Source organism: Ursus americanus, chromosome 21 (genome assembly GCF_024610735.1).
Source record: "Ursus americanus isolate L20-20 chromosome 21, mUrsAme1.1.p, whole genome shotgun sequence".
Classification (NCBI taxonomy): domain Eukaryota; kingdom Metazoa; phylum Chordata; class Mammalia; order Carnivora; family Ursidae; genus Ursus; species Ursus americanus.
This window is the reverse complement of record NC_142147.1, coordinates 46,032,075-46,088,825: the sequence shown is the minus strand read 5'-3', so window position 1 is coordinate 46,088,825 and position 56,751 is coordinate 46,032,075. Positions and strand designations below refer to the sequence as shown.

Genomic DNA, 56,751 nt, shown 5'->3' with positions numbered 1-56,751 from the left:
TCTGAGCCCACCCTGTCGGCCCCAGGCTGTGCCCTGTCTTCGCTGGCCCAGGGCTGGGGGCTGGGGCTGGAGGCTGGCACATTCTCTTTTGCCTTCTCTGGCCCCCACTGGGGGAGGCAAGGTTGGGGGTTGGCCCCCCAGCCAGGGGCTCAGCGAGAGGTCTGCCCTGCCGAGGCTTCTCTGCCCCTGGCTGGGGTTCTTATTTGGTGTCATAGCGGTGAGGGTGAGCACACTGAGGTCTGGCTCGCAACTGGTTTTTGGTTTGGTTTTGTGGGGGATTTTTTTGTTTTTGGTTTTTGTTTGTTTTTCACCTCTGGTTCCTTTGGGGCAGCTGGTTTCTGTTGTGATTATTTTTGGTTTCTTTTTGTTGGTTGGTTTCTTTCGTTTTCTTTCTTTCTTTCTTTCTTTCTTTCTTTCTTTCTTTCTTTCTTCTTTCTTTCTTTTTGTTTTTTGTTTTGTTTTGTTTTTTTGGTTAGTTGGGGGTTTGTTTTTTTTTTTTGGTCTTTCCTCCCTTGTCACTCCGGCTCCGAGGACCCTCTGCGCCACCACCGCTGACCTCCTCGCCCTCTTCCCAGGCGGGGGGGACTGAGGTGGGGATCAGAGGAGTAGGAGGGGAGGCAAGGTGGGCCCTCACTCGGGCTTGGACCCTGCCTCGGGCCCCCCAGGGCCTCCAGGGGTCTGTGCTGCCGCCTCACTGCAAGTGGAGGACGAGGACGAGGACGAGGAGGAGGACGAGGAGAGGCCCGGAGACTTGCTGGAGATGGAGGCCGCCACGGCCGCAGCAGCTGCCGAGACCAAGCCCACGCCAGGCGGGGCGCTGAGCAGGGGCAGCCCAGCGTGGTTCAAGAAGAGCGGTGAGGTCACCAGGCCAGGGCTCCCCGGGGCCGCACCAGCCGCCCCCAGCACCAGGTTCCCGCTGCCGTCAAGGCTGGTAAGGGGCAGGGTTCCACCAGAGGCCAGGGCTGGTGGGGAGAGAGAGAGGCTGGGCTGGGGGCGCCTTCCAGCATCCTGCCCGCAGGTGCCCCCTGTCTTCCCATCTGCCCCACTGACCCCCATCAGCACCCCTCACACCTTCCCCAAAGGTGAGATGGGTATGAAGAGGCGAGCGATGCAGTGAGCAGGGGCAGGATGGCATGGCTGGAGCAGCAATGGGGGGAGGCTCGAGGCCCCAGGGGGCCAGGCTGGTGGCGATGGGAGTGACATGAGGCAGCACGCACCTTGGATAGTGGCCAAAGGGTTGTTGCTCATGAGGGCTGGACTCAGCCCGGAGCTCAACCCCACCATTGTGCTTCTGCAAGAGGCAAAGCAGAGGCGTTAGCAGGGGCAGGGACCCACCGGCGGCAGAACGAGGGCGCGGCTCCCACCCGGGAAGCAGCAGCGACCCTGCTTCTCTCCCCACAGCCTCCCTAACTGCAGCTGTCCACTTACCCCGTGCTGGGGTTCAGGCCCGACAAGCCGATAGCCGAGTGGCTGCCTTGAGGGCTGGGATTTGTGCTGTTGGTGGTGGCCGGGGGTGGGGGAGTGACAGAGGGGATGGAATTGAGGGGGGGCGCGGCCCCGCCCCCGCCCCCACCCCCTCCGGCTGTCCGGCTGGGGTGGAGCGTCCCCACAGCTGAGGATAAGGTAGTAACTGCCAGAGAGAGACAGAGAAACGGAGACTTCAGCTTCCACTCGTCCTCCACCGAGGAACCCGGGGTCCACGTCTGCTCGCCTTCCCGCCCAGCACGAGCCCTGCGACATCTCCTCCGGAGGAACAGACTTAGGCCTCCCGTCCGCTCATCCCACAGCCGCAGTGACAGCGATCACAATAATCGCAGTGGGAGCAGCTGCCACCCACGGAGCCAAGCCCTGTGCCCGGGTGCGCTCACACGGCGTGAACCCCGCCCTGAGCCTCCCCGCCAGGCGCCCAGAAGACTACACCCTGTGGCTCCCTCTAGGGGCCAGGCAGGGGGTTGCAGCTGTGCGCGCCGAGGGGGACAGGGCTCAGAACCCACACTCGGGCCAGACCGCCAGACAGCCAAGGGCAGCAATTTCCTGGCTGTTCCGTTCCATCTGTGCCCTTGGGCGAGTGCCTTCACCTCTCTGGTCTTCAGTTCCCTAATCTGGAAAATGGGGATAATAATAGAACCTACTTCATAAAATGAGTGTGAGGATGAAATAAGTCAATATTCTTTATAAAGAGTTTAGACAGTGCCAGGCACAGCCTTATAACTTTATAAACTTCCACTTATTATCTCTTAATCTGAGAAAAATCAGTATGATGTTTGTTTTCTATTCTATTCTTTTCTTTTTTAGTTTAAGTAATCTCTACACCCAACATAGGGCTCAAACTCACAACCCCAAGATCAGGAGCTGAATATACTCCACCGACTGAGCCAGCCAGGCTCCAGTTTTCTATTATTCTTATATATGGTGTTACACAGGCCTTGTCCCAGGAAGGGAGCAAGGGTACAAAGAGTGTGTGTGTGTGGTGGGGAGGTACACAGACATACATACTCTTGTATGTATATATTCATGTATATAGCTTTTGTATGTATTATACATTGACAATAATTTTATAAAACCTGAGGCTCAGAGAGGTAAAGTCACTCCTGGAACTCACACAGTTTATAAAAGCCAGGACCAGAACCTGGGTACACATCAAGTTTTAGCAAAGCCCATGCTTTTCTCATAGGAAATCGTAGAGCAGATGAGAGCCGAGCTGCTCTAGCAGGGAGGGGTGAGGCTGCCCTCTCCCCTCCGTGCCCACTGCCTCCCTTATCCCCAGGCTCAGCCTTGAGGCCCACAGATGCCTTCAGCCGCTAGAGAACTTTGGGCCTGTCCTGGGTCCTCCCAACGCCCCCTCACGGGCTCCTGCCCGCCCTGACCTGTTGTGCTCAGACTGCTGGAAGCTTGGGACAATGGCAAGGTCCCGGCGCCCCCTTGGGGTGTGACCTGGGGAGAGAAGAAAGAAGGCATGGTGAGGCCACTGTTTCCCAGCAGCCCCCATGACACTCCCTGTGAGTAAGACCCCCATTCATCTGCCCTCAGACTGAGGGGAGAAGGGACTTTGGGCACAATGCTATGCTTGTATTACGCTAGGTTCTTTCCATCCTATCTACCTTAACATTTACCCGAAGTGATCCTGAGCCACAGGTGGGAAGAAATGATTCCCATTTGAGAGTGTTCCCTCACCTCTCCTCTGACACCGTCCAGTTGCAGGTCTAAAGAGTGTGTATGTTGGGGGGGGTGGTTATGATGATAGGGATGTCTCTGCATCAGACTGTCAGGATGTCCTGTTGTTTATTTTCTGGGACCACCCACCAGCCTCCTTCTTGGCCTCCCTGCCTCCAGTCTTGTCCTTCCATCAGCTCCAGAAGCCTCACTCTTAATGTGACCCTGTCCCTCCCCAGCTCAGAACTCCTCCTTAGCTCCTCAGTGCCCATGGTTCACGTTCAGTCTCCTCACCTGTTACTTGAGAGTCTGGTCCCTGCCTAGCCCCTACCCTCACACTCATTCATATACATTCCTGCTCCAACCACATTAAATTGCACTGGAGTTCCTCCAGTTGGGCTCAGCACACTATGGCTTCTAGGCCTTTGTGCACGGCAGTCCCTTTGCCTACGCTTTAAGTGACCGGCAACCTCTCTCTCGTCCTTTAGAACTCAGCTCACGTGGTCTCTTCTTCCTCCATACCAGGGGGTGGGGGGCTCCTCTCTGTTGCATCACAGCCTCTTTCTACATGAGATGCAATAAAGGGGTGTCCCAGTGTGTCTGATCCTGAGTGGGTCTGCTGCAGCTGTGAGCCTGAATATATACCCAGGGATGTAATGCTCTCCCTGCCTGTGTCTGTGTGTCCCTGCGTCTATATGTGTGGTTGTGAACTGTGTGTGTGTGGCGGGGGGGGGGGGGGTACCTCCATCCCCTACCTGGGATCCATCCCCATGTGGCCATGCCCTGTGAGAACTCTTTTTGTCTCTGTTGGTGTGTGTCTGTGGGTGCTTGTATCCCCCACATAAGACCACAGTTCCCTGGAAACTGCATCCCTGTGTGACTATGCTCCACCCATGTGACAGCCTGTCCCCAAGGGTGAGTATCCCAGCCCCTGTGCTAGGCACTGTGGACAACCAAGTAGACTGTGTTCACGGAGGTGCCTGCCTAGGGTTGGGGTGTTGCCAGAACTTTATGCCCCCCACCCCCAGAGCATCTCTTGGTACCAGATGGGGGCTGTAGCTGGCCGGCTTCCCCGGGCTGGGTAACATGGGGGCTGCACTGCAGGGGTTGATGCGTTTTTCCTTCTGGCGCCGGTTGCAGAACCAGACGCGGATCACTTCCTTCTCCATGTGCAGCTGCTCTGCGATCAGCAGGATCTCCTCTGAGGTAGGCTTCTGGTTCTGCGGGCAGAGGGCAGGTGAACCCCAGGTCCACCCTGACCCCCCAGCCCAGCCCTCAGGGCCGCCCAGGAGGCCAGGCCTCACCGCTAGAAAACTCTTCTCTAAGGCGAAGCGGACGTTTGTTTCGATGCTGGTCCTCTTCTTGCGTCTCCGGCCAGGGAGCCCGTCGAAGCCCAGGCTGGGGCTGCTCAGCTGGTTGGGGCTGGGCAGGCTTGAGTCCACAGACATAGTCTCTGTGCCCGAGAGGAGACGGTGGGAGGGGGGACATGAGAGGGCGCCTCCCGGGCCCACCACCTTCTGCCCGCCCTGGGAGCCTCAGCCCAGTCCCACCTGCGTCGTTGAGCCACTTCTCCAGGAGGGGCTTGAGTTTGCACATGTTCTTGAAGCTCAGGTTGAGGGCCTCGAAACGCGAGATGGTCGTCTGGCTAAAGTCGTTGCCGTAGAGCTTGCCCATGGCCAGGCCCACGTCACCCTGGCCCAGTGGGGTGGGAATGGAGCGGCGTCAGGGCCCCGCCTTCCGCCGCGGGGCTCACCCCGGTCCACCCGCTGGCCACACCCCTGCCCCTGCCCACCAGCCAGCTGTGGCCTCTGCCCCGCCCACCACCTGACCACGCCCACAGCCCTGGTGTCTGGGAGAGGGAGCCCGCTGCCGCCCACCACCTGGCCGCTGCCGCCCACCACCTGGCCGGGTGGCTTCACCTCACGCCCACAGCCCGTGCTGCCGGGTGGCCCCAGACCTGTGTGAAGCCCAGCTTGATGCGGCGTTGCTTGAAGGTGCGGGCGAACTGCTCCAGCTCCTCCAGGTCACTGGGCTCCTCGGGGTGGGATGGTGGCTCCAAGCATTTGGGGGGCTGCGGGTGCGAGAGGTGCGGGTCGGGCAGCGTGGGGCGGGTCACGGCCTGGTAGGGTGGGCAGGGGTGGGTGGGGTGCAGGACCGAGGACCAGGATGGGGCTCAGCAATGGCTGCGCAGTTCCCCCTCCCCCCTTCCCTCCCTGCCTTCCAGCCTTTTCCTGCAGGCTCTCCTCTACCTGTCCCCAGGTGGCTGATGCACACTCATTGTCAATCCCTATCAAGGGGACACTATGCTGCACCATAGGGTCCTCTCACTGCTCCAACTCTCTCTCTGCACTTTCCCTCTCAGCCTGCAAACTCCCAGAAGGAGTAGCCAGCTCCTTTTAACCAAGGGCTTTTTCCCTGAAGCTGGGGACCATGGTTTTATCCTTCTCTCAGGCAGGGAATCAATGACTGGCTCTGCTACTGCATTGTTGGGTAACTCAGGCAAGTTTCTTAATCACCCTGGGCCTCAGTTTTCCCCTCTGCAGAATGGAAATGACCATGGCTGCTCTGCTGACCCCGTGGGGTTGATGGGAGTATCTGATTAAAGGTTGCAAATAAAGTGAAAGCATTTTAAAAAGTAGATGGAGAGGGTGACTGGGAGATTTACAAAGAAGCAACAGCTCTCTCTGGAATGTTCTATTTCCCTAAAAATATTTGAAACAGGTGGTGAGTGCGGCCACGTTGGCTATACAAGTCCTGGATCCATTATCCAAAGGTTGGGGCCAGACGTGTTTTGGAATTCAGAAATTTTGCAGATTTTAGAAAGCCTACACGGGGGCACATATAAATAATGTGTCTCCCCCTATCAGGGTCAAGGCATCACCCCATAATTGAACACATTAACAGCTCTCAGCAAAGCACAAATATCACACAGGAGGGAGAAAGGAAAGTCATACTCTTTGCCTTAGGTCAAGACAGGTTTTGCAGCCAAATGACTTCTGGTCTCACATTACAAAAACAACTTGGTTTTCCAAGTATTTTGGATTTCAGAATTCAGCTCAGCCCTGTATTAGTCTAAACTTTTTGGGTTTTCTGAAATAGTTCACATTTTTTTTGAAAGGGCTCTTAAAAGAAAGTGGGTAGGAGGGAACATTGAAATCCATAAAGAATCATGAAAGACTATTATTAAAGTCTAGAACCCAGTCAGCAAACTGGAAGAAAGGCCAGGCCACAACCTATAGGTTTTTTGTGTGCTTATGCACGTGTGCATTTTAGGGGAGCGGGGGTCAGATCAAAATCATCAGTTTCTCAAAAGAGTCCATGTGTCTGAAAGTGTTAAAAGCCCCTGGGCTGGCTGATTCCCCTCACTCTATAGAGGCAGAAGCTGACCCAGACAGGGAGAGCTGATTGCCTAAGGTTCCACAGCAAATCAGCGGCAGAGCAGGGCTGGTCCCCAGGGGGAAATGGGGAGGGTCAAAGGGAAAGGAGACCCTCAAGCTCCCACCCCCCTTCACCCAGCCTGGTAGACTCGGTGGACATTCTCACCTGTGTGGGCAGCCCGGCCCGGGGCTGGGAGGTCAGAAGAGCTCCCTGGGTTTGCTGAGGTAGCTGGAAGAGATTTGGCGTCGGTAGCAGGCCTGGAGAGACAAGGGGATTGAACAGGGTGAGGGGGGAGGGAGAGTTCTGTGGAAGCGTTGCCGGGAAGGGGATGCCGTCGTCGGGGTGGGGCCTTACCTGGCTGACTCTGCTGGGCCTGTGGCAGCAGGAACTGAGCAGGTGGCTGGAGGTGGTGGCCTGGCACAAGCACCAGCTGCTGAAGCTGGAGGAGCTGCTGTATGTCCTGGCGGGGGGGAGGGGGTCGGACAGAAAGACAGCCTGAGTCCTGGCCCAGCTCCCTTTGCACCGCTTGAGCCCTGAGGGGTTCCACAGGGTAGGCCTCGAGGATGGAGCACGATCTCTGAATGGCGTCCATGAGCTAAGAGCCCCCAGGAGGCTTCTTCCAAATCCGGGCTACCAGAATGTCCTATCTGGGCTGTCCCAGGAGGGCTCACTCTTGCTTTACCTTCTCTTTCTTGAAGAAATATTTGCCTTGTCTTACATTCCCACAGAACAAACAGTATCGTTTAAAAATGTAAATCAGACCAAGTCTTCCCTTCTCTTAAAACACTTGAGGCAAACGATAACCATGTCTGGAATTAGCTTTAAAATACTCCAGCACAGTAAATTGGTTCAACCACTTTGGAAAACTCTTTGGCACTGTTATGGTTTAAATTGTGTCTGCCCCTCAAAAGATATGTTGGAATCCCCACCCCCCCCAGAACCCCGGAGGGTGGCCTTATTTGGATATAGGGTCCTAATCCAATATGACGGGGGTCCATTTAGTGAGGGGGAATTTGGACACAGAGACAAATGTTCAGAGGGAAGGCACTGTGAAGAGACCCAGAGAGAAGAGGCCCAACCCTGACAACACACTGGCTTTGGACTTAAAGCCTTGCAGAACTGTGAAAGAATACATGTCTGTTGTTTAAGACGGCCAGTTCACGGTTGGTTGTTACGGCAGCCCTAGAAAACAAATACGGGCACTATTTACTAAAGCCCAACATATGCCTGCCTCAGGACGCAGCAGTTCCTCGCCTGGGTGTTAGCCCCTGTAAGTGTGTACGTGTGTTCACCAAAAGACGTGTACCAGAATGTTCACGGCAGAACCATTTGTAATAGCCCAAACCCAAAGAAATCCCAGGTACCCATCAAGAATCGAAATGGGTGAGTAAACTGATTCACTGGAATGCTACAGCAACGAGAAGGGGCAGTCTAAAATCTGTAATGACGCACAATGAAGTAAACTTCCCAGACATGACACATGGAAGAAGCAAGACACGATAGAGAGCATCCTATATGGTTCCATTGGCATTTGGGGAAGGAGAGGCGAGAAGGATCCCAGAGGTGCCTGGGGAGCTGGCCATATTCAGTTTCTGATCTAGTTGCCAGTTATATGAGTATGCTTGGTTTCTGAGTGTCATTGATCTGTATATTTATGAACTGTGCACTTTTCAGTATTTGTTCTACTTCAATGAAAATATTTTTTTTTAAGGGAAATGAGGCAGGGACAGAGGGAGAGGGAAAAAAAATCCAGCCTTTCCACCAAAACAAAGTGAGGGGTAGAGATGAAACAGGATTGGCAAAAGGTTGATAGCTACTGAGGTGGGTGAAGGCACATATGGTTCCTTATGTCATACTCTCCACTTTTAGGTTTGAACATTTCTAAAAGGAAAAGCAAAACCCCCTTACACACACACACACACACACACACACACACACACACACAGACACTCCAATGGCTTCTCGTAGCCACAATAATACAATCAAAACTCCTCACCTGATCTCTAAGGTCCTTTATACCGAAGCCCATGCTAGTCTTCCTGACATGTACTCCTACCTCAGGGCCTTTGCACATGCTGTTCCCTCTGCCAAGCAGTTCTAGTTCTTATACTCCTGCCAAGGCCCTTCTTATCACTCAGGTCTTCACGTAAAATCACCTTTTCAGGGGCGCCTGGGTGGCTCAGTCAGTTAAGTGTCCAACTCTTGATTTCCGCTCAGGTCATGATCTCAGGGTGGTGATCTCAGGGTCATGAGATCGAGCCCTGTGTCAGGCTCTGCGCTGGTCATGGAGCCTGCTTAAGATTCTCTCCCTCTCCCTCTGCCCCTTCCACTCATGCTCTCTCCCTCTAAAATAAATAAATAGGAACACCTGGGTGGCTCAGTTGGTTAAGCGTCTGCTTTCAGCTCAGGTCATGATCTCAGGGTCCTGGGATCAAGCCTGGCATTGGGCTCTCTGCTCAGTGAGGAGTCTGCTTTTCCCTCTCCCTCTGTGTTCTCTCTCTCTCAAATAAACAAACAAAATCTTTAAAAATAAATAGAAAAATAAGTAAATAAATAAATAAACAAATCCTTTAAAAAAGATTCTCTCTCTCCCTCTGTCTCCACTCCTCAGACACTCACGCTCTCTCTCTTGAAAAAAAAAAAATCACCTCTTCAGAGACGCCGTCCTTGACCATCTAATCTAAAGCAGCCACCACCACCCCTTCCTTTGTTATCTCCATTTCACCTCCTCTGTAAGACTTCTCACTATCTCAAGGTGTCTCTCTTTCCATGTACCCTTTCACAGTGCATCTCCCTCACTGGTATGTCAGCTCCACGAGAGTGTGATCTTGATGGTTTTGGTCATTACTATAATGTCAGCATCTAGAACAGGATCTGGCACCCGGTAAGTGCTCCACATATATTTGTTGAATGAACCCACACTGATGCTTCATAATTTACTCAGCAACTTTTATGTACATTGGAAAGTTATGTTACTTAGAGTGACATTCTTTTTCTTTCTGGGAAATTGAGGGGGATGACACATGCCCCTCAATTCCTCCCAATGCTATCATTATTCCAAAGACCAATTTAATGTCATAGGAAGTGAACAAGCTGAGGAAAAACATAAGCAACTTGACACAAAGGGTTCATTTCTTTAACATATAAAGAGTGATTACAGATCAATAAGAGAAAAACTAACAATCCAATAGTAATCTGGCCACCATAGGTCTGGTGACTGCCCGGCAAAGGAAATACAAACAGCTCTGAATGAAAAAACATTCAGACTCATTCACAATAAGATAAACACAGTTACAACTGCACTGAGATACTATTTCTACCTATCTGATGGCCAAAGATAACAGCAGTGCGTAACACGCTGTGTTGGAACATACGGGGAAACACACAGTCTTGCACATCACTGGTGAGAAGATAATTTGGCAATATCTATCAGAATTACAAAGGCAGGGCAGAAAACATGAACAGACATTTCTCCAAAGAAGACATACAAATAGCTAACGGACACATGAAAAAATGCTCAACATCACTCGGCATCAGGGAAATACAAAAGAAAACCACAAGGAGATACCACCTCACACTAGTCAGAATGGCTAAAATTAACAAGTCAGGAAATGACAGATGTTGGCAAGGACGCAGAGAAAGGGGAACCCTCTTACACTATTGGTGGGAATGCAAACTGGTATGGCCACTCTGGGAAATAGTATGGAGGTTCCTCAAAAAGTTGAAACTAGAGCTACCCTATGACCCAGCAATTGCACTGCTGCATATTTACTCCAAAGATACAAACATAGTTGATCCGAAGGGGCACCACAATGTTTATAGCACCGATGTCCACAATAGCCAAACTATGGAAGGAGCCCACATGTCCATCAAGAGATGAATGGATAAAGAAGATGTGGTGTGTGTGTGTGTGTGTGTGTGTGTGTAATTGTGTGTGTGTGTGTGAATATTACATAGCCATCAAAAAAATGAAATCTTGCCATTTGCAATGACGTGGATGGAACTAGAGGGTATTATGCTAAGCGATATAAGTCAATCAGAGAAAGACAATTATCATATGATCTCACTCATATGTGGAATTTAAGAAACAAAACAGAGGAGCATAGGGGAAGAGAGGAAACAATAAAAGATGAAATCTGAGAGGGATACAAACCATAAAAGACTCTTAATCATATGAAACAAACTGAGGGTTGCTGGAGGGGAGAGGTGTGGGGGGGATGGGGTAACTGGGTGATGGACATTAAGGAGGGCATGTGATGTAATGAGCACTGGATATTATATAAGACTGATGAGTCACTGACCTGTACCTCTGAAACCAATAATACATTATATGTTAATTGAATTTAAATAAAATAAAATAAAACAAAATAAAGAAAAAAGAATTACAAAGGCATATACCTGTTGCCATTTCACTTCTAGGAATTTATCTTAGAGATACATTCACACTTGTGCAAAATGATCTCTCTAGAAGGATATTCCCAGCAGCATGCAGTGTTTAGCAAGAGTGGAAACAAGCTGAACGCATAGCAGTGGGGAACAGGTAAATGAATTAGGGTGGATCTTTATGACGGAACCCTATACATTCATCAGAAAGAATGAGGACACTCTTCATGTCCTGATATGGAACAGTCTCCAAGATATCCTGTTAAGTGGAGAGCTCCAGAGACAGAGCATTGGGCATGACGTGCTACTGTTCGTGTGTGTGTGTGGATTTTTTAAAGTATATCTACGCAGTTCCTGGGTATGCATAGACTATACCTGGAAAACTATACCAGAAACTGACAACACTGTAAATGCTTCCCTACCTCTTGAGCTTTGAACATTTACCTAGCCTACTCCCACCTACCCAACTGAACGGTCACTTCTGCCCAACATCCCTGTTTTCCCAACCATTCGTGTTTCGACTGTTCAAGGCTATTTCCTGTCCACTGCAAAGGCCTCTGCTTTCTCTCTGTGCCTCAGAAAGTAGACGGAGTACCCAGATGCTCCTGACCTCTCGCTTCTTCACTCGAGCTGCTCATCATCTAAGAATACAGCTTAAGGGGTTTGAAGTCCCGACACTCTGTGCTTTGAAACTGTGTCCATTCTGCCTTGTCTTCGGAGCCTCTCCACCTGGTCACTCACATGGTGGCGTCCCTTCCAAGTGAGGCCTGGCCACGATATGAGTGAAGCCTGGAATCCAGGCCCTCCCCGCTTTACAACGGACCCTTCCAAGTCCCCATACCTAATTTTGGTCTTATAATTTTGTCTTCCTTTTCTCCAAAAGGACCTGCACGTTGTATAAACATCAGGCCCCACAAAACTGAACCCACCCTGAGTGCTCTACAATGCATTTCTCACAATGCAATGCATTCATTCGCTTATGTACAGTTTTTGCTCTGCAACACCATAACTCTAGAATGCAGAGGCCGGGTCTTACTCTTGTGTCCCTAACCCTCAACACAGTCTCGTCAGCCCCCATTAAATGCCCACTGACCTGAATCAAAGAATAAAGCCAGAAATAAAGACTTATCACCAATGTTTTTCTGACTAGCTTGCTGATTAAAATATTTGTTAACTACTGTCTCTCCCTAGTGTGACTCTCAGTGAAAACCCCTCTTTCTCCCCAGAAGCCTAAAAGAGAGGTGTCTGCAGATTTCTTTCTGAATCAGCAGGGAGAAGAAAGAGTGGGGGGAAATGCATCCCAATTATCAGGGGTTTTCGTGGTAAGAAGTCCAAATGAAAAACCCAACCGTTACACCCCCACTCACTGTCACTCAGACCAGAAACTTAGTGGTCAGTCCCAATTCTCTCCATCCTTTCCTCTCCCCCACCCAACACATCTGCAAGCCCAGAAAAAACATTTCTAAATTTCTTCTGTGCTCTGCATTACCTGGTGTCTGACAAAACCGACTGCCCCCTTCTCAGAGTTAAAAAATGTGTAAATTAAAATGCATACGATTTCATATGAAATCAACTATATATGAAAAAAATTCATCTAACATCTTGAATTGTGATAATAATCTATGGGTTTCTTTGTTAGCCCATTAAATAATAAGATCAAGCAATATGTCTGGTGAGTACTGCAATTTCAAAGCAATGATGAGTAAAAACAATATTTTGAGGTCTCTGTGTATAGAAATATCTGTGATTCCACTGGTGACAGAGTCCCGCTAATGGTATGGTAGTCTGTTGCCTTTATTCATAATAGAAGGAAACGGAACATTTTCAGTTAGAGGATAGTAAAAGTTGAGACATAATTTTTTCCCATCCAAGTTCATGGACTTCCCTGAATTCTATCCACAGACCCCTCCAGGGGATTCCTGTTCAGAAATGTTAATCTAACCATAAAGTCTCCACTGGTTTTCATCACATTTGTAAGACAATTCAACTCTTTGCCATGGCCCTGGGTGACCTGGTCTTCCTCATCAACCAGGACTCTCACTCTGTAACTTGGAGCCAATCACACCGGTCTCCTTCCTGTTACTGAAGGCAGAAAAAAAGGACCCCACCTCAGGCCCTTTGCACATGCTGTTGCCCTCCCTCTTCTTGATCTGCACATGACTGGCCCCACTTCATCATGCAAGTTTCTATAAAATGCTCCCTCCTGAGAGAGGCCTCCCCTGGCTTCCTGCTCTGGTGAGGAGTCTTCCTCTCCTCAATCTCTATTACATTATACTCTTTTCCTTTCTTCATAGCAATTTTCAGCTATGGGTAGGTGCCAGCTCTGGGAGGGCACAGACTTGTCTTCCTTATTCCTCACTGTATCCCCCCTGCAAAAAGGTGTGGGGGCATGGTGGATGTTCACAAAATGTTTGCCGACTAAAGAAACTGCAGAATGACAGATTTTGGGTGCTGTGCTGGCTCAGGACTGCGGCTAACCAGTAGGAGGCCCCATTTCTCCATAATCTACAGGCAGCGCGCAATCTGAAGCCACTTGGGGGCGCATTAGGACCAAGTCAAGATGGTGGAGGAGTTAGAGGAAGTGGAGACACTGGGGAGAAGCCCCTGGCCAGGATATTTAGCGGATCATCTGCTCTGTCCCTAACCTGTGAGAAAAATGAGCAGAGGGTTTAGCACACCCCACTAAAGCTGAGAAGGGAAGAGACCGGTTCTCGTGCATCACTGTATTCTGATCACCCTGGCCCCAGTGCGGGCACCCAGCAGGCCACCCAGCAGGCGATCGATGAATTTCCAATGAATGAATGAGTCAAAGCTAGGTCTGATTGGTGGTGTTTCAGGCTGTACTTTGCAGCAACTGGGATCTTGGCCACAGTTGGGTAGAAAGACTGATGCTCGATTTATGTGACACACGGGTGAACGGAGTATAATTGTCCACTTTCCCATCCGGGCTTGGCTCCACCTGGGGTTGCGGGGGGTGGGGGGGTGGAAAAAAGCCTTGAAAAGGAACTAGAGGAGGCCTGGCCCCTGCTGTGGCCGCTTGGGCCCAGGTGCAGCGCCTCACTCCAGCGCACAGGGCAGATTCCCCACCCCCACAACTGCAGGCCCCCACACATGCTCCAGCAGCCACCCAGACTGGGGTGGTGTCTGCGTGACACTCACCAGCCTTCCCTGATATGGCAAGCTATGACCAGTCCTCGATACCCCATTCCAAGACATGGACAGTTTAGAATTAAGTCCTGAGCGGGGAGAACAGGAAGGGGGGTGTCTGGGGGACCATGTAAACTACATTGTCATCAGTTGTGTTCAGAATGAGGACTGTGGGGTGCCTGGGTGGCTCAGTCGTTAAGTGTCTGCCTTCGGCTCAGGTCATGATCCCAGGATTCTGGGATCGAGCCCCGCATCGGGCTCCCTGCTCAGCGGGAAGCCTGCTTCTCCCTCTCCCACTCCCCCTGCTTGTGTTCCCTCTCTCGCACCTCTCTCTCTGTTAAATAAATAAATAAAATCATTAAAAAAAAAAAAAAAGAATGAGGACTAGCTTCCTGACCCTCTGAGACATGTCAGCCCACCCCATGGTGGAGGGGCTGCCTGGGAAGGCTGAGAGCACCTGTCCCAGGAGCCACCTGGGAGAAACAGTACCCCGACTTGTCCAGAACTGTGCAGAGGGAGCTCCCACACTGGGTGGGAGGGCGGTCGGAGGAGTGCCAGGGTCCCTGCCAGCTGGGAACCTCGGGGGTCTGAGCCTGGGCCCTGTTGCTTGCTTCTTGCTGTGTGACTCATTGGAAGTCAGCTCTCTTCCGGGACTCAGCCTCCTTAACTGTATAGGGTGGCAGTGCACAGTGTCCTGGAAATGGCCAGACACCCGACTGTCCCTCACACAGTGGGGAACCACAGGTATCCCTTACCCTGTTTATGCCTCCATTTCCTTGGGTGACACCCCAATAATTCTTATCTCCTGGGGCCATTATAGGAATTAAATGCAGCAACACACATAGCATGGTTAGCCTGGTCTCTGTTCACTTGAGTGGTCCTGCATAAGTGGTAGTCATTACTACTGAGTCATAGCTCTCTCAGAGCCTCAGTGTTCTCATCTACAAAATGGGGATAAGAATGTCTGACTCTTTACTTGATAGTACTAGGCCTGAGTAATATTAGTATCTGCAAGGTGTTTGGGAAATCACAACATACTTCCCCAGCACAAGCATCTGCTGCCCCTATACCCCCCTCCTGTCGCCCCCTTTGACCATAAGCTCTCCAGGGCGGGAGACCCATCCTCTGCCTGACAACTCGTAACTTCCAGTCCCCACCCAGCCTCTCCGCTGAGCTCTAGCCTCAAATGTCTGTCTGCCTATTTGATGTCTCCACTTGGATGGTGAATAGATTCTTTATCCCCTCCCATGCCCCAAGGGAAACTCCTGGTTCCCTACTCCTGCCCTCCAGAACACCCTGTGCCCTCCTGTCTTCCCCAACTCAGGAAATCACCTCACCACCCTCCAGTTGCTGAAGCCAAAATTCTAGGAATCATCCTTGATCTAGCCTATCCATATAAAATAGCACCCCAGACCCCCACCATCACCCTCACCTCCCACCTGGATGCCTGCCAAGATGTCCCACTGGACCCCTCACTTCTACTCGGGTCTTCCACAGTCCATTCTCCCCATGGCAGCTGGAGGGAGCTTTGTAAAGGGTCTGTTGGCTCATGCCACTTGCCTGTTTGACAACCCCCAAAAGCTTCCCATCATACCTGGTATACATTCCAAACCCCTTGATCTGGCCTAGAAGGCCCTGTGCCACCTGGTCCGGACTGCCTCCACCTCACCTCTTACTTGTCTCCCGCTCGCTTGCTCTGCTCCAGACATACCACTTTCCTCCGTGCCCTGATGTCAAGCTGCTTTCCACCTAAGGACCCCTGCACTTGTGAATCCCTTTTCCTCAATTCTGTCCCTGGCTTCTTCATGACTGATTCATTCAGGCCTCAGCTCTCAAAGGCCACCTCCTCAGTGAAACTTTTCCTGACCACCTCCCTCTAAGACACCAGCCTGTTTCATTTTCTTCAGGACACTCACTCTAACACAGTCTTGTTTTGTTTGTTTACTTGTTTACTGTCTGTCTCCCCACTAGAACATAAGATCCTCAAGGGAACCCACCTTTGCCTCATTCACCGCCGTCCCCTCGGGGCCATGAATGGGCACCTGGCATACACAAGGTGCTCAATAAGTGCTGGAGGAATGAATAAACAACTTTTATTCTAGTCACTTCACTAGAGGACGCCCTAAAGTTTGGGGGGGGCAGGTGGTGTGGGCAGAGGTGGCCTGTCTCTAGCAGGGGCTCTTCTATGTCCCTCCCCCAAAGGTGGCCTTGCCACACAGAGCCCAGGAAGCCCCCGCATTTGGGGCAGAACACCACAAAGCCACGACCCACCCAACAGGGAGCAAAAGCACCATCTGCACATTCTGTATTACGTCCCAGGCTACTACCTCATGTTAACATGCCAGGCTAGAGAAGCAACAGCAGACCCCAACCCCACCATTGTGGGGTAACTAGTACATCCCGGCCCGGCTTCTGGACTCCAGGGCCTGTGGGTAAACTGACGACACACCTCCAGGTGTCACTGACCTGGCACCCACTGCCCCTTCCTCAAGCAACAACATCCGTCTCTTCCTCTTGGGGACTTGCCCTCCCCCATTCTCAGATCACATGGTCCAGGTGGGCTGACCCTACCTTCTCAGGGGTTGAGGACACTAACTCAACCCTGGCCTGCGGGAGGGTTTTATCTCCCTGGGCACAGGGGCTGCAAGTCAAAACGGGCAAGCGCCCATTTTGCCTGCCTCCGAATGATAAAAGAGACAGACCCCTGGGACTGGGACCCGCGTTCCAGGCTGGGCCTCTTCAGTGATCTGAGCCAAATATCCCCTTTCTCCAGCCACCTGGTATGGGGTTTGGTCCAGCTACCACGCCTCCTAGCCCATCCTGTGCTACCTTCCACTGCTGGTCCCCGACCCCCCACTCCCAGAGCCCACCGCACTCTCTCATGTTACACTCCAGTCTGGAACAGCGTTCTCCACTTCGTAAACCCGGTAAACTCCTACTTGTCCCAGCTCAGGTCAGATTCCACCTCCTCCAGGAAGCCTTCTCTGATTCCCTCAGACACAGGTCACCTGTCTTCTCCCACACTCCCACCACATCCAATAGGTTTCTCTGGAACACCTGTACTCACTAGGTCCTGCCAGCCTAAAAGATTTTGTCAAGCTTTATTTGCCATGGTCATATTACGGAAATAGGGCTTTTTTTCCTCCCTCTAAATACAAAATGATGTTTTAACAGTTAATGTAAATTTTCAATCAATGCCTACCCCTACCCCAGACATTCTGAATTACTCCCCCGGAGAGATGTCTTCCCTACCCTTGATTGAAAAGCTGCAGCAAAACATCCCTCATTGATTCAGTAAACATCCACGTGGCCCCCTTGGTGGAAAGCATCGTGCTGAGTGCTGGACACACAAATTATAGAAGTGTGTTATAACCGTCCCTTTCTCTGTATGAGCTAGGAAAATGCAGGGAAGGTTCCTGACAAATGGTTTAACTGACATTGCTTTGGAAACTGGCTTTCGAGGGACAGATGGGGGACTTTCCCTTAGTACTTTATGTAATTTTAAAATGATAGGGCTAGGGGTGTTTTTTACTTTCTTAGTATTGTTAAAGTAAAACATTTCTTAGTGGCTCGTTGGCATGTCTGTTTCCCTAGAAGACTGGGAGCCCTTAGGGGGCAAGGAAGGGTCTGAGTCATTCCTAAGCCTTTAGCTTCCCGCCAGGGCCTGACACACAGGAGGCCGGGAAATGTCTGTGAAATGACCCCAGGACAGAGAGGAGCGGGCATGGGAAGCAGAATGGGCGGGCGAGGGACACAAGCTGAGGAAGAGGGGTCAAGCCCAGGGGTGAGACAGCTGGGGCTGCAGTGGGCAGCTAAGGCAGAAGGACTGTGGTACCCACCGCAGCTGGTCGGCACGGGGCCTGGAGCTCTTGGTGGTATGGGATAAACATCTGTCTGTTAAGGAAATGAGGTCACAGGGTGACAGAACTCCCAGAAAACAAATTTGGCCCAGCCTCGCAGTTGCAGAAGGCAGCCCAAGCAGATAGGAACTGGGGAGGGAGGAGCCAGAGGAAGGTGTTGGAGGAGGCCTTGAGAATCAGAGTCTGGGCAGGACAGCAGGTGGCACGGAGCTTGGAGGAGGTGGTTCTAGGAATGTATGCAAGGAAGGACCGCCTGTTGCTCCCAAGGGATGATGGCCTGGCTGGCCTGCATGAGGCTGCTTTGTCCCTCCTCTCTCCCTGGAGTCTGTGTCCCTTCCACAGATACGTCCTCAGGTATATTTGGACCCCAAGCTGGTGATTAGGGCCAGAAGCAAAGGAAAGGGTCTGGAGGCCTCTGGAGAATGCAGGAGGCAGGAAATCAAAGCAGCTGGAGGGAGGGAAGTCTTGGAAGACTTCCCGGCAGTGTGGACCCCCAAGCTGAGGTTTAAAGGCTGAAGAGAAGCTGTCCATGTAAAGGGAGGGAGCCAACTTCCAGGTAGACAGAACAGGAGCAGGGGCATGGATACTTGAGACCTGGGGGAGGGGAGGAGCCCTGAGCACTGGGGCTTGCTGTATGTGCTGAGAGGCACCCCCCCTGCTGCTGGGATCTCTGGTGGCGAGGGGTGGGGGAAAGGTGGGAAGGATGGCCACAGGCAGCAGCCCCGGCTCATGTGGTTCAAGCCCTGGACTCCCAGGCCTGGCACCCAGGCTGCTCTGCCCCTTGTGCTCATGGGGTGACCTCGCCCCAGATGAGGATTTGTGGATGCAAGGAGGTCACCGTTAGCACAGTGCCCTCTACAAAGGCAGCACCTGCCAGACTCTAGTTACGGTTATCGTGGTGAGCCAGGTGTCACGGGGCTAAGTCTGGAAGAGCCGTCACAGAGCAGAGGGCACAGATTGCTCTGTGTGTCTCTGCAGAACCAGGCCCAGAGGCAGGAAGCTCAAAGGGTGCAGACACCAGCTCAGCGTTAAGAACAGTCTCTGTGGGAGCACCAGTGATAGTGGAACAGGCCCACTGGAAGCTGAACTCTGTCAAGGGACAACCTTGTAGGCTCCGGACACCTTCTCTGTGTAGACAGTAGATAGTTTCGGCCCCTCGGGTTCCATGGAAGGTAGTGGATGGAGAGAAAGAAAAGCGATCCAAAGAGCAGTCATTGTGGGAAACACAAGACTAAGGGAAGTTAAACAAGGTTCCCTGCTGCAGGACTTCTCAGGACCTTCACTGCCCTGGAACACAGGCCACAGCTTCAAACGCTTTCGGAACCCAGAAAGATAGCACCAATGGGTGACAGGGACAAGTGTGGATGGAGAGAACAAGCCCATCAGGAGGGGAGGCTCTGTTCTACCTACTCTGTTTCACCGACTATCCTTACAGGAAATTTCTTGGCCAATATCTTGGGTTGAATTGGGTCTCCCAAAAAGATTTTGTTGGAAGTCCTAAGCCCTGGTGCCTGTAAATACGACCGTATTTGGAAACATGGTCTTTGCAGATGTAATCAAGTTAAATGAGGTGATTAGGGTGAGCCCTAATCCAAAGACTGGTGTCCTTATAATAAGAAGGGGAAAGGTGAACGCAGAGACAGACACACACAGAGAGAAGATGGCCCTACGGCCAAGGAGGCAGAGATTGGAGCAATCCAGCTACAAGAATGCAAGGATTTCCGGCACTACCAGAACCTAGAAGAAGCAGAGAGAGAATCTCCCTGGAGCCACCCAGTTTGTGGGGCTTTGTCACGGCAGCCCCAGGAAATGAACAGAGCCACTAACTCATGATTCAGTGTATGCCAGAAGTCTCCAGAATGGTCAGAGCGGATGCAGCATTCCCTGGCCCAGCAGCCACGGGCCCCTTTTCTGAAAAAGCATCTCTCACTGGATACGCCAGAGCACACATTATAGGGCGCTGGCTCAGAGTTTCAGCCTTTCCCTCTGCGCCCACGCGGGCACCATTCCATGGAGGTGATTCCTCGTTTCCTCAGCCATAAACTGAGGATAATGGGCCAACCTCCCAAGTGTCTGGGAACCCTCAGTGAGATACACAGAAAACGGTTAGCCGGGCACGCCATCACATGGAAGATGTCCTCCCTCTGAGCCTTGATTTACCCCACCGAGACACGGGTGGCAACATCCCCCAAGGGTGCCTGGGGTTGCTGGGAGCTGCCTGGTACATGACCAGCAGTCAGAAGAGTCAGCACCCTGCACACCAGGCTCCTGCGGGCCCTCTGCTGGAGGGCGCCTGCCCCCTAGGGCTGCCCTTACCTGTGCCGTGAGCTGGATGGGCTGGGAGAGGGTGAGCTGTGGGGTCCCGGGGGGCTGGCTGGCAGGCTGTGGTGGTGGCAGGTCGCCCCCCCCAGAGGAGGCTGGGGGCTGCGAGGTCGAGGAGGAGGCAGAGGAGGAGGAGGAGGAGGAAGAGGAGGAGGAGGTGGAGGCGGCGGCGGCAGCGGCGGCGGCACTGGATTGCTGCACGGCGGCGGCCAGGAGCTGGGCCTGGGCTTGCTGCAGGAGGAGCTGCTGCTGAGCGGGCATCAGCGCCGTGAGCTGTGCGGCACAGGCAGCAGGGCCACAGGAGTGGGGGGAGGAGCAGAGAAGGCAGAGAGGGGTTAGTGCTGGAGCCAAGCAGGTTAGGGGGCAAGTCTTCCAGAAGGCCTGAGGAGGGCAGGAGGCAGGCGTGAGAGCATGGCCGCAGCCCTGGCAGGACACCCACTGCCACAAGTCCTGTAACAGATGGGAGGTGGCTGGTCGAGGCCCATGTTCCCCGTCCTTCCCCAAGTACTTACCCCGGCTAGCTGGCTGCCTGTCAACATGAGTTGGGCCTGGGGCAGATGTGGCTGAGCCGGCTGGGGGGGCGGGGGTGCTGCTGGGGCTGAGTCGCCACTGGGGTCTTCAGCCTTGATCTGGGGGGGAGAGAGGCAGGGTCCGGGACCCCAGAATGTTAAGTGGAGGCCAGAGAGAATGCCCACCTGTGAACCAAAGAGAGGGCACATGTGTGGCAACAGCAGCCTCGGGCCGGCACAGGAGGAGTGGGCTGGGGTGTAGAGGCAAGGCCCTGCGCTGGCCGGCCGGGGATTTTAGACCACCCCTCTGGCCTCAGGTTCCTCATCAATCAGTAGGGCTACATACTCCCCCGTGCACCAAACGGGAGAGGGGTACCTTTGGAGAGCAGTTTTCCCCTCTGGGTGGAGGGGAGGGTGCAGTTTCCCCATCTGTAAAATGGGAAATGTGCCAGCAGGGGACTTGGGGCATCAAAGAATAGAGTTCCGGGTCCCCACCCCCCATCTGCTTTAGCCAGAGTGCATCTCTCATTAATGGAGTAAGACTTCTTTGGAAGAATGGGTCTTAGGTAATTAAAAAAAAAAAAAAAAAACACCACCTTGGAACATGGATCTGGAATTCAAATGAGCATGGAAAGATGCGGACAGTGCAAATGGGTGGCATGGGCAGACGAGGATAGGGTGGGCTGGCAGCATGTGAGGCCCTTCTGGAGGGGAAGCTTGCCCAGCTACTCCTGTGCTCCCACCAACCACTCATTTCAAAATCTAAAGCAAAAACCAAAAACAACCTAAAAAAACAACAACAACAACAACAAAAAAACCCAAAAGGCTGGCAGGACCAGCCAAACACATACGTAGGCCAGATGTGGCCCAGATGCCGCCAGCTTTCAGCCTCCACCCCAGAAGTTCACTGAGCCCTCCTCATCTCTGTGTGGAGAGGCATCTTGCATCAAACACATAGGACAGACCAGCATAGAGCAGTCCTGGCTTTCTTCCTCTCCTAGACAGAAAGGCCAGACTACGGTGGGCTTGCCTGAGAGGTCGGCTGGTAAAGGACATGTGGGGCTGGGGGAAGGCATGGCTTGCATAATCACACTCTTAGACCCAGGGCGGGACACACCCTTCATGAAGGATGGGATCATCCTTCAGCCCCACGTCCTAGCACCATTTTGCAAAAGGGGGTCCAGAGAGGGAAGGCAACTTGTGCAAGGTGACAGAGCAGCTTACAGGAGGGTGTGGCATTTGGAATGCAGAGTGAGATGAACAGAGGCCTGGAAAAGGCCAAATCACAGAGGGTGAGTAGCATGCCCCAGGGTATGGAGACAAATGTCAGAAAGTTTAAGGGGTACAGGGATGCAGCATCCCCTGGTGGGGAATCGAGGGCCTCTGGAAGTCTGGAAGATCTGGCGTGGGCAACACAGGTGTTCAGTTTGTGAAAATTCACTGAGGATCTCTGCGTGCGTCACATTTCAATGAAAAGCCAGAAAAAAAAAAAAAACATGGTGAGGATACTAGTTCTCTTTCAGATGTCTTTCATTCTTTCTGGTTCTCTTGAGAAAGCCTCGATTAGGTGCTGGGATGGCTCTAATGCCTCACCCCCAACACTGCTGATGTCCCTTTTGAACAAATGAAGGAAAGACCTCAGGCTTAGACCCGTCAACAGGCAAGAGTCTCTGAGTACATTTTAATAATCATTGTGTTGGGGCGCCTGGCTGGCTCAGTCGGTACAGCATCGACGCTTGATCTCGGGGTCGTGAGATCGAGCCCCGTGTTGAGCGTGGAGATTAGTTAAAAAAAAAAAAAAAAAAAAAAAAAAACACATTGTATTTATTTCCATGGCAAGAGATTCTGGTTTTCCATTCATGAAATTTCCATTTAAGAAAACATGTATTTGAGCTGTTGAAAAAGCAAGCCAGTTCATGAGCTGAAAATGGCTGAAGCTGACTGATGGGTACCTGGGGGCTTATTTTCATGATACCCTTTTTATCTCCTTTGGTATCTGTTTCACAGTTTCCATAATAAAATTTTTTTACAAATGAAGCCAATTAACACAATTGTGATGTAAGTAATTGTACACGGCCGTGTGTGGATGTGTCTGAAATTGTGATGGGAGCACATGAATCACTGCAGTTGGGGAAAGCAGAGGCTGCCAGCAAACAGGACGAGGTGTGGACAGAGGCCCAGAGTCAGAGGTCAACACCCTCTCTGCCTCGGGCTTTCCCGAGGAACCAGGGTCCAGGACGGGGAAGGGCAGAGAGAACCCTTCTTTCCCAGGGCCCCTGGTTTCCCCACAGAGAAGCAAGGCTGCCGTGGGGCTGGGAGAGGCTGCAAAGATGCAGCTGAGGAGGGAGAGGGTCAGGGCGATGGACGTGCACTCTGCTCCAAGGGCTAAGGCCAGAACTGCTCCTGAGATCAGAGGGAAGGAAGCCAGGGCCAGAGCCCTTCCCCCGGGGCCCTGGCCAACTCACTCAGCACAAGATACCCACCCACTAAGCTGCAACAGGACACCTCAGAGGCTGTCGGATTTGACAGCCCCCCATGTTAGAGACGAGGAAACCGAGAAGCCCTGTGGTGGTGGGGGCGGGCAGTGATTTTCCCAAGGTCACAGAGTAGTTCCCGGCCCCCAACCCCATCCCTTGCCAAGGACCCCTCTGCCCCTGCCCTCCATGCTACCGTCAGTCTTCTGTAGCCACCAGGCTAGAGCATGGAGGCCTGGGCCCCAGAAACCTCAGGAAGCCCAGCAGTGCCCAGAAGCAGGCAGGGCCCTGAATGGATTAGGGATTTCTTCTGTCCGGCCACTTCCAGCCTCCTCATCAACCTCAGTCATCCTTACTAGGTCTGCCCCCTCCATCCCATATACCCCTTTATTGGCTGGCCCCTGAGTGTGTGTTTTGGGGGGCTGGGGGTAGGGCAGGCCCCTGTCAGGGAAGTTGGGATGGGGGTGGGGCCCTCAGCTTCCTGTTGTTCATCGCCCTGGGGCTCTGGGGGGGATTTCCCTGGCCACCCCCACCCCCCAGGGAAGGGGAAGGAGCCTGGGTGAGTCACAGGCCTGGGGCGGGAGCCTGAGTGTGAGAAGGGGCGGGAGGAGCCTTGTCACCAAGGCATCGGGGCTCCGTGCCCCCCCTTCAGGCCCTGGGCCCAAAAAGGTATGCGGGACCCTCTTCCAGATGCCAACCCATCACAGGACACCCTCCTTGTTCCTCTGCCCTGGCTGTTCTGATAAGTGCTTACCTTGGTGCTGGGGCCAGTTGGGGACACGGAGAACGGGGAGGTCTTATTCTGGGGGTTCTGGGAAGAAAAAGTTGGGGTGGGAAATGGGAAGAGTGAGGTGAAGCAGCTTCTGACACCCTGCCCCTTCCCCACAGGGGCCCCCTCTGCTCCCTTCTCCCCCTCCCCACCTCTCCTGCTCATCTACTCCCTCCTGACCTGATGGTTAGTGTCTGGTCCATTTCTTTCAGTGTCTGCAATGAGAGGGAAAGAGTTGTCACCTGTGCCACCCACAGCCCCGCAGCTCCCCCACCCCACAGGCCCCCTGCCCTCCCTGCTCCCATCCCCACCCACCTGTGTGCTCTGACGGGGAGTCCAGACCTTGCTTCTCGGCCTCCAGGGGCTTAGACATTCTTATTCCTGGGGACAGAAGAGGGATGTAAGTGGGGTGAGGGAAGCCAGGCGGGCTCTTGGGCCCTCCTCCAGCACCACCCTGGCCTCTCTCCAAATCCCCCACGCCCCCTGCCACCTTGCAAGTGCCTCTTGCCAGGAGACATGCCCTCCTTACTGGGCCTCTGCCCTCCTCTGGCAGGACAAGAAAGGGATCCTTTTCAGCCCTGCAGAAGGTGGCACGGGGAGGGCCAGCTCCCGTGAGGCCCTGGGGCAGGGTGGGAGGTAGCCGGTTGTCGTGAGAAGCCTTCGGTGCCCAGGAGGAGGCAGGTGATGTTCCACAGGAGCGAGTCAGCCTTGGGCCTCCTCCTGAGGCGCGCCCGTCCTGCCTCACCAGGTTTTGGGTGAGACATGTTTTCCACTCTGAGTGGGGCCTGGGGGTGTGAAGGGCTGCAGCATCCCCAAAGGAGTGAGTCTTCTGATCTCTGCGTGGGATTTGGCGCCCTCTGCCCCTCCCCCAGCCCACAATGTTCCTGTCCACACCTGACCCCCACCTGGCCTCCTGGCCTCCCTTTTCACATTCAGCACACAGGCCCGGCAGCCTCACTCAGAACTCAGAACTCCGACTCCAACACCAACCGGCTCTGCCCCGACCAGGTCCTTGGACTTACTTCTGGGCCTCATCTGGGACTTCAGCCTTGAATCCTGACTGCACACCCAAATCCAACCCAGGAGCCCCAGCCTACAAATGCAATCCCATGCTATCGTCCCATAAACCCAGGACATGAGGGGAAGGGGCAAACAGCAAGCTGGCCCTGGGGACACAAAGCAATGCTCTACCCTCACAACACTCTGATGCTGAGAATGGAAAGGTGAGCACTTACCAACGCTGAGCACAGTGTTAAGTATGATTCGGAGCTCACAGTAGCAGTTGGTGCTAATATTACCCCCATTTTACAGAGAAGGAGCACAGTGAGACAGAGGTGCCCCGATTGGACACCTGTCTTCATGACTCCAGAGTTCCCGCTTCTAATCAGGACTGCTATGGTCTAGTGGACCCCTGCTGTGGCTTCCACCCACCTCATCTCCAGCTGTCACCCCTACTCAAGTTCACCCTGACTGACGCTGACTCAAACCCAACCCTTTCTGGTCCTAGATCCCATACAAACCTACGCTTCTGCCCTACCCGTTCTCAGTCCCCTTACCCACCCTGAATCCCAACTCCCATCCTGATGGCACAAGTCCTTCATCTGACCTTGACTCCCAGTTTGGCCTTAGACCTTACTCGTGACCCTGACTCTGACCCGAAGGTCTCCCCCACAACACATTCCACATCCCTGCCTAAACCACGATGCCCTATCAAAGGGGCTGTCCAATTCGAGCACGTTCCGCACCCAAGATATTTAAGGAAGGCCAGCTAACGAGAGCTAGGACGTCCTCAGCAACTGGAAAAAAAAACAAAAAATGTCCAGGAATTTTGCAACTGAGGGTTACTCAACATGAAACGCCGCTCGGGTTTAAAATTCCTGATTAAAAAGCCAGGTCACACACTGCTCGTGGGAGTATAAATCGATATAAGCACAATTCAGGAAAACTGAAGAGGTGCCCCCTCCCTAGGACCCAGCACATCCGCTCCCGAGCATCCTCCTGAGACAGAGGAGAATCCTGCCCCCGAGCCCACGGGCACACAGCAGCCCCTTCCAAATGGCCCCAAACTGGAAACAAGTCAAGGGCCTATCAGCGCACGGACACAGTGTGGTATGTCCATACAATGAAACGCCCCACAGCAAGAAAAGGAACAAACTCCAGCATCACACGCACCACTGACTCTTGCAGGCACGACACCAAGGGAAAGACATCAGACACAAAAGCAGACAGACAGTAGGATTCCAATTACAGGAAGCTCAGAAACAGGCAAGATGATATCAGATGGCCAAGGTCAGATTATGGGTAACGTCTGGGGGCTGCTGACGGGGAATGAGCGTGAGGAGGCCTGCAGGGGGTTGGAAATGTTCTGTATCGTCATCTATTTGGTGGTTATGTGGTTCCGTATGTAGGGAAAAATGCATCAAGGTGCACCCATAAAATTTGAGCACTTTACTGTAAGTATGTTTTCACATTAAAAAAGAAATTAAAAGCTTAAAAAAAAAAAAAGCCAGTACACAGTATTAAGGCATAGGCTGGTGAGGTGGTGTGGGGAGCAGGTGCCCAGGATGCTATGAGAGCTCAGGCTCTGCTTCTAGGCACTAGGATGGCGGTGAGTGACTAATGATCTTGAGAGACACAGGAGGTGGTCCTGGGTGCTGGTCCCAGGTGAGAGACCCCAGTCCTGACTCCAGGACACTAAGGGCAGGGGTCCTGCCTAAGCCTGCCTCTACATGGCCCAGAACTTGGTCCAGCTCCCAGCAATTGCTAATGCTCGTGCGATACTGCATCCCACCCCTCCTAGCATCCCTGAGACCCCTGCTCCAACCCCCCTCTCCGGCCCTTCCTCCCAACAAGTGTCCCTCTGGCCCCAGGGAGATCCTTCCCACAGCCTGGCCCTGAACCTTTCCACAGCTCTCCATCTCCCCAAGAAAAGCCCAGATAGGGTTTTTAAAGAGGTAATCAAGTTAAATGAGACCATTACGGTAGGCCTTAATCCAATATGACTGGTGTCCTCATAAGAGGAGGAAATTGGGACACAGACACACAGAAAGTAGCCCATGTGAAGACACAGGGAGAAGTGGGCCCTCCCAAGCCGAGGAGAGAGGCCTCCGAAGAAACCAACCCCACTGCCACCTTGACCTTAGGCTTCCAGCTCCCAGATTTCAGGAAAATTAATTTCTGTTGTTTAAGACACCCAGCGTACAGTACTCCGTGACAGCAGCCCTGGGAAAATAATACAGCCTCCCACAGTCGTGCCCTCCCACTGTCCTAGCCCTGAGCCCACAGGGCTTCTGTGTCTGCGTCCTTTCCCACCAGACCAGGGGGCAGGCCTGCTCTGACTCACTGCTGGCTCCCTGGCATCACCCAGCTCAGAACAGTAGGTGCTAAATGTTGCCCTGTCCTGCTAAATGCCCCGTCCTACTGTCTCTCTGCCATTTAACATGTTTCCTGAGGCCTTGCTGTAGGCTGCCCCCTCTGCCTGGAAGGCTGTCCCATATTCTGTCTGCCTAGTGACCTCCTACTCATCCTTCAGGCCCCAGCACAGGCTCTGTCCTCTATGACAGTGCCTTCCTCCACCCCGGCTCCCGCTGGCCCAGCCTCTCCCCTGGTGACTGACCTAGAGGCTGCAGCCATCTGGGCCCCAGTATGTCTCCCCCATTAGACTAGGAACCCCTTGAGGGCAGGTCTGACTCATCTTGGGGTCCCCAACACTGCCCAGCCCAGGATGTGTGGGTCGAGTGCACAAGGGTGCCCCAAGACCCTGATCTCCCTCCTTCCTCCAGGCCTTCGCCTTTGCCCTTCCCCCACCTAGTGACCTTTTCTTCTCCACTAGCAAACTCCTGCTCCTCTTTAAGGTCCCAGCTCACACGTCACCTTCTCTGTGAGGTCCTCCCTGACTCCTCAGGTGGTTAGTGTCTCTCTTCTCTGGGAACCCCCTGCCTCTGCCCCCTCACACACTCTGACCCCCTGGGCAACAACGTCCCCCTGCCCCAGCCTATGAGCTCCTTAGAGCCCAAGCTGGTGTCATAACAGCCCTGGCTGGAACTGTGTCTTTGGAATGAACGAATGCATGCAAGAATCTCTGACAGACCAGGACCCAATCTTGTCCCAGACAAGCGTCTCTCCCTGCTGCCACCTGCCACCTTGATCTTGAGCACCAATCCCCAAGCAACTCCAACCTAAACCTTTAAAGTAACCTCTGCAGGGATAGTGGCTGAGGAGGCAAAGGTGGCATGAGGGAAATCATTGAATCATGCCCACCAAAGATGAAGAGGGGACTCCATTTCCACCACAGATCCAAAGCCAAATGTTGCCTTAACACCTGAGGGCATTGGCAATCCCGTTAAGAGGCCTGCTGAGGTGCCCGTCCTGCAGGCTGTTGGCCTTGGCCCAGGCCCCTCTCTCTTGACTCTAGAGAAACACAGACACCTACTCCTACCCAGACACTCTGGTTTCACTGGGACAAGGGGAGACCTGGACATCTGGATTTTTGAAAAGCCACCAACTCCACCCCCACCCCCACGCCCACCAGGTGATCCTAATATGCTCCGGCTCCCTGGCGCCTGGCGCCTTCCGCCGCAGCTCATCTCAAGGCCTCGTTCACACAGAAAGGCTGCTTGGTTATATGACCATGGTCACCCCTCCCTTCTCCCATCCCAGGAGGTATATAATTCTTTAGAGGGCCAGGCAGGACAAAGCAATGCAGAATTCTACTGGGCCCCCGGAATCCCACCATCCTGGAGTCAGACACACCCAGGGCTACCCACACCCTTGGGGTCACACTCGCTTGCCCCACTGCCTCAGGCCTGGGACTCTGGGTCCCCTCCGCCCTCCCCACCCCTCCCTCGCCCCTCCCTCCCCGGACTTTCACTTCTCCTCTGCATTTCCCCCAGCCGGTTTTAGCAGACTTGGGCCAGCTTCTCGTTAGCACTTACCGAAAATGGGACTAAATATAGAGGGCTCAAGGGCTGCCCCTCACCCCTCCTGGCCCCTCTTGGCCTGTCCCCTGGGTCTCCTGCCTTCAGAGCCGGCTTCGATCAAGGCTGCGGCTTGGGAGCCCCTGTGGGCAGGGTTCGCACTGCCGGGAACCTCTGTGGGCCCAGCTGGCCCGGTCCCTGCCTCCCTAGGAGCAGCACCTCACACCCCACCGCCCCACATCTGTCCCTGGGTGGCCTCAAGGGAGTGAACAGTTCTGAGCTGTCAGGAGGGAGGAATGGAGAGAGAGGCAGCAGACACAACAAGAGAGGGTGGCCCCACAGCTGTGCCGACAACAGGCAAGCGCTGCCACATCGCACACACACCACAGCCTCAGCCAGGCAGGGCCCAGACGAGGACAGAGACCACACAAACACACGCAGGGACAGGTGTGCACAGATCCCAGGCAAAAATGTTGGCGGAGAAGACATACGCCCAGACACAATGACATGGGTAGATTTGCAAAACACACACCCAGACATGTGCATGCACACCTGCACTTACACACACACACACACCCCGAATCACTCCCCAGAGTCACTCACAGACATTCAAATAAACATACATGTACACACACACACACACAGGTCACTCAGACACACACACACACACATGCACACGCACCCCGAACCACACCCCAGAGTCACACACAGACATACAAATAGACATATATGTACACACACACACATGCACACACTCACACTGTCACTCACAGACATACAGATAGATACAGATGTGCATACACACATACACTCAGGTCGCTCAGATAGACACACACATATGCCCAGAGTCACTCAGACAGACACACACAGAGACATGCACACACACCCATACACACACACACAGTTACTCAGATACACACAGATGTGGATATACACATCCAGAGTCACGCACAGACAGACATACAGATTGACACATAGGCAGACACACCCATACCCAGGCCACTCAGACAGACATATACACAAATGTGTGCACACTCACACGCCCAGAATCAGCTCATCCTGGGAGGTGGCCAGGGTGGACCCCTGAGCCCAGTCCACAGGTGTGGAGCCCAGGCAGGACAAGTGATCTGCCCAAGACCATGCAGCATATTAACGCGTGTCCAGGCAGGGAAGCCAGGTGGGCCTCCCAGGCAGGGCGGCTCTGTGAGAAATCCCCAGTTAGGGGTCTAACTCAGTACTTCCAGCACGTACGAGGCCCCCATTCAACCCCAGACAGGGATGAGTCCGTGGTGGAGTAGACAGCATGCGTGTGCAGACACCCTGGATCTCCGTGTCTACACTGTATGTGTGCACACATACACAGTTGCACATACAGTCACCCCAATAAATAATCACGTGCCATCTTGCAAGTAGTCTTCCCTCCATCTCAACCCCCTCCCTCACCTCCTTCGCCTTGCTCATACCCACTCATCCTTCGTATCTCAGCCCAGACGTCCCCTCCTCCAGGAAGCCCTCTCTGACACCCCAGTGGCTCAACTGGGCCGGTCTTCTAGGCTCCCACGACTCCTGTGTCTCCAGCATCCCAGCCCTGACCCCCTGCCCATGCCTCCTCCTCTATCTGGCAACAGGTCTGTCTCCCCCGACTGGGAACTCCAGGAGGACGGACCGAAAGCTCCTTTTTTCAGTTGTATACCAACACCCAGCACGGAACTGCTCAATAAATACATGTTGTTGAAGGATCCCAGGGATGCCCGCGCACACAGATGCAGATAGGATGGTACACGCCAAAGAAGGACTCACATCCACTGACACTCACGAATGTGACACACACCAACACTCACGTCTATACGGCCGCAAATGAAACAATCACGCAGTACTGACGCTTGCTGTGTTCCAGGCACTGTGTTAAGCATCTACACACATTACCTCATTTAACTGTCCCATCAGCACTGCTGGGAGATGACTATCATTATGCAGAAATGGACACATTTTACCAAATGAGCCAACAAATACAAATCACCTTGTATGGTGCCTGGCACCCAACATTCACTCAGTCAACTGACATATAATAAATTTTCAGGCAGTGATAAATGCCATAAAGGAAAGACAAAGCAGGGCAAGGGGACTGAGAACGGCGGGATTGGTTGCCAGTTCAGACAGGGAGGTCAGGGAAGGCCTCCCTGAGGAGGTGACATCTGAGACAAATGAAGTGAGGCAGTGAGCCAAGAGATCACTGCCAAGGAGAGCCCACAATGCCACATACAACAGCCCCTCACACACAGACACATGACAGGCACACTCAGAGGACTCAGAACTACCACTCACAGACACACGCACAGAAACTCACACACACTGAAAAGTCCTGCAACTCAGTGTTCCCACCCCTTTGCAGTCCCCAACCAAGAAGCCCACCCACTGGCCCTCCATGTAAGAGCCTGTTACCACTACGGGGCTCCATCCTCCCCATCCCCCAGAGCCCTCAGAACACTGCAGCACAGATGAGGGGAGAGATCAGAAGCCCCCAGGTGTCTGGAGTGGAAGGGAAGGGGAAAGAGGAGCTGAGCGTGGGGACGCAGGGTGGGAAAGGGGGAGCTGCTGAGGTACAGAGTGAAAGAAAGTAAGAGGAGACAGCTAAGGAGGAAAGTCAGGGCAGGCAGCCGGCGCTGGCCCCAGGCCCCTTACCTGGAGCCCCCATGCTGGAGTGAACCATGCTGCCCGCCCCGCAGGGCTGGGGGAACAACTGTGTCATCTCCCCGCCCTCTCTGGGGGCCAAGCCCTCTCAGCCGGAAGTCACCCAGGGAGGAAACCACAGGGTCCGCCCCCTTCAGAAGGGAAAATACTCCGGTCCAAAGGCCCACCTCAGGAGGCAGAGGACCCCAAATCATGTGTGTGTTGGGGAAGTGGGGGTGGTGGGCCACAGGACAAGTAGGCTGGAGGAGCTGACTCCTCCAGCTGGGTCTCCAGGAGGTGCCTGCAACAGCTACCCCAGCCCTCTAGCTGCCTCCACCAAGGCAAACACATCTGGAACAGGGCATGTGGGTCTGGGAGACGGTGTGCCCATAACAACAACAACACTAAACACTGGCTAAAGTTTTGGGGCGGGAGGGGGGGACTTTCAAAATGCTGGGCTTGACAGGCACACTTGACAGGCACTATCTCTTGAGGTGATCACCATTTGCCCCATTTTACAGACGAAAAGACTGAGGGCCAAAGAGCTGAGGTGGCCATTCCGAGGGCCCAGAGCCAAGAAGCGATGAAGCCAAGAAGTACAGCAGGAAGAGACCTTTGCGGTGGGTGTCCTGCAAGGCTGTGGGAAGGGTGGTACCCAGCCATGCACTTGTCCGCAGGTGAGGCGTCCGTCCACTGAGACGAAGCGGTGCCCATGGGCAGTGGCAGTGCGGGCGACGGGGCGGGGCCTTGGCCCAGAGTGGCAAGACGTCTGCCAGGGGGCAAATGCGGGAGCCTGAGGCGGTTCGGTTAAGGAGCCCCGGGTCCCCCCCCCCCCCCCCCCCACTGACCGCCGGCCCTTTTCAGAACTGCGCTCCTGGCCCAGCATTTCCCTCCGCGCCCGCCAGAGGGCGGCAGCGCCCAGCCAATAGGCCGGAGGGCGGGGCCGGCTGCGGAGGAGGAAGCCCCTCCCCCCGCTCCCCTCCCCGCGCCCCCCCCCCCCCGCCCCCGCGCGCACACCTGCGAGGGTCACACAAAGGCGCAGGACTCCCAGCGCACGGCTGCGCACACAAAGGCGCGGCCGGGCCCGCTGCCCTCTTCCTCCTCCCTGCGCCCGGTCCGAGGCTGCCAGGCCCCCTGGCGCTTCCACACAGCCAGCCTGCCCGCCCTCGGCCTCGCAGGACTCGCCGAGCCCACCCTGAGGGATCCCTAAACCACATGCGCGCGCAGACGCCTGGACTCACCCAGACAGACACATACACTCAAGTATTTACACACATGGACCCCAGCACTTCACACACACGTGTGCACACGCAGACACACGGGAACCCTCCTCTGTGTGCTCAGGGTCCAACACCAACCCTCTCTACCCACCATTGGTGAGTCCTGTGTACAGAAACCCCTCTGCTCCCTCACGTGGGCACAAGGGCACATCTACACGTGTGTGCCCAGGCGTGCTTCCTGGCCATGCGTGCCCAAGCTCACACCCATGCACACTCAGGCAGGCTAGAACACACAGGCAGACCTTCATGAGTGCCCTTCCTTCTGCACCCATGCCCTGTGCACCCGGACACGCCCAGGATGGCAGGCCCACTCACTGGGGATGGCCAGCAGCTATTACATCTGTACAGAGGGGACAGTTCCCAGCTATCTACACTCCACACATCCCATATCACAAAGGCCGTTGCACTGAGGAGGTCCAGAGACCACACAGCATCAACCCAGCTCTAATTCAGACCTCCGGCCTCCTGGTCCACCCCTGTCTCTTTCAGATGCAGGGTTTCTGTACATGAGGGCCTTCCAGACAGCAGTCTGGCTGGTGGCAGTGAGTACTGGAGTCTAGTCTTGACACCATAGGTTGTTTTGATTTAGGATTTGTCTTCAGGGGCTTGGAAATGAGTCACAAGGACATTATGGGGGGCCAGAACCCCACCAAGCCACCCCCATGCTCCACCATGGACATAGTCAGTGTCATCCATGTCAGTACCTACTTTTGGACATACTGGGTGTCAGCCCCTTAGGGTGAGTGTGAAGAGAAGCACCACCCATTTCTGGTGCTACCCTCTCAGGTCTGTAGCTGAGTGGGGGAGCCAGGGAAGGCCTCAAGCACTCCCCCAAGAGATAAAATCGCCCTACATGTCTTGCCTCCCAGGCTGACTGAGTCCCTGAGCTGGAGTCACAGAGTGGAAGAAGAATGGGTCTGAGATGTCTGCCTGCCGGGAGAGGACAGAGGGGCAGAGTTCGGGGCCACGGGGTGGGGAAGGCCTGGCAGCCAGGAACGGGAGGCCCAGGCAGGGCGTATAGTGGCCTCTCAGCCAGAGAAGAGGCCTCAAGCAAAGCAGGTAGGACATGGGAGCTGGGGAGCAGTGGGGGGCCTCTAGGGGTGCGGGGAGCCTGGGAGGGAGGCGGTGCAGGGGAGGCCAGGCTGGGCTCAGGGCTGAGCGGTAATTAAAGGAGACGTAGGGGGCTCCCCAGGGCCAGCGGGGCTGGTAACTGACACGCGGGCCCCATTGCTCTGCTCATATTTCTCACCGGATCGATACGTTTGACTCCCGACAAGACAATAATCGCTTGTACGCGGCCGGCGAGTCGATCAAATACATTATTAGAGCGAGGTCCCCCGGGGGCCCGGCGGGGAGTGGTGGGGGGGAGCAGCCAGCCCACCGGGGACAGCAGAGCGGGATTCTTCACCCCTCAGGGCCCCCAGCGATGGCCTCTTCCTCTCTCTTGCCCCTGGGGACCCTCTCTGTGGCTTGGTTCCCCGGCTTCTTTCGGGATTCCCGCTGTCTCCGGCGACCTCTCCACTCAGCCCCCCACACGTCCCTGCTCTGCGTGGGGACCCAAGGGGTCTTTCTTCACAAGCGCTGCCTCATCTGTAGGGCTGCGCATGTGGGAGCTCAGAGAGGCCCCTCAGACCCCCAGCTTGGCAGGAGATAGGGAGACAGGGATGCAGGCCACACCGAGTCAACAGCTGGGCCAGGAGAGGAACTGGCGATTCACTGATACCAACCTCCTTCTTCATCTCAATACACCGGCCTTCAGCACAGAACAGGCAGGGCAGCCTCTGGGGGGGGGGAAGGGGGGAGTCAGGAAAACTGGCTTAGGGACCCAAACACATAGAACAGGATGACGAGTGGCACGCAGACACAGAGACAGAGAGGTGTCTGGCTAGTCCTACTGCAAGGCCATCCTCCAGTGGACAGCAGGAAGTATCGAACCAAACCTAGCCTCGGCCTGCCCTGGGCACTGCTTGCTCACCTCTTCCCCCACCTTCCTGGTTTCTGGACTTGAGCCTTCATTTCCTGTTTACACACCTGCTTCACCCTCCATCCTGCCCTCAAAACTGCTTCTCCTGTGCCCCCCCCCAAGTCAAGGTCAAGCTGTAACCACCCCATGATCTGCTTCGGAGCATCCAGGGACTTAAAAATATATGTCTTCTTTGCTATCATCACCCACACCACCAGCAGCAGCAGCACTGTGTACTCTGTGCTAGTTGAGCCAATACATTTCTAATTTTCATGACAATCTGAGAAAGTAAGGTCTATGATCATCCCCATTTTACTGATGATTGGAGCCCAGAGAGGTGAAGTCACTTGCCCCACGTCACACAGCATGTGAATGGCAGAGTCAGGATTCTAACCCAGACCTGTCCTCCGCACAGCTTGCTCTCTCTCTACTGCACCATGGGCCTCCTTCAAGCTTCGAAATGCTCCCCATCCTCCAGTGGACAGCAGAAAGCCCGCTAAGGAACACCAAATCTCCTCGCGGCCCACAGCCCCACTCCCGCAGCCCTTAGTCTTGATATTTAGCAATGCAGTGACTCCCTCTGACTCCTCAGTTCCTGGCTGAAGGTAGGCCAACCCTTCCATGTCCTTCAATTCAAATGTTTCCTGCATGTCCCTTGGTGCCAAACCCTGGGCTAGGGCCTGAGGACCTACAGATGAGCTGGGCTGAAACCTGCCTGATAACCTGATGGAAGACAGAGGGCGGTGTGGTACAGAAGGCTTGTGAGGAGGTGGCATTTACACAGCAGTCTGGCCTGTTGGAGAATGTGGGGAAGCGGGCTGCCAACAACGGGAACAGAAGAGGTGGGAAGGGAGGTGCGTATGGCTTGGTACACAGCAGACAGGGCAGATAGAAGAGACAAAGTGGAGAGGCAGAGCCAGACCCCAGGGCCTTGCAGGCCAGCCAAGCATTTTGGATTTTACTGCAAGCACAGCGGGACGCCACTGAGAGGGTCTTAAGCAGGGAAGTGACATGGTTCTGTGAATGTTTTTGTGGACGATTTGGGCCCCCATGGGAGGCCAGACTGAAGGGCTGGAGTGTGAGGAAGGTCAGCTGTGAGGAAATGGGTGGTGTCTACGTGAGATGGAGGGGATGATGGCTGGGGCCAGGGTGGTGGCAGTGGGGGAGGAAAAGAGCAGGTGTCCCTAGAAGCAATTGTGAGAGTAGACCCAACAGGATTGGTGATTTGCTGAAGGTGGGGTAGGAGTGGGGGGAGGAGTCAAGAATGAAGCCCAGGAGCAAAGAAGTACCTTTCCCGCCTTCGAAAGGTTGAAGAGAAGGGAGACCTCAAGCTGGGATGAGAAAGATATGGGCAGGGCACCATACGTGCCTTAAGGCTGGATTTGATGTTGTAGGTGGAAGGCTTTTGAGCAGGGACAGTGTGTGTAAGAGATCTGTGGCATGAGGACAGGCTGGTGGGTGGAATCTAGAGACAGGCTGAGCAGAGAGGAGGCTGGGACAATGGCCAAGATGACAGGGAAGTTGGGGCCATGAGGGTCCATGTTCATGTGGCTGGGTAAATACTGAGACCATCACCGATGGACAGTGGGAAGGAAAGCAGACGCCCAGGTCAGTGCTGGGCGCAAGATCAGGAAGAGACACCTCAGAAACAGCGAGGTCTATGGACCAAGAAGCCAGCAGATACTTAATAAATTCACATGGACACAGCATTCCTCACTGTATCACCTTCAACTTCCTGACGCCAATTTCCCAAAACCTGCCAGAATTCCCAAGAGTTCACCTCAAGTAAGAAGAGATCGAGAAGCACTGTGATATGACTTCAAGAAGACAAAAGTCACGAGACCAAGCAGATCCCCATTCTGAACTGGCCATTTGGTGACCTAGGGCAGCCCCTTACGTGCTCTGGGCCTCAGTTTCCGCATGTCTAGGTGGGAGGGCCTGGAGGAGCTCGCAAAGGCTTCTTCCAGCTCTAACAATCCGTACTTGAATGAAACAAGAATGGGCAAGATAGTCTGATGGAGCAACTGGCTGTAGGACAAATACAGGGAAAGACAGGGAATGTATTGCAGGCTTATTCTAAGGAGGACCTGGCTGAGGATACTCGGGGCTCCGCTGACTCCTCACCTTTTATTGAAGATTTTTGTTATCCCCATTTTAAAGAAGTGAGGGAAAGTGAGGGCCACGGTCACAGCTAGGCTGGGGCACACCACCGGCTCTCTGACCCCAAAGCCTGTGCCCAAACTGCTGTGCTGAGCTCACTGCTCCTCCTGGCTTGTACATGTCTCTCTGAGATTGTAGGTCATCTGAGAACAGGGCCCTTGGCATCTATCAACACATACCCACCAGGGCCTCCAAGGAAGCTAAAGGAGCAGGGGCCTGGCCCCGGGCCTTCCCCTGACAAGGCACCGCCCTTGGCCCAGGAGCCCCTACCCAACCCCATGCTGTCCACACCAATCCAGCCCAGGCTTCCCAGTCCTCCAGCCTGACTGCCGGCTCAAGGCCTCCGTGGTCCCACAGGCAGGGAGGGAGCTGTCCAAAGGCTGAAGCACAAGGGCCACCGTCCTTGGTCCAGAGGCTCTCCAATAACTCTGCTATGTCTCTGGGACAAGCCCAGTCCCTGCACCATCGCGGCCTTCTGGGCCCTGCAGGGCTTCACCGCTGCCCACAGAGAGCACCGCACACCAGCCACACTGGAGGAAGCCGAGTCTGTCCCCACTGCAGGGACTTTGACCTTGCTGAGCCCTCCCCTAGAATGCTGTTCCCATCTCTTCCCATTCCTCTTGTCCTTGAGAACTCAACTCAAAGGCTGCCTCCTCCAAGAGGCCCTCCCTTAGTCTCTCTCCACACCATCACCTGGTTTCATTTTCTTCGTAGTGCTTTCTAGAACTCAACTACTTCCCACTTGTTTTACTGTCTGGTTCCCCCTCTGAAATGGAAGCTCTCTGAAAGCAGGTGTCTTTTTGTCGTCTTGTTCACTGAAGTACTCCCAGCCCCTAAAATAGTGCCTGGCACACGGCAGGTGCTCCAACCCTCTCTGTTGAATGAATAAATCCCTCAGGGCTCCCAGAGCCCACAGAATGAAGTCCAAGCCTGGCTCTCCAAGCCAAGTGGCTGAGGACCTCTGCCAACCTGTGCAGCCGTTTTGCCCTCAGAGCTCACCTTCTTCCTCTGGTCAATACCTTGGATTTCCCTATGTGCCTAGCCTTCCTGCCTCCTTTGTCAGCCTCAACTCAAATCTCCCCTCCCTGGAAGCCTTCTCTGACTCTGCCAGAGGCCCAATTAATAGTAAATGACCTCGTCTTCCCACAGTCCAGGCAGCATTTTGGGCTTTAGCACCAATGGCACTGCATTGCAATTACTTCCCATTGAGGCTGCCCCACAGGGCAGCGCTTGAGGCCAGGGCGGGGTCCGATCATTACTGTGGAGTCAGAGCCCAGCACTGGGCCTGCAGGCAGGCCGGGCTCCAGAATGTTCATTGCATTAGGGCACCCACCCTGCAGTCTCTAAATATCTGTACAGCATATCTAAGCACTGGTTTACGAGTTAGATATATGAGGATTTGCAGACTGGTTCCTCCACTCACTTGCTGTGTGACCCTGGGACCTCTCTGAGCCTCAGGCACCACCTCTGTGAAATGGGGGCAGAACCATGGGCTGACAGGAACATCATTAATCTTAAATGTAATACTTGCCACCATGCACAAGGAGTTCAGCAAGTTCACAAAGTGTTCATCACATCGAAGGTTTGAAAGAGGAAAATCAGCAACAACCGGGATACCACCAATAAAACAGTGTCTGAGTAAATCATAGTATATTCAGCCTCAGTATGTGGTCGTGAAAGACAATGAGATAGACCTACAGAGGTGGACCTGAAAAGTTCTCCAAGCCACTGCTGAGTGAAAAAGCATGCTGCAGAAGGATTTATACAATTTAATATCATTTATATAAAACAACTACAAACAACGCCACACATTTTCTGTGGGTATGCAGGTAGCAACAAATGCAGAGAAAGGTCTGAAGGTAACTGACTAATGACAGCTACCTTTGGTGAGGGGACCAGATCGGGGAAGCAGAGGGTTTCTAATCTTTTCTGTTATGGTTTTGGTTTTTATAATCAGATCATCTCTATTTTTTGAATTAAAATTAGAGTACATTAAATGAGACATAGGTGGCAAGCTACAAAGGAAAAGCAAAGAAATGGTTATCCCCAAAGTGAAGACAGTGGTTACTTCCAGCAGGGGTGGGGGGTGTTGTTGGAGAAGGGCCACGTAGGGATGGGGGCTGCTGGAAGCTGGTGGCCTTCTTGATCCCAACCCGAGTGGTGACGGCACAGATGTTCTCTTGATAAAGATTGATTAAGCTGTACGTTTATGACGTGCCCACATGACTGTGCTTCCTGCGGGCAGGGGCCAGTTCATACACGTCGTAGTATTGTCTGCTCCCCACCCACCCCTAATTCACTGCACAGAAGCAAACCTTCACACAAGTCCTTGCTCAGTAGGGTGCGCCCCATAGCTGCGAGCGCTCCCAGGGACCGAGCCGCTGTCCAGGGTACTAACGTCCCAAGCCTGCGAAGCCTGGGGAGGCTGACAAAATATGCTAGCTTCGGGACTCCATCCTAACTGGCCACTGCTCAACCCTGCCATGTGACCCGACCCCGGCCTGTCTCTACCACATCACCTCCCATCATGCCTCTGCAGTGCCTCAGGACCTTTGCACTCTCCCCCTGCCTGGTGCCACCTTTCCCCACATGTTCTGTGGTGCATTCCCTCACTCATTCCCGGATTCCACTTACATGTCCTCAACACAGAGAGGTTTTGGTCATCCCGCCTCACGTTAGCCTTTCCTCTCCTCCTTTCCATCCTCTCCCAGCACCTCTCACTGCCTAACAGTCAAGTTTTCGCAGGTTACATGCTTGTTTATAATCTCCCTCCTCCCTAAATGTCCAAGCCAGGAGGACAGGGAGCATGTCTGTCCTGTTGGGTTTTATCTTGCTTTTAAAAGGGCCTCCACTGCCCCCAATTGCATTAATCATAAGCTTTGGTTCACCACATACTTCCATTGTTGGCTGGGCAAACCCCTTGCCACTATTTACTTGCTTATTTTATTTATTTTAAATAATGTGTTCATGTGAACCCAACATTCAACATTCAGAGTGGAACGATGAAAATAATCTGACTCTTGCCTGACTTGTTCACGCTATGTCCCCAGCACCCGCCACATAGGAGGACCTCGGTAGGTATTTACTTAAGAATAAGCTAAGGGACAGTGACCTCCATACATGCAAAAGGAAGCTAATGGGACTGCCTGCCTGGCCTCCCAAGGAGGCGGATGGGGGTCAAGAAGAAATCAAAGGCCAGGCCTTCCACTAAGCTCCCCTGTCCTCCCTGGTGTCCCCAGCCCCTGCTCAGCCTGGCCCAAAGTCTCTTCTGTGCAATTCAACTCTACACCTTCACAGAGGGCCCACTCTACCAGGCCCTGTGCCAGGAGTTGAGGACACCGGGTGTATCAGCCCAGGACCCCACCCTTGAAGAGTTCTGAAACCACCATGCCCCAGCCCCCGGCTGCCCGCTGCTCTCCTGAGCAGTACGAGCAGCCAGCTGGCGCCTGCTCCGTGCAGCCATGTGCTCTGTGCTCTCCTTGCATCATCTCTTGGCATCTTCCCAATGAGCTAGTAGAGCAGGTGCTGTTCCTTTCCCCTCTTTCCAGAGGAGCAGCCCGAGGTGGGCCTGAGTGGGCAGGGACTTGCCCAGACCAGGAAGGGGCAGGGGGATTCCAGAACCCGGCTCTCCTTACCCTCAGGCATGCTCCCTGCATTTCTGCAAAAGCACCTAGCGTGGCGGAAAAGGTGTCCGCTTTGGAGTCTGATAATAGGTGGTAAGGTAAGGTCCCAGCGGTGGGGTTCAGTGAGCCACGGGCAGGAGTGTCCCTTGGGCCAGCTGTCCCATTCACGAAGGCCTCATGGAACAAGACTCCCATTTTTGACTTTACAGTTGGGTGCCACTGCCAGACCACACCACCTGGGGGACACTATGAATTTTGTTTTACTAAATCAAATAATTTAATACATGACCTGGCAAATATTAGTTATTTGCCATTTTGTTGTTGAGAACACAAGTCTATAACTCCATTTTGGTGTTCCTTTATTCTTAGCATACATAGAAGTGGGTCCTAGGGTTCTCTCAGCCTCTATGAAGCTTACTGAGTCCTTGCTGTGTGACTTCAAGCAAGCCACCCAACCTCTCTGAGCCTCTCCTGGAACTATGTGGCCTCTGAGCAGCATCCACAGAGGGCCTTGCCTGCAGGAGGTGCCCCATAAACATTTATTCAGAGGTGTTTAACTTGATAAAATCGCATTGGCCCACATTGTATGAGACAGTCCCTGCCACAGTGGAAACAAACTGTGAGCTCTGGACACTTGAAGGAAAGTAAAGGATCAAGGGACAAGTGTAGGTTTTTGGTGTGACAACCATTTCCTGAGATGGGACAAGTTCCTAGAGGAGCTCAGAGATAAGGAATCCAGAATTCTGCTTTAGACGGTTCAAGGAGGTACCCTGCACCCACTGGTTAGAAACACTTTCCACGCATTTTCTCACTGAATATTCTCACTGAGTGGTTCTACGAGAGAACCATTATCGATATGCCCATTTTAGAGATGGAGAAACTGATGCTCAGCAAGGTCGAATCATTTGCCTGGGCTGACCCAGATGGAACCAGGGTCGGCATCCAGGCAGTTGGACTTCAAAGTCCGTGTCGCCGTCCACCTGCTCGACCTCTCCTCAGACCCTTGCCCAACTCTTCCCTTTGGCTTGGGCCTGGGCTTGCCATCTGAGACACCCACATGCCTCCTGTCCCTGTCCAAGCTACGGCCTCCTGCCAACAGGAACCATTCGCTAGAAGCTTTCATGTTGGTTGCCTCCCCGAGTCACAGCAACGCTGGGGTGCACACTGAACCGTGTCCCCGGGGCCCTGTACATTCTCCAAGTTCACACAGCAAGGCCAGCTGTGAGGACAGCAAACGCCTGCAGACCGACTTGCCCCGTGCACCACCTTACTCAGAGCTTGCCTCCTCCGTGGAGTATCCTAAGAAAGGCCTCTCGGTCACCTCCATGCAGGACCTCTGTCCGGCAGTGAACTTCTCCTCAGTGCCGAAAACAGCTGGCACTTCGAGGCTTGTGTAGAAAATGTTACTAAATATGCAACTCAGGATTCTGCCTCCCAGAGGCTGCCTCTGGCCTCCTAGAGAAAAAGCAGCATCTGTCCTGGTGAGAGGAAAGGCCCGGGTCTGTGCAGGGTCAGACCCTCACTCCGCCTGACCGGCCGTGTAACCTTGGATTGGCAGCTCCGCTACTCGAAGCCTCGATATGAGCACCATCCCCAAAGCCCCCTCTGATTCCTCTGTACCCCCAGGCTGGCGCCAGCTCCAGCCTCCTCCCTGCAGGTCTCGCTGCTGCCATGCCTGACCTTCATAGTCTCCTCTTGCCCTGGTACCCCAAGAGGGTCTTTCTAAAACTTAATCAGGCTGTTACTCCCTTGCTTAAGACTTTAGGGGCTTCCCTGCGTTAGGGAAATAACCCAAACTCCTTAACCCAGGCCACAAAGTCCTGTATATCTGGCTCCTGCCCGCACCTCTCATCTCTTCCCCTACCACTCTCCCCTTTACCTACCCCACTCCAAGCCACACTGCCTCCTCTCTGTTCCTCAAACCAAACTCTTTGCAACCCCAGGCCCTTTGCATGTGCTATTCCCTCTGCCTGGAAGACTGTCTAGTTAAGTCCTATCCCTCTTTCAAGGTTCTGCTCAAATGTCTTGCCTGGTCTCTGTTGGCTCCCTATAATGGTCTCTTCTTCAGAGTAATTTATCACAATTTCTGATTTTGCATTTCATTGATATTTATGCTTAAAGATCCAAATCCACTCTGGCTTATCAACTCCACAAAAGTAGACTGTGTTGGTTTTGTTCACTGCTTTATCTTCAGTGCCCAACACAGGGCCTGGCACACAGCAAGGGCTCAGCAGAGGTGTGGGATATGTCAGTTACATGGATCCTTTATGGGGACAAGCAGCTGAGGCAGGACGTGAGTCTTTTGAGCCTCAGTTTCCAGTTCTATAAAATCAAGATCATAATTCCTCCCTTACAGGGCAGTGGGGAGGATCCAAACAGATAATGAATATTGACGGTGCTTTGGGGGAAAAAATGTTCTTCAAATATGAAAGCTTGAAAGAGCTGGAACCTAGACTGGCAACATTCAGAGAAGAGCGAGAGAGAAGGGCATGGCCATTTGTCAAATAACCTTATCTGCCACACATTTTACATTTCCTCGTTCACTGACTTCTATGAGATGGTGGTTATGGCCCAGAGGAGGAAGCTGAGACTCAGAGAGGGGGAACCACCTGCCCATGGTGTCACAGTGAGTCTGTGGAAGAGCTTCGATTTGAACCCAGCACACGGAGGCAGTCACGTCTCCCATGCATCTCCAGCAGAACTTGAGCTCTTGCAGTGGGCTCTGGACAAACATTTACAGGTTGGCTTGGGCCTGAATGGCTGTCCCGTCCCGGTTCTGCCACTCACTGGCTGGTGACCTTGGGCAAGCCACTCCCCTTCCCTAAGCCTCAGTACCCCATCTGCAAAGTGGGAATGATGACCGTGCCCACCACCTACGGTGGTGGTCAGGGGGGATTCAGCCAGATCCTGCAGGTCGAGCGCTGAGCACAAAGTAAGGGGTCACGAGCAGTTGTAGGACTATTATTCTTGCACATGAGGGAGCAGCATGCGCAAAGGCTTCGGGGCAGGATGGGGGAATGATGAGCGGGCCATGGAAAGAGGGTCCATCAGAGAGGACCTCTCAAAGGAGGGGCCCCTGGAGCCAGAGAGAACGGGGATTCCCAGGTCTGCATCCAGCTGTCAAGGCGGGCAGTGGAAAGCCTTGACACATCCTACACCCTGAAAAGTGGCCCCTGTCCAGGGGCATCGTCCTCAAGCAGCCGGAGGGGGGGGGGCAAGATGGATCCTCCATCTCTGGCCCTTCTCTCCACCCTCTGTCCCCAGACCCCTCATCTCCTTCCAGCTCTCCGGGGCCCCCACCAGAATCCCATACATCTCAATCACCTGCCAACCTCGTCTCCATGCCAGGGTTCAGCCCGGCCCCAGCTCAGGCTGGCCCTCCCCCCACACAGCCCACAGGGGTCTTTCTCTCTTCTGTTGGGAAGGCCTTTAACTAATTAGAAAATTATCATCTGAAGACCGTACAAAACATTTCCCAACGGTGAAAAGTAAGGGCTGTTTTAGGCGCAAGCCAGCACGGGGCACGTGGGTCCGTGCATGTGTGTGTGTGTGTGTACCATATTTCTAACACAAACTGCCTCTTCCCACCTGCCAGAGGGGTCACAGACACACAACTCCTTCCTCCCCTTCACAAGCCAGGGAGCTGCGAGGCCTGAGGGGAGGAGATGGGAATGCTGTACCAACGTAGGGATTTGTTGCCTGCGGGGTCACTGAGTCCCTAGGGGAAGGATGGCGGCTTGAAAAGGAGACTGGGGTTCATCCTGGAATCCTCCCTCTCCCGAGTGCCCCCCTATCTGTCAATTTCCCGACGTTCAACTTAGAGATGTCTGAATCCCTCTGCTCCTCCCTGCTTGGTCCCCAGCCCTGCCTCCAGCCCCGCTCCTTCTCAGCCGCCCTCTTTCTCCCCCCCCACCATCTTTCAGGCTCCTCCTCCCTTCCTTGCTTGCTTACCCACTCCGCAGATACCTCTTGAACCCGTGAATGTGGCAGACACTGAGCTAGGGACAAGTGACGTGATCCTCAGAGCTGACGATAGGAGTGGAACCTGGGATCCCGAATCCATGCCCTACAGGACTCCCTAAAGCACAACTCTGGTCAGGTCACACCCCTGCCCTGACCCAGAGGAAAAGTCTTGGTATCCTAGGCTTGGTAGCCTCTCAAGGCCCCAGTCATGCCCATCCCCACAGGAGGGGGAAAACCAAAGTACAGGGCAGGCAAGTGACAGGAGCAAAGCCCCACGGCACATCTATGGGACCCGACCCCCAGTTCTCTGGCTCTGTCTCTGCAGGTGCATCTTCATTCTAACTCCAGACACTGGCGCCCCCAGGAGAAGAGAGGTTTGAGATCTTTTCTCTGTACTTCCTGCTAATGTTCCAAGGGCCTGGGCCTCTGTTTATTTTCACTCCCAGGGAGCAGGGAGGTGAGGGGAGGGTAGACCAAGAAAGACGGGCAATGAGATGAGGGATGGGGGGCAGGCAGGGTAGGTGAGAGGGGAGGGAAAGCGGGTAGTAGGGTTGAGAAACAGGGTGCAGGGAAAGAATGACCGGGGACTCTGCAAATAGAACAGAGAAGGGTGTGGGGGTGCTGGCATCCCTGGAGAGAGTCGGAGTCACACAGAGACAGAGATAGAAAGACGCAAAGAAAGAGAGACAAAGAGGAAGAGAGAACAGAAAGGGGGGAGCAAGAGCAAGCTCAGGGTGAGGCTCCCGAGGCCATCTGTAAACTGCTTCCCTGACACCCCCCCCCCCGCCTGACGGGGGGCTAGTGTGGGAGGAGTGTCTGAGCCCCTGTCCCCCCAACAGGGGCCCAAGTGCCGCATGGAAGGGGGAGGCACAGGCCCTGGAGGACTGCAACCGGCCAGCCCAGGGGCAGGGTAACCTGAAGTCCCCCACCTGTTCTCATCCCCTGCGCTGTTCTCCTGACTTCCGTCCACACCTCCCTCAACCTGTGGCCATCATCTCCCTGCCTGCCCACCCTGACACTGTCCTGTCCGTCCCTGTGCCCCCCCAAGACAACTCATCCACAGCCCACCTTTCTGCTCCCCCGCAGGTTTGGGGTTAGGGCGGGGAGCCCAGCAGCCTAGATGGGGAGGGGGCCGGGTGGATTATTGAGGATGTACTGGACTGCGGCTGACACGGATGAGGAGGAAGAGGAAGGGGTCTTGGTGATGGACGATGCTGGTTCTGCGGTGGGGGGCAGCGGGGAGGGGGTGGAGGAGGGCTGGGGGAGGGGCGGTGAGGAAGCGGGTTGAGGGGGGAGCAGGACCAGGCTCACATTTGGCATTCAGGGCAGCTGACAATAAAAATGCTTTATTGCCAAGAAACTGGATCGATCGGGGCTGGAGGGGGCCGGCAGGGGGGACGCGGAGGGCTCAGCGCAGAGGCCGGCGGCCGGGCCTCCGCAGCGACCAGGGCCCGAGCTGCCCTCCCCCCTGCGCCCCCCTCCCCGCCTCCTGCCCTTTCTCTCTCCTGCAGCCACCGCTTAGTTCTTATTATATTTTTTCTTATATATTTTTCCCCCAGCTTCTCCTGCTCCTGTTATTTTTTTCTTTTAATTTTTTTTAAAACTCACTGCACTCCCAATGCCCAAGGCCGCGTGGGGGCGGGGTGGGGGCATCTACCCAGGCCAGGCCCCTACCCACAGGGCATCCAGAGCTGCTGGCTCTGGGCTGAGCCCCACTTTGCCACCACATCCCCAGTTCAATCAGTCTCCCCCCAGAGCCTGCCCCTGTGGGTGCCTATCTCCCCTGCCATTCATCCTAAGGGTCTCCCTCCACCCATGAAACACCCCCCTCTCTGGTGGGCTCAGGGCCTCGGCCAGGCCTTCCTCCCCTCCCCCCTACCTGGCCCCCTGCTCACTCCCAGAGCCATTTGGCTGATGGTCAGAACTGTCCGTCAAGGGGGCTCTGAGCCCCTGGGGACCCAGATGGGAGGAGGGAAGGGGAGAGGTCAGGGGTCAGGCCACGTCCCCTCAGCTCAGCTCTTTCCCCTCCCCCTTCCTAACAAAGGGAACAGCGGCCCCGACAACGCTGGGTGGGGGTGGCCTGGTACTCAGGGAAGCAGGGAAGAGAAGGACTGTGGGGATGGCCACGGGCAGGAGGTGGGGGTGGGGCTCGCCTGCCCCTCCTCTGCCCTCCCCCTCGGGTCAAGGCTAAGGTGATTCCTCAACCTCTCGGGGAGGCTGGGCTGGGCGAGGAGGGGAGGAGGATATGGACAGACAAAGAACCGGAGCCCCAGGGAGTTGGGGGCTGGGGGGACGCACCTGGGACCCAGGCAGCCCCAGCTGAGGGAGGGGCACCAGGCACCCCTCTGGCCTTGGTCTCACCCTCTGCATGGCCGGGCCTCCCATCTGTACTAATCCCTGCAAATCCCAGAGCCACACAGAACCTTCAAGCTAGGGCAGGGTTAGATGGGGACAAGGGGGAAACTGAGGCCCAGAGAGGGGAGACTGAGCCAGGGCTAGGATGGAGGATGGAGGCACAGCCCCAGGGTTCTCAGTGCTGTCTGGAGCCTCTCTTTTTCTCTACTCCTTCCTAGGGAGACATCCCTCCCTGCTCTGCCCAGCTCTGGGGAGGTATACATTGGGGGCAGGTGGTAGAAAGTTCTACTTTGAGGGAAGATGAGGGAGAAGAGGGAGAGGCTGAGTTTTCTTCTCTCTCATCTGAGAAAGAGGGGGACGAGAAGAAAGAAATTTTAAATGTGGTGTGTCTCCAGCACTGGCCTGGCACAGCTTTGAGGTGAACTTCAAGTCGGAAAGGGCAGGAAACCAACATGGACAGGCCTTCCTGAGTGCCTGGCTATCAATGGCTGGGGAAGAGGACATTCAGAGATGTTCTTTCTTCTGCCCCTGCCCACCAACACACAGCAAAGGAGGATTTGCACTCCTGTCCACCCCCAACCCAACCCAACACTGCCTCAAAGCCTCCCAGCTGCCCAGCCCAACTGTGGAGGGCAGAGGGGAGCCAAGTCAGTGAACAGCTTTGAGCATCCCCAACTACCCCTCCACTCCCCCCAAACCCTGTGCCCACAACAGATGAAGAGCTGCCTGAGGCAGAAAGAAATGGGGGAAATCCTCTGTACTTAAATTCTTCTATGGAAGTGGCTCTCAGGGAGAGGGCCGCAGCCAAGGGGAGGTGGGGGAGGATACAGCAGGCCTCTTTTTTGGGGAGGTAGGCTGGCTGGAACATGGCCCCACAGCCCACCAAGGAGGCCCCAGATGGGCCAAGGACTATAGGGGTCCCGCTGCCCTCCCCCAAACCTCCCCTCCCTTCTCTCCCTCTCTTTCTCGGCTGGCTATCGACCGGGGCTGTGACATGGTAGATCAATACGGCAGGGATATAAAGCCGGCTGGCTGCCTGCCTGCCTCTGCCTCTCCCTCTCTCCCCGCTTGCCTTGCTTCCCTTTCTCAGAGCCGCACCCAGGTCCCCCACCCCCTGTGTCCCCCTTACCCACGCCTCTGAGGGGCCAAGCCCCCCCCCACCAACCACCCCCCTACAGCAGGAGAGCTTAGAGAGGCTGAGAGCTTGGACAGCCAGGAGAGGGGGTGAGTATGGGAGTGGGCAGGGAAGCAGATGGGGATGGGGGGGGAGTCACACTGGTAAGGTGGCTGGGATAAATTGAGGGACAGTCCCCCTGGAAGAAAGCAGGCATCCCCTCAGTTGGGAGCAGCTCGGGGAGATGGGGGCCTTTGAGGGTATGAGAGGGATGGACCTCTGGGAGATGGCAGGGAGTACCTGGGGGTGCTGGGGAGACACTGTCCTGAGCCCATGGAGTGGGGGAAGGCCAGGGGATATGCTGAAGTAAGATAAGGTGAGTGGATGCTCAGAGCAGCGGGGCAACCCCCAGGCAGCCTGCTGCCCAACCACAGAGCCCCTGGCTGCCCCATCCTTGGGTCTCTGTGGGCAGAAGCTGCCTTGACCTCGCCCCAGGGCCTGGCCTGCACGTGTGTGTGTGTGTGTGTGTGTGTGTGTGTGTGTGTGTAGTGGGGGCGGTGGGGGGTGTTCTGAGGCTTGGAACAGGAGGCTCCAGGAGCGCACTGCAGTGTCTGAGTTGCCATATGTATAGGGTACGCGTGTGTCCCCTATGTACCTGGGTGGCTGTGTATCTTTGAGTCCTTAACCTCTGCTGTGGAACTCCAGGACTGTGTGTCCCCGCGTGTCTCAGCTACTGAGTCATGTCTGTGTGACCATGAGTATGTGGGTGTGTCCCCGGGGACTCGGTGGCTCTGCGTATGTGTGTGTGCTTCCCTGAGTGTCTCCCCCACTCTGGGCATCCCCAAAGGTCTGAATGTGTGTATGCAGATCTGTCTCATGGGGGGGGTGCATATATCCCCAGGGGCACCTCAGTGACCTCCTGTACCCAGTAACATGGGGGTTGTGTGTTGTCACGTTCCAGGAAATCTGTGTGTGCGAGCCACCGCCCAAGTGTGCCTGAGCGCGGATGTTTCTGTGAGAGTGAGGGGGCCGTGGAGCAAGTCCCCATGTGTCCGTGTGTGTGTGGATTCTGTGCCTGTGTCTGTGGGTGGTTCTACGTGCTGTTGCCTCTGCGTGTGATTGGAGCTTCTTTCTTTTTGAGTGTCAGAGATCCGGTGTGCCTTCTGTGTGTCTGCGTGATGCCACGTGTCCCTGCGTGCCGAGGGCCGGGTGTATTTCCACGAGTGGGCTGGAGGCTCTGGGTGTGTCCCTTGTGTGTCATGGTGACTCGGTGCATCTGACATTGTTGGGGGGAGGGTCTCTGAGTGGGGGAGGGTGGTGAGGCAGCAGAGACTGCCACTGTGGTGCTGGCTGGCCCGTTCTATCACTATAGCTACATCGCCTCCAAATCCAAATGTGAGGGTCTGCTGCCTTCCTTTCCCGGCTGGAGGCCCCAGATCCCTGCCAGGATGGGCCCAGGGCCCCCGCCCCCTCAGCCCCCTCCCCACTTGGGCACCGGAACTCTGCTCCTCAGCACCCCCTGCTCTGGTGGACGCCACCTCAACTCCACCAAGCGACCTCCGTCCCTCCCAACCCCCCCAGCGCCACCCGCTCCCCCCGCCCTCCCCCCACCACAAGTCCAGTCCAACCCAGACAAAAGCAATTACTCCTGAGGTAGGATGTGAGTGTGGGTGTTAGAAACAGAAAATAGGGGGGAGGGAGGGGGAGCGAGAGACACACACACAGAGGCAGGGATGGACAGCCAGAGACCCAGAGAGACAGGGACAGGAGAGACAGAGGATGAAAGAGATTGGGAGAGACCCAGACACAGGAGGCGACAGAGGAGAAAGGGAGCAGAAGAAGAGCAACTGGGGTGGTGGAGAGACACACAGACACCGGGACCAGACAGACAGAGAGAGCGTGCGCAAGGCGCAGAGATGGAGACACGCAGATTAAGCGAGGATGTGGGCCAGAGATGCAGAGAACTAGGGGTTGGGGGAACGGTAGTGATGCACAGAGGGACACAGAAAGATTGCTGTAGAAGACCGAGACAGACAGGGAGAGCGAGACAGAAAGGCAGAGACAGCTGCCGAGAGACCTCGAGAGCCAGGCAGCTGGAGATGGAGAGAAGTTGGGAACACAGGGGACACTGAGGCCATAATGCTAGAGAGGAGCTAAGGGAGGCCTAGTGCAAAGTGGTCTCTCCTCCTGCACTCCTGTGTGTGCTCCTGCGCGCGCGCGCGCACACACACACACACACACACACACACACACACACACTCATGGCTTTCTTTCCATGGTCCACCCCCTCCCCTCCATACCCCATCAGGGGTACCCAAACCCTAAGGGCCCATGGTTCTCCAGGCCCCTGTGAGCCAATGCAGGGGACAGGATGGACGGATGGACAGATAGGGAGGGGTGGGAGCAGACCGGGCTCCTGGTCACACGGGGAGGGGGGGTGGGGGGGGCAGTACCTCCCTCCTCCTACAGTCCCCGCCATCTCTCCCTCCTCCCATAAGAGGCACAAACGAGGGGCCTTGGCCAAGTGCAAGTTGCTTACACTCTGTCCCACGGCAGCCTGGTGAGGGGTGGGGCCATAGACACCAGGCATGGGGTGCATCCCCACTACACCCCTGTTGCGCCCCCCAGGCCAGTGGCCCTCAGCTCCAGCAGCTCCCTTTTGTGCCCTCATGCACACACTCTTTCTGATTGTCTCTGAGCCCCTTGCTCTGCTCTCCTGGCTGACTTTTTCCTATTTCCTGGTCTCTTTGTCTGCTCTTCTCAGCTGCTCCTCCTCTCCAGGCACTTCTCTGTTGCAGGGTGCTCCCTGAGTCTCCCCGTGGCTCTCTCTCTCCCTTTCTCAGATGACCCCTCTGGCCCTCCTGTCCACACATGCCCCCAGAGGAGGGCAGATGGTTGTATGGGGCCCTCAGAAGCTGTCCTGGGGTGGTGAGGCCGGGTGAGAGGGGGACACCTCCTTTCTTGTTTTTCCCTCAAGCACCATTTTTCCTTCTCTCTTCTTCACGCCCCCCCCCCCATCCCCACCAGGTCCACATCTCCATGTGGCTCTCTCTGGAGACAGCAAGCTAGATGTGGAACTGCACACACGCTGCTCGCAAGACTGGAAAGAGACCCAGGCTCAGAACAAGGAGGGAGCGGGGCATAATGGAGAAGCCAAGACCCAGATGAAACCAAGCAAAGGAAAAAAGAAGGGGACAGGGGTGGAGCCCCAGGATGAGGAAGAGGAGAGGAAGGAAGCCAGAAGCAGAGACAATGTGAGCTGGACAATGCGGGGGTGTGTGAGTGGGCTGGGAGTGCTCGTCATGACTTCCAAGAAACGTTGCTAAAGCTACCCAGGGTCCTCTGCCTACCAGCTCTCTATGTGGAGTTAGGGCCAAGGGCCTGCCCTCAGCCCCCGGGGCTCCAAGCCTGCCAGGATGGTGGCCACTTCAGCCTTCACTTGCTCTGGGGACCTGCCGGGGACCCAGCAGGTCCTGAAGCTGTCCCCAGATGAGAGCCATTTGCACCTCCTCCGCATCTGTTCGCCCCACCCCGCGGCTGACAGACACTCCCAGTCCTGGGTGGGTGACAGCTCTCTCCACCCACCCAGAGACAGCAAAGGCAGTCAAAGGGATTGAGTGATCTCTTGACACCTCCCAGCATCCCACCACTACAGCAAACAGCCCCTCGAATCATGATTCCACACCCAGTGAGGAGCGCCACTGCCTGCGGCCTCACACAGCCTAGTCCAGGACCACCTCCTCGCCACGGTGCAGCCCGCCCCCATCCGAGGAGCCACCCCCATACTGAAGCTCCTTCCGGCCCACCCCACCCCCAAGGCCCATCTGTAACGGCTCACACCCAATTCCTCTAGCCTGTGAGCTGGCATGGCCCTTCCGCAACAGAAGGGTGACTAACTGGGCCTGAGGCATCCAAGCAAATCCCCGACCCCACCTACTGACTAATTGGTTCTGGTCTGCAGAACACCTGCAATGCCACTCAGGCCTGCGTTTCAGATCCTGGAGCGTCCCACTGCCACACCCATACTCTCCCCCTTAAGAGGAGGCAACCCCCTTGCAGCTCCGCGTCCCCGCCTCTTAAACTGCCCTGGGTTCTAAGACCCCTCACCAGACCCAGCAAGAGAAACCTGTCACCCACAGCTGAGCTCCTATGTCTGAGGCAATCCAGACTCTCCCTCAGGGTGTGTGGGCGCCCGGGGCATGCCCTGGTGCTGGTGTCTGAGCAACCTGTGGGACTCCCGGGCCTCATTCACACCGAAGGCCACCAAGCTATTTTGTGGAAGGATAGGAGACAAGGTGGGAACACACCTGCTCCCTGCCCAGCACTGGAAGGGCCTTAGATGCCCAGTGGAGAGTAGCTAGCCGTGGGGACTCTGAGGCCAGGCCAGGCCAGAATCCACAACCTGCAATACTGACCCCCCCGCCACTGGAACAGTAATGGAAGCCTTGGCTTCTCCTAACCCTTCAGGAACCACCCCTCACCACCTCCTCCTCTCAAAGACTGCCTGAGGCCCCCCAGACAGGTCAATCACATCCCACTCTCTCCTGACCCAGTGCCTTGCAGACCTGTGAGTTCAGGGTAGTAGTGTTTATGCCTGTCGCCCCATCAGCCTGGGGAGCCTCAGAGGCTATACAGGTCTGCCCCCCCTCTGAGGCACAAGGCCTGGCACACTAGAAACCCCCAAAAAATGTTGGCTGAGGGAATAAATGGATAGATGTGGGTTTATGTGTCTGTGTGCTCACTTTTTTATTCTTTCAACAAATCCTTACTGAGCGTTTACACTGTGCCAGGGACTGGGTGTCGACAGCCTCTGGAGGGTTGGGGGGAGAAGTTACACACACAATATATGATCAGATATAGTAACAGTGCTCAGGAAGGGGGAATGGGGTGCGGGGGCAATGAAGCCTTGCTGGGGGGGGGCGGTCAGGGAGTCTTAGAAGGAGAGATGCAGGAGTCAAGGGAGGGAGCCCCGTGGGCACAGAGGCCGGCCAGGACCTCCAGGGCTGGAGGAGGACACTGAGCTGAAGAGGCCTCCAGACATCTACGGGGAAACACTCACCTTCCAAGTGCAGCTATAAGGAAAAGACAGTAGGGGTGGGGGCAACGTTTGTTGTAGTTGCTATTTTATGACAAAATTAAATACCTGAGAGAGTATGGCCTCCTTCAAACTTGTTTCCCTGGCGGGGGGCACAAACCTTCCCGTGAACCACTCAGATATTTTGGTGACAGACTTCAGGGCCCGTTCACAGACTCCATTAGCCAAACATCTCCTGCTATTACATTTGTCTCTAGTTTCTATCAAAAAAACCAACAAGTAGCCCCATTATTATCCAACCTGCCATTGCTAAATGCATCAGAGTTGGCACCCAATAAGACTTCTGGGGTTTCCCCCAAATCAAGTCCCTCCCCATCCCGCCCAACCAAGCACAAGGATCCAAGGATCAGCCACCCCGAGGAGACTCGTCACTGTGGTGGATTCTGGTGAGGTGGGAGAGAGAGCTCGCAGGTCAGGCAGACCTGACCGCAAATTCCGCCTCTACCGCTTACTTGCCTGAGGCCACTTGCCGCCCCTCTCTGTGCCCCAGTTTCCTTCTCTGGCAACAGGGGACTATCATCTGCCTCACAGGCTTGCACTGAGGATTAATGCCAAGTGCCCAGAGTAGGCCCTGGCACAGAGGTGGCCCCTAATAAGTATCAGTTTCCTCATTAGAACGCAACAGCTCTTGGCGCCTGTTACCAAATCTGTTCGGCATATGTCCGTGAAACCCTGGATACTTAACAAACATCTCTTGGAACACAAAGAGCTAAAATCAGAGACTTGATGGCAACCTCTGTCAGGTCTGAAACATAATTCCTTTAACAGCCTCTTATTTCAGCCTGACTTTCAGGCATTCCTCAAAGCCAGCCTCTGGCCCCCCAAAAAATTCTGCAACCTGGAAGGTCTATGACCCTCTTACTTTTATTTTTATTTTTATTTTATTTTAAGTAGGCTCCATGCCCAATGTGGGGCTTGCATGCATGACTCTGAGATTAAGGGTCACGTATTCTACCGACTTAGCCCCTCCTTGACCCTCTTTTCAACGTCAAGAGCATCAGGGGACACAAGTGTTGCTGGGAAAGCTGCAATTCTGGCTCCCTGGAGAAAGCACACACTCCATTTTCAGACCCCTCCATTCCTTTCCAGTCAGAATGGGGTCCGTGGATGGGCATCAGGGAGTCTGCAGAGATCCTGAGTTGAAGCACAACTGGGGAGCTATAGGGATGTGTTTTCCTGGGAGGCAGTCTATACTAGATGCTGCACAACTAGAAATCTATGGGCCAAAAATCTATGGGCCAAAAATCTATGGGCCGAAACCGTGTGGTTTGGACCACAAGGACATTTTTAAAAATTTTGTTAGTAACCGAAGTTTAAAGATTGGGAGATTTCACACGAAATTCTGGCTTTCTGGCTTCTTTTGGAAAATTGGAAAATCTGGCAAGTGGCGTCTGCGTCTCTGCAGGAGACAGTGAGTGGGGCTGAAAAGCAGGATCCCATTCCAATGCATTTTGTAGCCCACCGCTGTCCCTACTCCACCAGGTTGCAAAGCCTGAACTACGGCTTCTGTCTGCTTCTTAAAGTGAGTCTGGGACCCCTGCTACAGCGAGGATGCCCAGGTGGGACGCCTACGAGGGCAGCCAGAGGCATCCCGACACCCCCTGACGCCCGTCCACGGACCCTGTTCTAAGTGGTAAGAAATGGAGGGGTCTGAGTACAGGATGTGTGCCTTCTCCGGGGAGCCAGGATTGTCCTGAGGCCTGTGGGTTAAGCTGTTCTGGTAGGAATAGGGGCGGCAGCAGAAAGTGGGGGGGGGGTTCCCACTCCAGAGCACCCCTCTCCAGATGCTCATTGTCAGGGCCTCATCGAGCTGAGTGGAGCAAACACCGGAGCACATGCCCGGAGCCCCTGTTTCCTTCTGAGCTGAGCGGCTGGAGAACTCCTGCTTGTGTTTGGGACTCTCAGTGGGCTCCAAGGGGGTGGGGGGTGTCTCACCAATCCTCACTTGTTCAGGGGGATCTTCCAGCTGTATTTCGAGCTCCTGCTTCCTGAGGCACATGTTTCCACGGAGTAACTTTTTTCATCCTCACATCCTGTGTGGGGGGTGCTGTTATCACCCTCCTTTCACAGATGGGGAAACTGAGGATCCCACCTCGGGCACAAGGCAGAGCTGGCGCCATCCGGCTCTGGAGCTGAAACCAACTGCTTCACTAGCCTTCCAGCCTCAGGACAGCGCTTAGGGTGGGTTCTGTTATTATCCCCTTTATAGAGGAGGAAACGGAGGCTCTGACTATCCTAAGTCACTCACAGCAAGGAAGGGAAAGAAAAGGGGTTCAGACACACATGTGCCTGCCCCCAAGCCATGACCTGAGCTACCAAGTCACCCACCTATCTCAGACTGAGCGTAGGCACTCATCAGCAGAAGCCCTCACGGTCACCCACACCCAGAACCACCAGTGTGGCCAGGAAGCCACAGGACACACACAGGCTGAAGATGCAAAGCAGACTAAACTTGTGGGGGACAGAGCAGAGCAAGGGAGGGCAGCACTCCTGGGGCACAGCCTCGGGAAGAGGATGAGAACGCAGGGGCTTCTGAGAGGGAACAGGACCCGGAGCACAGCAGTAAGCAAAGCTCTGAGCCGTGGCCCTTACCTCTTGGGCAAACGCAGCGAAGCTAATACATTCAGGCCACCAACCCGGTCCAGTCGAGAACCTGGAAAGAGAGGAGAAGAGAGTCAGCCTCCCAGGGGAATCTGTGATGTGTCTCTAACTCGGGCAGGATAAGGCCCTCCTTCAGGAGAGGGACTCTGCTCCCGTCACACCATCAGGAGGCACAAATCGGCAAATGTGGACTTGGGACTTGCCAGGCACTTGTTGCCCTCAGTGGTCATTTCTGGGCTCTGAGCCTCAGTGTTCCCATCTCATAAACGGGCATCCCCCCACTGCCTGCCTTGTTAGGAAAAAACATCTGTTGCCCAGCGGGAAAAAAAACATGTTTTTCCTATCAGACTAGAAGCCCCTTGAAGGGCAGGGACTGTGTCTTAGAGCGTTAACCGTTGGCATTAGAGGGCCCTGCAAAATGCAGGGAGCTCAAGAAGTCAGTGACGGGTGCGGAGTGAATGGGTGGATGGATGGAGGGGTTAACTAACTCACAAACTACATATCACAAAGGACAACTGGGAAGATCAGATGAGAAAGACATCTGAAAGAGTTACTCGTTATTGGGTACCTGTTTGCTCCTAGGAGATGAAAATAAAAGTCCAGAAAAGATGGTATTTCTGACTTGTATATTTGTTCATTCATTTATTCGCTGGGCTAATCAGCAGATACTGAAGCATGTCTGAATTGGGCTGTGGACCAAGTGTGGGGGTACAGAGGTGGATTAGACAAGGCCCCTGCCCTGTCTGCCGGAGGGCTCACAGCCAAGTCAGACAGCGGGGTGGGGGTGGGGTTGTTACATAAAGACTCAACACCAACACGCTGGGGGAAGCAGAGCATGCTACGGGAATCCCAGGGGAGGTCAGGGAAGACCTAAGGAGGGTGCCATTCCCGAGCCAAGCCCAGCAGACAAATAAACTTTAGTCAGGCAGCGGGCCGGGTGGAAGGGAAGAGCATGTCAGGCCTCTACCTGCCCAGGGGACAATGAGGAAGTGGGAAAAGACTGCAGAGGCTGCAGA

At 54.6% G+C, this 56,751-nt stretch overlaps 1 protein-coding gene across 7 annotated transcripts; it reads right to left on the bottom strand.

The window, feature by feature from the left end:
* Positions 1 to 253: 253 nt before the first annotated feature.
* POU2F2 (POU class 2 homeobox 2) lies at positions 254 to 31,660 on the bottom strand. Of its 7 annotated transcripts, XM_087870826.1 has the most exons (16): positions 31,594 to 31,660; positions 24,311 to 24,376; positions 24,176 to 24,210; positions 23,981 to 24,037; positions 20,756 to 20,872; positions 20,238 to 20,516; positions 6,886 to 6,991; positions 6,697 to 6,788; positions 5,111 to 5,272; positions 4,704 to 4,845; positions 4,458 to 4,606; positions 4,197 to 4,373; positions 2,868 to 2,934; positions 1,429 to 1,630; positions 1,218 to 1,291; positions 254 to 962 (listed from the first exon to the last, which is right to left on the bottom strand). In XM_087870826.1, exons 1-16 carry the CDS (start codon positions 31,658 to 31,660, stop codon positions 631 to 633), a joined length of 2,124 nt encoding a protein of 707 aa, XP_087726952.1. In that variant the 3' UTR covers positions 254 to 630. The 7 variants fall into 7 exon arrangements, with proteins under 7 accessions (XP_087726952.1, XP_045633343.2, XP_045633437.2 ...); XM_045777387.2 differs by lacking the exon at positions 20,238 to 20,516; XM_045777481.2 differs by lacking the exon at positions 20,238 to 20,516 and having other exon boundaries at positions 5,111 to 5,224.
* Positions 31,661 to 56,751: the final 25,091 nt, after the last annotated feature.

Excerpts from the sequence above, each read along its gene's own strand:
- POU2F2 (XM_087870826.1), bottom strand. The coding sequence starts at position 31,660 with ATGACACAGTTGTTCCCCCAGCCCTGCGGGGCGGGCAGCATGGTTCAC. Across the intron at positions 20,517-20,755 it reads CAGGCAGCCAGCTAGCCGGG|CTCACGGCGCTGATGCCCGC; the intron begins GTAAGTACTTGG and ends TGTGCCGCACAG. Across the intron at positions 1,631-2,867 it reads CAGCAGTCTGAGCACAACAG|TTACTACCTTATCCTCAGCT; the intron begins GTCAGGGCGGGC and ends TCTCTCTGGCAG.